Source organism: Wolffia australiana, chromosome 3, assembly GCF_029677425.1.
Source record: "Wolffia australiana isolate 7733 chromosome 3, ASM2967742v1".
NCBI classification, from domain to species: Eukaryota; Viridiplantae; Streptophyta; class Magnoliopsida; order Alismatales; family Araceae; genus Wolffia; species Wolffia australiana.
Window position 1 is genome coordinate 17,279,405 of NC_135837.1, and position 71,405 is coordinate 17,350,809.

The window sequence follows — 71,405 nt, forward strand, 5'->3', positions numbered from 1 at the left end:
ATCGGCGACGTCGACAATGAGTGCACCGTAAAGACCGGCGGCTCGCTGCATCCCAAAGTGGCCGTGGTAGAAAAACGTCCCGGCCTGAAGAACCAGCAAATGAGAGACGTACTTGGCCGCGAATCAAAGACCGAAAACTCAACGAGACCCACCCACCTTGTCGACCTTGAACCTGTAAACGAAGCTCTCTTCGGGGTTGATGGCGCACTGCGAGATGGCCGCTGTTCCGTCCGCCCACGGCGTTCCCCGCTGTTACAGGCGAGTACTCTTAGTGACCCATAACAACAGAGAAAGAAGAGAGAGAGATGAACAGACAGAAATACTTGTTGGATTCCATGCCAATGGATGACGACGCCTTCGGTGTGCAGAGAATTCTTGACCTCCACAACGATGGTATCGCCGGCCTTCGCGCGGATGGTAGGCCCCGGGAACTGGCCATTAATGCCGATCATCACCTTCTCGATGCAGTCAGGCTTCCAAAAGAGATAGCCCACTTCCCATTCATAGTGCCGAACCTTCGCTCCCCACGAGACCGCTAGCATAGAAGAAACGCAAAGAACTAGGAAGAAACACTTGTTCACCATGGACGCTGAGCAAACTGCACCGCCGTATCAGAGAATTGTCTGCGGTTGTCCCCTTAAATAACGTGAGAATTGAAAGATAGTCGTGGGCTGGATGAAGGAGAGCGCATGAGAATCGCGTGCCGGTTGATCACGGCTTTTAGCGTCTATCCCCAGACTGACTGGTGAGACGGGTCTTCCTTTTTTGGCCATTATTCTTCTATCATATGGTTTGAAACTTAAAACATGCGACGACAGTTCTACGCTGTTCGTGCCATTTCGGTCACGGCGGGGCGCGCGAAATATCTTCTTACCGGCAGGTGTTAGTCATGTTCGTATGTTATGTGCGTCGGCACGCTGGTAGACCATACCGTACGTTGGACTTAGGTCCTATTTGAACACCGAAAAAACCGGTCGAGTTGCAACTTGATCACGCTAGCTAGATCGCTGGTAATGACCAGATCTAATAGATAAATAGATCGATAAAATAGGTAGATATATAGATTGATAGAAAGATAGATAGATAGATCGATAGATAGATAGATAGATAGATAGATAGATAGATAGATAGATAGATAGATAGATAGATAGATAGATAGATAGATAGATAGATAGATAGTGGTATCTTTGACGCTGTCTCGGAAAATATTCCAAGTTGGTAGCCGACTGAGGACCATGGTCCATCCAATAATAAATGAGGAAAGGAAAGATGAATCTAGACGGCGAATTGATGAAGGAAAGTACCGTCTTCAACCCACTCTATAAATAAATTAAAACTTAGATAAGGGTTTTCCGAACGGAATTCTCATCCACAAAAATGAATAAATTAAAGATAAATATAAAAATCCGGAATTCCCACCGGTTCTACAGCCTCCATATAGAGGTTAGATCCCATTTGATAGCGATCTTGGACTATTTCGCGATATGGTTGACTCATGACGGCCATTATTCAGATAAATGGATAGAACAGTGCCAAATACTTGGGGCCCAGTCTTCCGGTCCACTTCTATATTACGTGGGAAATTTATGACAGCGTGTTTGTTGGGGATAGGGAAGTCAAAAGTGAATACCGACCACAAATAAATATCTTGCGTATCCGTAATTTTGAATCCAAATAACTATAAAATACTAACTCAGATTTTTATACACAAGACTCTGAATTACTCTAGGAATTTTCATGAATCCTAAATACCGTCAAAATATCTTGTTATCAAAAGATTATGGGTTCCTTGTTGGTATTACAGTTGTTCCAGATTGTTTTACAGGTCGATTGGTATTGATATGTTGTGTAACTGTTTGCCCATTGTTCTGGCTGGGAAAACGCGATCTCTATCAGAATTATAATCAGACTTTCAGATCCCAACATATGGTATCAGTAGCCACAGTTCCAATATCCGTCCCAAGATTGGCAGCCGCCTGCACCTTCAGGATTGGATGTATAGTTTTATTAAATTAGGATTTTGTACTTTGCTTGGTCAATGCATTCATTGACCATAGAGAAAATAGAAAGAGAGAAGGTATGTAATGTAGGATGCTTGTTGTCAAAATAATGATACGAAACTGGATTCCTGATAACAATATCGTTTAGGGTTTGATTCCAATTTTTTTTGTTCACTGAGATTCCATAATTGATATTCAATATCTGTTATCAATATCTCATAACGGATAGTGTATTATGGAATCTCAGATAACAAACAAAGTTGGAACTAAAACTGTTATTAATAATAGGTGGACACTTATGTGTTTGTTATCTGTAACGGGCCTGTTATCCCGTTGCCATTCAGTGATTTTACTGAATTTCATGTTTTGATATGCAATATTGTACCCAAAATTTAGAATGTGTTATTACATGTATATTCCTATAATAGAAATGTATATGTGTATTGAGCGTATAAAGATTTTTTGCATTGTACTGGCTCAATACTCACTTTACATGCATATTGGGTCAATAGGCATTTAAAATGCTTAAGGCTAAGTCTGGTCTTACCTGACACAGACCGGCTGATGAGATGGACGGTGAGACAGAGCTGTCACAGTGACAACGATGGAGGTCTAACTTTTGGGGAATGTGTTATTTTACTCTTCAGCTTTCAAGACCTTTCGGAAATCCTAATTTTTTTATTGGTATGCCTACATTTCTTAGTTCCAGTGAATTGTGATGTCGGTGTGGAAATTTTTATGATCTCCTGTAAATAAATTTAATGTATTTTGAATCATTCCTAAATTGATACCTTTTCTTCATTACTATTCTATATTAGAGAATTTTTGTTTCAGTCATAGATAGTAAACTTGCTGTAAATTATTTTTTGTTTCAGTTAGTTATGGAAACTTAATTTATTTACACTAATCTTAAATTTCACTTTTCATATTTTGCAAAAATGAATTTATATATATATATGCTTTTATTTTCTAGAAGAAAATCCTGGGGTTTGGCTTTCTTTTATTTTTCATGTCAAATGAAACACAACATTTGGTCTTAGGCACTGAAAAATCAACTGGTACCTGTGATACTTTCCTAAGCCAAATATATATTTTTATTCCATTATGATTGTGTCTACATCGAGTTTTCTTTCGAAACCTTTTCTTTTGTTATTTTCATTGAAAAACCAATTGGATTAAAGAAAATTAACTGGTATGAGTGTTATTGTCCTAAGCCAAATATATATTTTTATTCCATTATGATCATGTCTACATCGAAATTTATTTCGAAACCTTTGCTCATGTTCTTTTGATTGAAAAATCAATTGGCATGATGAAAGTCAACTGGTACCTGTGATATTGTCCTAAGCCAAATATATATTTTTAGTCCATGATGATCATGTCTACATCGAGGTTTCTTTCGAAACCTTTGCTCATGTTCTTTTCATTGAAAAATCAATTGGAATGATGAAAATCAACTGGTACCTGTGATATGTCCTAAGCCAAATATATATTTTTATTTCATCATGATCGTGTCTACATTGAGGTTTCTTTCGAAACCTTTGCTCATGTTCTTTTCATTGAAAAATCAATTTGCTTGTTTGTTTCTGGTATCTAACATTTGTGCATCACTATTATTAAGAGAAATTGATTACTTTTTCGTGAAAAGAATTCACGACTGTTTCATTTACATGGCACTTGTTGGACTTATATCCCAAGAATGGACTTTTATCAATTTGGTCGACGATGTTGAAACCATCTGATAAGTTTTTTGACATCATTCGTGGTAACGTTGCAGAAACAGGCTTTATTTTAGAATGAGCGCCTACTTCAAAAATAATTTGCTTTATTTTCTTAATCATAACTACTTGTTAATTTGGACTTTCTACTTGTAATAAGAAAGATAATTGGTAAATTTTTTCATGCATTTTCCACATCTTTCGTAAGTGTATGTTATTACATCTAGAATCTAATTCCCACCCTACTAGGTTATTCAAAAGCTGAGAGTGCTTTACCCCAAATTGAACAGGAATTAACACACCATGAATGACCAAATGACCATACATGTGACGTGTTGGAGCTGCATGAATGAGCCAACAGTTCCTGATGCAAAAATGATTACAATTGTTAAGGATTGACAATAAAAAAACATGTTAATTTTAATTAATTTTGTGTGTTTCACGTGTTTACATTCATTGAAATAATCATTAGTGGATGTTATGAAGTCTTCAAAGTGATTTATTTCTTTTTGAGGGTGAGGTTAGGATTTTTCTATATCTTATGTTATTTTAACAAAATTTAGTCAGATTAATTTAATAAATAAAATATTTTTTAAATAAAAAATATATAAATTCATGTAAATATTTCCACGGCTTTATTATGTTTTTAGAATAATGTTCTGTTTTTTCCTAGTTCCTGATGTTTTATGGAATTTTTGACATCAAATTCATGAATAAAATAATTCAGGACTTAGAAAATATACATTTTGATTTATTATAATATTTTTAGTGATTTATAATATTTTATAGTTAACTCTGATTTTTCAAGATTTTGTGATGTTTTATGGAATTTGTGCCATTCAAATTCATGAGTCGGAAAAATTTCATTTGAATTTATTCAAATATTTTAGGTCTTAATTATATTTTTATAATTTCATTATGATTTTTTCTGATTTATTTGTATTTTTATGGATTTTTAACATTTAACTCTTAAAGAAAAGAGTGACAAATATTAGGGATTTTTTTAGTTTTTCTAGTTTAACTAAATTTATTTTCTAGTTGACCAAAAATATTTTATCATGCTGGCAATCCACCATAAGGATCATGGAAGAGAGAGAAAGTTGGAGAAGAGAGAAAAATCAGTGGAGATAGAAAATTGGATGACTAAGATTCTTCTAACGTCAAATGAACATATGTAACAATCCACACGGAGTTTTGAGCTGAATTTTTTATCTTTACATTTATATTTACATTGACCATCTTTGGTCTAAAAATAGACCTCCTTCCTTAGAAAAAGAGACCCTTTTTTCTAAATATGATTAATGGAATCATTTTTCATTCAAAATCTCATTTGGATTTGTTCTTATATTTCAATATCAAATGATAGATGGAGTGATGTACAGATAAAGACTCGTCCAGAGAAAGTACCACTTGGCATGTTTGACACACGATCATGAGGTTAGTGTGACCTTCATATTTTTTCTTACTCACATCTTCTTCCTTTTTCCTAGATTACCATGGCCAATAGCCTAGCTTTTCACCATCACATATGCCACCTCCAACTCTATCACTCATTAGTGTGTATCCGCCTCTATCTCTATCAGCACTAGCGATGGCAAAATCTACATTACTCTCTCCCCCTCTATTGCTTAAAAATGGGTACCAATAGCCATTTTCACCAGAATTGATGACAGTCATACTCATCCAAGTGGGCTAAATTTAACCTCTTCTTTGAAGAATTTGGGACCTTTTCCAGGACGAGGAAAATTAATATGAAAGGACTAAGGGACTCTTTATAAAGCCAAAGGGGATCTCATTGGGTTAATGGGTCTACCTCTTGATAGGAGACCCAAGAAGGAACTCCACGATACCCTTTAAAACAATTCAGATCTTCTGGAAGGGGCACAAATGGGCATGTAGGCTGTTGGGTTTGGTGCCTTGGTTCATCAATGGAAAAACATGTTTCCATGCATGCGGAAGCGTGTCAATCGATTCATAATCAATCTTTAAAATAAAACATTAAATGTACCTTTTGGGGAGTTCATTCCATCCTTGACTTTGCCACTCCGAGATCATTATGAAGCCATTCACCCATGCGGCCTCTAGAAGTATCCACACGATCACTCGGCGCTTGGATCTCCACATCTTCATCTTCAACTCTTCTTGGAAATCTAGAAGATCTTCTCACTATGAAGACACTCTCCTTGGATGAGTGGAGAAGAGAATCTAGGAAGGGAGAGCTCTCAAATCAGGCTTGCATGGATGCTTCAAATGAGATCCCTTTCCCTCTTTATATTTCACTTAAGGTTTTTCTCAAAAACCCTACAAAGTAAAATATATCCACCAATGCCCTTACGACCTTGTGCGTGTGACCCTTGAGGCCCATGTATCATTCTAGTTAATGACTTTAGTGGCCCAATAACATTTATTCACCAACCTTATTAATTAACGATATCAACATACAGATTAATTAAATCAGGATTGATTTAGCCCAATCGATAGGTTAAGTATCCAGCCCATGGGGTGCCAAGCTACACCTCGTGCTCTAGAAGATACGAAGTAGTCTCAAACTCTCTCATGGAACCTTTACCGTCATCGGGTACTGTATATGTATAATCCATCATTCCCTCGCGACTCTCAAACGACTTAGGGTATGGTTTATCGTCAAACCCTAATCTGTCATTCAATTAGTGCTTATGCGTAACGGGGATCATTGGAGAACGCCTTCTCCAATATCCTCACAACCCTGGCTATGGATTTTTATGCATCATCTTCCTCGAGTTAATCTCCTCTTATACCAAGGGTGGATGATCCCGTCTTGACCACTCAATCATCTGCGTAAGCTTCTTACTACATCCGATCTATAACTTATTTGAATCCCATGATTAGAGGATAGTAGGTCATTATCAAAATGTAGTTGTCTACTCATGAGATGTCCTTAGTGTCTCAGGTCAGTGGATCACTTACACAATCATGACTTGAATCAATCTGATTGACGCTTAGGTATAATACCATTTGAGGATTCGTACGGATCAATTCAGTGAACTATTTCTCCAAAGAGCACCCACTATCTGTCCTTAGTGTCGCGACACTAATAGCCGTAGGATCAACTATAATTATTGTATTAGTAGGATTAGTTAGTGATATTCTATTCGGATAATTCAATGTCCATCTCGACTATCCATCGAATAGGAATATTTAGAATACATGTTTAAAGACTAGTGATCATTGTGTTATGATCTCATCATAATTCACTAAGTCCTTGCACTTATTCGTGGACTTCATTATAAACATCACACGGAATGATAATGAATGTAAATATTTTATTCAACAAACTTAAATAAACATGGTAGTGTGATTGGCTTGATGGGCACATAATATCCATCATAGGCTTGGGCCAAATCTTACCCATCAAATTGATCCATTATCTAAGGCATGCCTATAAATGCTTTAGACTCCATTTTAAAAGACATCCTGAATTTTTTTTGGAATTTTAATGAAATAGTGATAAGATTCTTTTCTTGCTATCTCTATCTAGAGTTCTGAGAGCTAGTGAGGGCTAAGTGGAAGGTGAGCTGACAAGGCCTAGGTGGGAGAGAGATATCCTTTTCTCTCTATTCCCTCTCCCAACGGTTACCTTTGCTCTCTCTCTCTCTCTATACATTGGAGCTGCCATGGGATCCAAGAAGAGAGAAGCGTCTAGAGCTTGTGGAGATGGAAGGAGAGGCCTACCATCCAGGTAAGCCAATTGTTTCTTTCTCTACCCTTTTTATTCTCAAATAATCTTGATTTCTTATGGTAGAAATCAAGATTAGGGGTTTCTTCTCCCTCTAGACCACCTGCCCTGTGGGAATTGGGTGTTCTTGGCCCAAGAACACATCCAGTTCCTTTCACAACAGCAGATCCCACAAGTGTGTAGTGAAATAGAATCTTGCAAATCCTGTCGAAATAAATTTTTGACCAAGATTTGTTCAATCAGAACAATTCAAAATTCATTTTCTTCTGAATTTCTTGCCAATTTGATTCTGACAAATTAAATCAGGTGAAAATTGATCATAATACCTAAAATTTACTAAAATGTATTCTGAACTTACATGAATTTTTTTACACTCATTAAAAATCATTTAAATGGAGAAAGTCATAATTCAATATCGTTTACACTCCATTTAATCAAAATAAACTTGTATATAAATTCATAAAATTATTACACAGCTATTTTTAGCTTGAATCCACTTATATTTGGTCTAGTGCACTTTGTGGTTTGACCCTCACTCCCCTTTCAGAGAGGAATATAAATTTCTTGTTTAATCAAAGGAAGTCCTCAATCGACCTAGGTTAGTGATACTTAGTATCAATAACCTAGACCCTTAACTCCCAGATTTTAACCAAGGTCATCCAACTGAAGCGACCATCAGATGGTTGTACAAGCATCTTCTGACACCACTTCAGATTTGACCATCCTAAAGAACATGATGCGTTGACAAGAAGCACAAGTAATAGCGCCATATAGAGGACCTTGTAGATGATGGAACATCAGGTGTCTTTGGTGTAAGGTGACCCTTGAAGGGTCAAACACAAAGATATTCATGAGTCAACTTTTGTGGCACTAGTTGCCATGGTGTTAGGCTGATATCAATGCGAGGAAGGAGATGTCATGATATGACATGGAAACTGAGGTGGTCTCTCTTAGTGTATGGGTCATTAAGCTGTGGACGACTAAGTTGTTTCAAAGGAAGGTGGATATCATACCTACACTAATAGATGTTGAGTGTGTATAGTTCACAAGAAAGGTATGGACAACGGAGAGTGTTAGTGACCTATTGAGTATAACCAGTCACTGGATCAATGCTCATCGGACATATCGTGGGCATATCCTTACCCTTCGCAAGCTTTATGTTTAGCTTGATGGGGATTCTATGGCATAAATACTTTTGTGTGTGCTGGAGTCAAATATGACTAATGAGAACTGTATTGCTTTGTAATGGAGCAACTACTTGGAGGGAAAAAAATGTTTTTAACTTATCATTAGCGGCAACATCATTGCTCTCTCAATAGGTGGAGCATCTCGATAAGACAAGGTTGTTTTCAAGTTCTATTACTTTGTAACCATTGGGTTTGAGAGACATGTAATAGGTGACTATCTTGTAGGATTTAGATATCACTCATATGTAGTTTGTTCTGATGAATAGAAGCGCCCACAAGAAAGAAACAACTCTTCACATGTGATATTGACTCTATCTATTATTACTGTAAAATGGTATATGAAGATGTCAATCTAAGGTTTTATTTTGCTTCAATATATCCAGATATGATAAGTTCCTTTCGTTTTCATCTCATTATGTGTATTATTTCTTTCTTCCCCACCCACCACCAACTAAAATGACACTAAAACCAAGACCCACCAAGGAGAAAGGCTGGTAGTAGGCACTATGAAAAGTTGAGCCAATTGGATGTCTTAATAAATGTCCAGGTCTAAGATGAAGCTTTTAGGAGCAAAGTGATAGGTTACGATGGAACTGAAGTAAAGTCATTCAGGCTCAACGATCACGAAACGCAACACACAATGAGGATCTGGTAAAAAAAGATGCAAAGTTAAGGATGTTATGACTGATCACCATTGATAAAGAAGAATCTTTCTAAATCACTTTGGGTTAGCAGACCCAACAAGGATCTGAAAATTTCTAGGGTTGTGAATAACATAATCTTCCTAATATAGACTCCTTCAACAAAAAATGAAGTTATTCAAGTTCTTTCTACCAAATAAATTTAATAGGTTAAGGTAATTTACTAATTGTTCAAAGCATAGAAACATTTCCCATTGGGAATTTCAGTTATCCCTAGGACACCTCAAAACATTATATCTTATTGATTGCATTATTCTAGAATATTTCTTACTCTTTTTAAAACAAAAAATGTTATGACTTATGATTTTTGACTTCCTAAAGAAATCTTACATAAAAAACAGAATGTCAAATCTAACAGGTACCATATATTACATTGTGGATAATCCAAATCCCCACCTCATAATGTTGATGTTATTATGTCACCACTCAAGGAGGCATAAGCCCAACCCCAACACATATCACGTTGGAGTGTGCAACTACTATAGTGAATAACTAAGAAACTAGAAGGCTCAAGTATCCATTTATGGGATTTTGAATCTAAAGATGAGACAAGACAAAATCAATTTACTTTGTCTCCATATCTAATGTTCTTCCATTATTAGGAGATCATATAGAAATTATTCATGATTGTACATAGAGAATCCTTGCAAGCCTTCACCTAGCTCCAATTGAACCGCCAACCCAGCCACACATTCAGGTTAGCCATGATATGTACTACAACAAATGGAGTGAGCATACCTTTAGGAGCAGCTACTCCTCCCTATAAATGATCGACCTTGTCCAATGTTAGGCCACCTACCTGCAGCCTCTTTTGAGGACTGTCCCCATCATCCTAAGTATACTGCAGTGACAATGGATGGATTTTGGAAGGAAGCACTATGCGGCCTTAAACTGCACCCGATTGTGATCGTTGTATTTACTTACCATCTTTACCTTAACATTCTGAATTCAGTTAAGTCTCTTAGATTGATGTTTATGTCAAACATTAATCTGTCACCAGAAGTTTGTTTGGTATTTCAATTATTGCAGAACTCTTTAATTTCCTGTATTGTATATTGCATATGTAGATTAACAATATCAGTTAATTTTGAAAAACGTTTTTAATTTAATCAAATACCAAAAATATTTGTGTTTCCAATGGTTTTACACAAATATATATCATGAAGGGATAGTAGGTTCCAAATCAAGAGTTTAAATTTCAAGTTAATGTCAGGAGTATAGTGCTTCTTGTATAAGTATAATAATATTTATTATAATTTTTATTGATCTACTAATTTAACTTAAATGCAAATCTTACCTAATACAAAATTAATGTCGGGGGAACCAAGGGGAATGGTTCCCTAATGGAATTGTCATTAGTACCGTCTTCTAGCTTTTATTTCTTCAATTTATCAGTTATCAAATCGTTTATCGTATTTTTAATCTTTATCATCATCTGCTAGATGAAAGAGGTCTCTGATATTATTATCAAACTAACACTATGTAATCCTTCCATTTAACAGGATAAAATGGTATATGTCATCAATATTCGGATTCAAAATTGTATGTGCTCCTGATATTTCCGCTGATGGATATGGCCAGTGTATGTTAAAGGGTGTCAAATACAATAACAATACTAGCAACCCATCATCAGTCAAGGTATGTATTCCGATTGTGTCTGAAGATTAAGCTTTAAGGGCATTTTTAGCACAATGCTCTAATGTGTGTTTTGATGAATGTTCAAGGTGATGCATGCCTCAATATGGGTTTTGATCAAAGCACAATAGGCCCTTAGTCAAGTAGTTGACAGATTGTATGTGAAGATAAAATAGGAGCCTTAGATATATTAAAAGGCTACTTAGTTTGACAACACGCTGAACAAGTCAAATTATGTATTTATGACTTGTATTTTTTATGACATGAAGATAAACATAGTTTTTAACATTGTTCAACTATTTATGTGAATTTGTCTTCATTTGATTCGTTGAATAACTTATCCAAAATCCTAATTATTACCCTTGAGTATTTAAGGCTGAATTCACTGATGATTTAATGAAAATGAATTATATGAAGAAATTATTATCCAATGGTGATATCTTTATTTAAATGTTGTGGTAAACATACCTAAAATTTTAACATTATTTTAAAACTCAAATTGTTGCCACAACAGCTAGTTTTTGCTCTTAACTCTTGAAAGGTTTTTTGAACTGATGGAAAAATTATAAATATAAAAAATTGAAATTAAAATGATTATTATTTTATACTGCTTTACCATAATCAACGCAGGAGACTGTTGGACTTTTGGCAGATTATCATTATCCCCTTTCAGATTTCTAAGGCCATATATACAGTCTGGGGCCCTAATTTCAAACCCCCTTCTCCTTGCCCTTTGAAAATCGCAATCCAAAAGCTAGAGAGATCTCTCATTTCCTTGAGGAATTTTCAAGCAGTTTTTGAGCACTATTTGAAGAGATCATTTGTTGTAACATCAATCCAAGTCCATAGAACTTGAAATTGTGGTTTTTGGTGCTGGGTATTTCAAGATTCAAAGAAAAGAAGGCTGGGATCCGAACTTCGCACATCCTTGACCTTGTGATAAGTTAATAATTTTTAGCATATTTTTATACTGATTTTGATATTTCATTCAAGATATATGTATTGTTTCTAACATCCATGCAAAATTAAAGAAATTTTAATCATATCATTTGGCTGAGTTTGTAAAGAGTTACAGGGTTATAAAGTTGGACACAGAGGAATCGAGCGGTTAACTAAGGACATTGAAAGGTTTATCTTTGAAGATTTACCTGATTTATTTTCAAACACTTTGTGTGAGATAATAGTTGTGTGAAATTGCGTTACAAAACTGTTCCACATCAAATCATTGGATTTGGTGAAGGATTGAAACAGATTTAATTTTTAAGCATCAAAGGTCAAACGCAAATCAAGATTTTCATCCAAAGAAAAATGCAGAGGAGAAGAGGGCTGAAGAAAGAACAACCACAAACAAGAAGGTATCACTAAAGGGAGGTCATAATTACATTTACAAATCTTTATCTATGAATTAATAAAAATTTGACATAAAAGTATTCGTTGAAATACTTAAAATTGGTTCTTGTCCTGAATATTATTTTAAGTAGCCATCAATATTAAGTGTTGTTGAGGGGAATACCTTATTCATAAATATATTGTTATTGCCAGATCTTTGTGATCACTCAAGTTAAGGCTTTCGGGGCCAAGTTAAAGTAGATCAAGCAATGTCATTCCGTGGAAGCCTTTGAGGGTTGAGGACGACAAAGCTTCATCAACTTTTTATTTTTTCTTAGTATCCTTGTTCAGCCCTATTTCCAAGTGATTTGCTTGGGGCACATTCACACAATTCAGTTAAGGCACATCATCACCTCCTGACGGATACTCCCAAACAACATTAAGGATTAGCCTAAGCTGTCTAAAAAATAACTGTCTCTCATTTTGGCTACCTCATTTCTTAGGTAGAAAAATCCTAGGCCAAATAAAAATAAAAATATAATATAAATAGACAACCTAATTCACCCCCCCCCCCTTAGGTTATTCCTTGGCCACCTAAGCTAATTGTATCTATCTCGCTCTAAACATACTCATATGAGACTTTTACATATAATTTTTCAATAGAATTCATTTTTTACTTAAATTGTAAATATGGGATTTGCCTCAATCATCTGCTACTTCCCATTATTTAGATATCATAATCAGAAATGTGAGATATGATATCTGATATCAGGTACTCATATCCACTACTATCACCATGCGTCACGCGATCAAATTCTGAGCTTGGACAATTGTTCAAATCTAGCACGTGTCGGCCTCAGTGCTTGGACTAGGATACTGAGCAGCCTTGATCTCATACAGCGGAAGTCTTTTGCAATAGCTTAATATCGCATAGAAGGGGTTAGAGAAAAGGGTGGGAATGCAGCCCAGTCGAGGAATAGGGTCATTACATTGATATCATCAAAGGGTTACATAGTCGTCATAAACGTTACATGGGGAAGATCAGAATTCATACCAAAGTAACGAGACGAAGCATCGCGCGCTTGTAAGGGTGCCTCCACACCTTGAGGATCGTAGCCCCGTGCATGCCCCCGCCGGCACCACCACTAAAAGTGATCCCCGGATTGGGCGCCGCGCGCCCATGGGCTGGGCGATCACACACGCCACCCCAGCCTTGGGCGATCACACATGTCACAGCACATGTGCTGACACATTTCGTTCTGTCTGCTCGGGCGCCACCGTGCTCGGTGCCTCAGGCTGGGCGTCGCACGCCTAGTGCTACCCACGGGGGCACCACATGCCCCTAGACATCTCGACGCTCACTGTGTGCCAATGCCTTCATCTCCTGGCGAGATGTCTCCCACACGCCACCCCACACAGCTCCTTGTGATGCATCATGGCACTGCCCCCAACCTCCACGTCTCGCATGCGCACCCTCCTGCCAGCCCGTGCGCTCCAGCGTATGCAGGTCACCCTGATATGCCGTGTAGTGCCCCGACGACCACGCGCACCATCTATAATGTGTTACCATTACAGGGGCGATGGCTTAAAAGATCAAGGTTGGGCATCATCATCCTTAGTGTGCTGCGACATTGCACTAAATATGACTCAGTCATTAAGTATCATGAGTCAACATGCAAACACGCCGTCCCAATAAGGACGGAGGCCTTTGGGCAGGGATACTGCCTAGTTAGGGGCCTAACACCATGATAGAGACACATTTCACAAAATCCAATACATGTTGGCAAATAAACCCAAGTTTAGGGTTAAAATTAGGTCATTGTTGATTTTGAGATTGACGAATAAATTTATAAACTGATAATCATGTAATTATTATAGATAGTGGATGAGTATGGATCATCTCAACATGGAACGGATTTTGAAGTTTTAACTATCTCTAGATAGTGATTTCAGGTAGGATGTGAAGGAAGACATATAGGGTAGGAGGTAGTGATGCGATAATGAGGGAGAGATGAGAGATGGTGGTATTAATTTCTGAATCAGAATATGATGGCCAATAAGAGGAAAAGTTAGATGGTGTGAATTGGATGAATGGATTTGAGAGAGTAAGATAAACGAGGATATAAACAGAAGATGGTGGATGTAGAAGATGAGTAAGAAGGAAAGGTGAGGAAATTAGTGATTTATGGTTTAAGATTTATATGGAAAATAGAGCAAATGGATTGAAAGGTATGAGATACAAGATGTGTGATGATGATGATAGATTGGAATGGATATGATGAAATGATAAAGCTCTAATTAGGGGGGGTGTTGAAGAATTACTAATGTAAGGCAAAGACTAAACATAGATCCTTATGTTCCACCATGATTAAGGCTATTTCCTGATGCAGATCAGTTTTCCCACTTTTCCTTTGATATTCTTCAAACCCACAAGGCACCAAGAAGCATTGATGGTTATTTAAAAACATCACTCTCTCTCAAACAGCCTCTTTAGGAGGAATCAAGTAAGCATATGTTTTTTACAAAGATATAGGGCTCAATTTATAGACCCAACCATGAAAAGTTTCACTCAAAATTTCTCAATCAACCTTCTAGAATGTTGGATATCAAGCCCTAAAGTTGGACAACTCCAAGGCATTGATTTAAACCAAATCTTCTCTCTCATTGTACTCATCACCACTGCCACATCACTTTTAGGGCTTTTGCCCTTGGCTAACATTAAATGCAATGAATAACTCAGATTCTCCCACTTCATCATCTATAAACGACTTTGTTTTTGCCAGGTGTCACTGCAGGAAAATGAAAAAAAAGGAAAGAATGATGGTATATGATAAATAATAAAGAAATGAGAAAATATACTTGTGATGTGGCGACGTATTAGCACGCACCACATCAAAGTGCTTTTCATTAAATACCAATAGATTATAGACACATTGATGGCGCACGCCATCGTGACCCGTCGAAGGAGTCATCCAAGTGGCCACTGCCATTGTCGATAGCCCGGGTGAATCGAGCTCATTTTATCGTAGGTTGGTTTCCCTCGTCTTCGTTAGTTGAATTTCGTATTTTTCATCGTCATGTGGGAGGGGGTCCTTAGTCATTTTGGACTCCCCTCCCTTGTTCCCCCTTTCTCTTTTTATGTATGTTTTCCCCTTTATTTTTGTAATGGAGGGGCTCATTATATAAGGGCCCCCTTAATGGACTTCATCCTCCCCCCCCCCCTTTACAAACCCATTAGGGGCCCATTAATTCCCCTACTTAAGGGAAGAGTGGGAGCCCTAATGAACTCAGACCAGGAAGAATACTAAGTTGAATTTTTTTCGTTCTGTTCTGGTCTCACCCTCTTTGAGAGAAAGAAATAGAGGGGAGGAGAGGGAGGGCGAAGCTATGGAATGGGAGAAGAAGTGACCAGATAACAGGATGGATCATCGATTTCAATCCTCTCCTTCCTTTCTCTGCATCCACTTGCGGACCAATTCGCCACCCAGATAAAGCGACCATCTACAAACATGACGCCATGATCGTCGCAGTTCATCTTCTGCGAGTGCAATCATGGAGGTCAAATTTACCACGGGTGAGCGGCAAAAACAGGACTAGTCAATGAGGGTTAAGAGATCCCACCACATCCCTTCCAGGTGAAGCGATCACTGCACGGAGATGATCAATCCGGATGGGTAGCGCAATTTCCCGGTGCTCCCCTTAATGGCGATGTCGTGTCAGGAAATTCTCGATATAACTGCGCCGATGGGGTCATTTCCCACCATCTTTGGGCGTTGCTTGCATTCCCTTAAGGGAGTACACATTCTCCTTGAGGGTGCGGCGCTTGGTCAGTCCGACCCGCGCCAATTCTGGGCTATCGACAGAGACCTGGAATTCTACGGTCTGCTATCTAGAAGCCGCCAATCCAGCGCACAAGGATGACCCAAATCCATGCTGCAGGAAATCCAGTGTGCGTGCGCGACTACTGGCTTTTGGCTTCTCCTTCCAACACCCTGCTCGGGTCCATGGACTGCCCTTACCGAGCCTTGTGGCTGCCTTCATGAGCGCTCGTTGTCAGTGTGACTGCCTAGCGTGCGTGTGCAAGTGCCGGTTGGCTCCATCCGCGTAGACCTTGCCTCCCAAGTTGAGCCCGCCAAGTTTGATAGGCGATTCGCGTCGCGCTGTCCCACTGCTCACCCTCGCTCCCTCCCCTCCAACTGCTCCTGCGCCATTTTGCCCGTTGAGACGCCGACGCTCTTCAGCTCCTCTCTACCGCACCTGCTCCGGTCGTTGTATCAACAAACCACCTGCACGACGAGCCACCCGCCAAGGAGGTACCTCCTCTCTTCGTCGCTTGTTATTTTACCTTTTGCAGTGTACTTTTTTCTTGACTCCACCGCGCTTGGGCTAGGTAGGTGAGGGAGGAAATAATTGAGAGAAAACTACGAATGCAAGTGAGAGTCTTACCGGTACGAATGAGTCCGTTTGTTACTTGTGAGCCCTACGGATTGATTCTGTTCAGTCGTAGACGTCTTCATCCCTCCGACCACGCTCGAGAGCCACTATCGCCATCACCTGATGACCCCTTCGGAGCACGGAGCTCGGCATCTCCCTCGAGTCAGAGCCTGCACGTATGATACGTAGGATGCACTCACATCGCATCGTAGTTACATTTACCCCATTTAGGGTTTTATCCATCTGACGACGACACCGTTGACGTCTGCCATCTCTATCTAGGTACCGAGCCATCATCCTCTGTACCGACTGGATGATCTCCGGCATCAAATTGGTATCAGAGCTTTGTCTCGATATCTGCACGGATGACATCCTTGACATCATCCTGCATCACACATCAGTGCCACATATACACATGGCACCATGTCTCATATCACATGTGGGGTCGATGCTGTCATTGCTCACACATCAAACTAATAAAGCAAGGCTAAGAACAATTAATTAAATGTGTTGTCATTGGCCCATGAGAAGCATTTATTGCACATAAAATTGTGTCTAAAATGAATGGGCCACATCACTACCTGTAATTAAAAAAAGAGATAACAATTATTAATCATTGGTTATTATGGCATCACGATTTCTGACATCATGATGGGAATATTTGACAATGATTAATTATCTATGCATGTCAGAAAACAATGATTCATCTCTAGTCCACGATTCTGATGACGCCAACTGGCATAGCTGACAATTGACCCTCAAAAATCATTAGCTAGTTCATATAAAATAAGATATAGTCCAAAGATTCAAATAAATATTTTTTGATACATAAAACTCATATCTTCATGAAGAACTCAGGAAATATTCATGAAAAATCATATTTGATTCAAAATCTAAAATGTGTTGTCACAAGCATTATGAAATCTATCCCAAAATCCAATATCACATTTTGAAATACTTGTTTTTCTTTGATATCAGATATCAGAAGGTTTGACAATGGATATCAGTAGGGATGGTCCATTTTTTGTCCATTTTTCATACTTTGGAAACTAAGGAAACATTATTTAGTGAGAGATATGGAGCAGGATGATTAGTGAAAAGGAACATTGGAGAGAGATGGATTTGAAAATTTTGGGAAACCAAACAAGCAAAAAAGTATAAGTTGTCATAAAAGAATAAGAAAGGGAAGATCACTAGTGTTGAGATAAAAATGAGTACCCATGAGCCATGGAGTTGGCATCTATTTAATTTACTTTGGTATCGGATACCTTATTTATAACCCTCACCTTATGTACAAGTAGAACTATAGAGCAATTTGAAAAGTATATTATGTTGCCTATGTTAAAAATCTAGCCAATGCTGATAAGGTCTTCTGTATCAACTCTGGCATGATTGCCACTATTAAAAATCAAGAAGGTTGAATTGGTCAAGTTCTAAAGGCAGACAGAGTTATACTTGATTTTAGATATAGTAAATAAATAACATCACTGTAATTTCCTTGTCACATGCCCAAAAAATCATCCCACTATAGCGCCAGTATTTTTCAAGATGATAATTCAATACAACAATATGATGTGGGCTAGAAGAGAAGTAGGCATGGCCCAATCAGCCTCAACATACCCTGCCTTGACATATGGTTAACTGGTCATAAGTAGGTCTTCAAACGGGTGTCGATTCGATCATTGGATGGATGACCTACTATCATCCAATCTGCCCAAGTTCATCATACATCATCACCGGAAGCAATGGAAAGATGACTGTGTGATATTATTTCAATCTTAAGTCATCAGTCATATGGTAGACATGACAAACAAGTAATGACAAAAATAATGGAATGGATGACAAAAGATCCCTGATGACATTTTGGACCACACAACATTGAAAAAAAATTTAAAAAAAATAAATAGGTGAAGACCTTTTTAGATGAAGACAAGGAGCATGATTGTGTTCTATGACGTGGACAATGACATTTGTATGTGGGGATGATTACCGTGGAAGATGGGGACAACTAAAGTGGATGATAACTATAGAAGATGGGGATGATGAGAATGGACAATGGAGACGACGGATTTTAATAGTGGTGATGACGACCATGCACGACTCTGGACAGTGGGACGAGAATCATGGAGGATGACTGTGGACATTAGGGACTATGGCCCACAACACCAACTGTAGACAATGGAGACAACAGCTTTGGACGACTTTGGATAATTGCCGAGATGTGCATGATGGTTGTGGATGACTTTGGATGATTGTTGAGATGTGTACAATAAATGCTGATGGTGGGAATGATATTTTTTATGATAGGTATAATTATTGTTGACCACTGGAACAACCACCATTGATGACAGGGTTGAGGACTGTCAAAGAAAAAAATGAGGATAGTCGTCAAAGGAGATGACAACCATCGACAAGGGGGATGATGACCGTCGGCAAGGGAACAACGGCCATGGACCGAATGTTCTTAACAGGGCAGATCATTATAGTTGACGATGAGGATGGTGGTCATGGGGATGGATGGTATCATCGTGGATGTAGATGATGCTGAATATGATCAAAACGAGGACACTGGTGCACAGGGACAGTGGCCTCGGCAGTGTTTGGTTTGGAGACGGGTCGAAGGTGAATGTTCAAGGTAGATGAAGCATATTTGAGTATCAGTGTAGAGGATAAATGACACTAAGTAACGTTCTCTTTATTCCTAAATTGTGCTCTAACATTTTGAATATTTGGCAGCTTAACGAACAAGGCTGCAAGACTATGATGGAGCATGAACATTTGATCATATACGATCAGTAGGGGAGACTGTTGGCTCGTGTAACAAAGATGAATGGTCATTTATATATGTTCAAGTTAAACACTATCAAAGGGTGTTTGGTTTCGGTTGATGATTCTGCTCGAGTATGGCGTGAGCGCTGTGGGCATCTCAACCACCAAGCATCGAAGTTGTTGGCTGATCAAGAGATGGTCAAAGGATTACCCTCTCTCCCGTCTCCAGACCAGTTATATCAAAGTTGCATAGCAGGCAAGCATTCGAAAGCTCCATTTCCATCTTCATCAACAAATAGAGCGAAGACACCACTTGAGTTGCTGCACGTTGACTTCTGTGGTCCAATCACTGAGTCGACATGGGTGGTAATTCTTATTTTATGTTAATTGTTAATATTTTAGTCATCTCACTTGTGTTGCCTTGCTGAAGACGAAGTTTGAAGCTCTTTGCGCTTTCACAAAGTTTAAGGAGATCGTAGAAGGCGATAAGAATGTGAAGGTCAAAGTTCTCAGGACTAATCGAGGAGGAGAGTTTGCTTTAACAGAGTTTTCAGCTTATTGTGATAAGCATGGTATAAAGAGACAGTTTATGCTAACATATTCTTTGCAGCATAATGGTGTCGTTGAGAGAAGGGATCAGACAATTATGTCCATGCTGTGATCTATGTTGAAGGGGGGAAGCGTACCCAAGGAGCTATGAGGAGAGACAGTGAGCACTACCATGTACCTCATGAACAGTGCTCCCTCTAGAAGCCTAGAAGGAGCTCCACCATGTGAAACTTGGACAGTGTCAAAGCCTAAGGTTGTACAACTTAGAGTTTTTTGATGTCTAGCTCATGTGAAAGTGCTAGGAGGGCACTTGAGTGATTTGGATGACCGAAGCAAGCCTATGGTCTTTGTCGGTTATGAAATTGGGTCTAAAGCATATTGTTGTTATGACCCTGTCAGTAGAAAGCTGCATGTGAGCATATACATCATCTTTTAAGAAGATGCCAAGTGGGACTGGGATGTCCCTGAAGTGAAGAAGAACCAAGGTACCCCGCTCTCTCATGATTTTCCAATGTTAACTAACGATTGTGATAGTCAGGTGGAAGAGATACAGGTGGAGGAAGCTGATGTTGCATCACATCCGCATGAAGTGAGCCCTGAACCATGGGAAGGAAATCCTCTTCTCACTATTGAAGAGAGCTCGCCCAAGGGTTCAGAGGTTTACGATGAGTATATGAAGACATCGAGCAAGTATATCTTGACCAAGAAGAGTGTTTGGTGATAGAGGGGGAGCCAAGAAATCTCCTATAAGCTTCCAAAGAGGACGTTTGGAGACGTGCCATGAAGGAGGAGATGGACTCCATTGAGAAGAACCGGACATGGGAGCTGGTGAATCCACCAAAAGGCTGCAAGACAATTGGCCTTAAGTGGGTTTTCAAGCTCAGGAAGAACTCACAAGGAGAACTGGTGAGACACAAGGCCAGACTGGTTGTGAAGGGCTACATCTAGAAGCTTGGAGTTGACTTCGAGGAGGCATTTGCACCAGTGGCGAGAATTGACACAAGGAGGACAAGACTTGCATCATCTTGATGTCAAGTAAGCTTTTCTCAATGGAGAGATAAATGAAGAAGTGTACGTGAAGTAACCCGAGGGGTTCATTGATAAATATAATTTTGTCATCATTTAAGCATATATAATGATGAGTTTTTTTAATGTATTTCTATTCAATATATGTTTCTTTTGACTAACTCCACTTGATTCTATGAATCAAGTGGATTAGATCTCATCTTTGTTTAAATAAGTACAGATACTTAGTTGGAGATAATGCACATGGATCAAGGAAGGCGCCTGGACCAAGTCAAATATCAGTTATGGATCAAGGAGGGTGCCTGGAACAAGTCAAATATCAGTTATAGATCAAAATGGACAAAGTCAAATGGCGGTTATGCATCAACATGAACCAAGTCAAATGGCGATCATGAATCAAGCTGGATCATTCAAATGATCCAAGCAGTTTAGAGAGAAGAAATCCTATAAATACTTTCTCAAAAACAATGTTTAAGTTGTCTAGAATTTTCGTTTTGAGAAGTGGAAGTGTTGTTTGGTTCGAAATTCTGTAGACCCTCTATTGTTGATGAGAAATTGAGTTGAGTGAAGAAGCAAGCTGAGAAGATTCTAAGGAAGAGGAACACTCCCTAGCCGTGAAGGAGCGTGACACAAAGGTACGTGTGATTTCTTAGAATACAGTGGTTAAATCACCCTTGAGACAGATTAAGTTGGGTTAGAAAAATCAGATTTCTAACTTATCCAACTAGATCTGTTTACAATCTTTCTTAAACTTGTTTCTCTTTTATTCATCTCTGTGTGTGAGTGCACGGCTACGCTGTGCGTAGTTGTGCGATGTCGCACACAACCTGCGCACAAGCTGCGCGCGACCGCAGCCGCTGTCGCACACCCTGTGTGCAGTTGTGCGCTATCGCACACAACCAGCGCACAAATCGTGCACAGCCGCGTGCTGCTGCACAACCGCAGCGCCCAGCCGCGCGCCGCTGCACAGTCGTGCGCCGCTGCACAGCCACGCGCTGCACATAGCCGTGTCTCAGAGAGATCTGGACTTGGACTAAGTCCAGATCTATATGAGATTTGAATTTAAACATTGAATTATTAAATCTTAAATAAAAAAAATCAAATTTAAGATAGTTAAATCTTTACTCTTATTTCAAAACTTGAAATCTTAAATCTATCTTAAAATAATTATTGATTGAATTGAAATAGAAATTAAACTGAAATACCTACTCCTTGTGGTTCGACCCTTACTTACCCTAGGTTAGTGAGGTAATTTATTTGTTGAATAATCTCAAATAAAAATCATTATTTAAAACACCAAAATTTGGGATTATCATTCATAAAGAGGGGCAAAGAACATATGGTTCTCAAGCTGAAGAAGGCCTGGTATGGCCTAAGACAAGCACCGCGAGCATGGTATACCAAGTTGGATAACTTTCTTATTTCCATTGGTTTTACCAGGAATGTCTAGGAGCACGTAGTCTAGATGAAGATTCCAGTTGATGTGCACTTGCTCATGGGAGTATACGTTGATGATTTGATCGTGCCCGGGCCAGAGAGCTGTCACGTTCAGGTGTTCAAGGGGGAGATAATGGACATGTCCGAGATGAGCGACTTGGGATTGCTCAACTCTTACTTGGGCATAAAAGTTAGTCAGTTAGATGAGCAGATCAAACTCTGATAATTCAGATTTTGGGGTAATTAGTGATGAGTTAACTTCAAAACCCTAGTTAATATGTGTAGTTATAAGTAAAGGGTATTGTCCAAGGGAAGCTAGTAAGGACTCCAATTGATGATCTGATTGAATAATTTGAGCCTAATTAGAGTTATCTTGATCTTCAATGAAGATCAAACTACCCTAATTAGATGATGAATTTAGAAAGGGGTGCAGAAGAGATGAGAGGAATAAAAGAAATATGGGCTCAAAATTGAATTATTTGATCCAATTGCAAGGATCAAAGTAGTCAATTAGAGAGGTTGAGAGGGAAATTTTGATTTGGTTTGGTTTGTTTTGTAGGTTTGATAATTCAGAATAACTACACTATTAGATAATAAGAAGGGAAATTTAATCTCCTAGAAATTGAAGTTTTTTATAGTTTTTTTAATGTGCACTTGGAATAGCTAGGTAAATCTCTCAATCTCTCCTCTCAATCTCAGTACGGACTTATACATTTCGCTCAAGCCTAGTGATTTAGAAGTTCAGACCAAGATAAATAAGAACGACGAAGAAATTTAACTAAAAAATCATCCAAAATACACTAAAAGTTCAAATACAGAGAAGAAAAAAGGTACCAAATAGGTTGATCCAAGCTGGAGCTCCTCTCTATCTTGAAGCTGTGATAGAGCACCATCCAGAATGACCCCCTCTTCTCAAAATTTGGCTTTTATACTTAGGTTAAATGGTAAAAATTACCATTTTACCCCTAATCAGTAATTAATTTTTATCTATCAATGTAAGCTTGATCTAAATGATCCAAGCATACAGATAGAAAGAGGAGGTCAAGACAAGAAAATCCATAAAAAAAGATCATCTAATCAGACTTCAGGATCAAAAGTTATTAATAAATAAAAATTGACCACTCATAGCCGTTGGATCAATTTTCATTTATTTAATTTAAATTTTCTTTTACACGCAAGGTCATGGCGTTTTCTCATTGGCTGATGAATTTGAACTTCAAGTGGCGGGTTCATTCTTGTTGCGCCACCTGCCCCTTTCCTGAAATCAAAATAAAGAGAAAAATATTAAAAAATAAACATTGTACAAAGCGCTTTGCACGTATGTGTGCGCTTGGACTGGCGTTTCGCAATCAGAAATAACCACGCCATCAATTGTGCATGCGCTGTGTATGCACTGCGCGGGAGAGAGAATTCCCTAGAAGTTTGCAGAAAAGTCCCTCATTAAATGTGCGCATGCAAAAGGACGTCGTCCTAAAAATATTTATGTATATATCCTTTTTGTTTTCTCTCTCCTCCTTTTTCTGATAAAAACCATTAAAAACTGCTGCTTAATTGTAATAAAACTCTGTAACTATTCAAATAATATTTTTACGCCTGCACACACGACTGAGAGCTATTTTTAAGGGCATAATTGAAAAAAAAAATTAAGAAAAGCCCCCCCCCACTTTAGAAATTGATCTAAAACGCATATTTTATTATAAATATATCCTTTTCCTAATTAAAAAATCATTTCTTCCTCGAATAAATCCCCAAAAAAATCCAATAAAATCCTAGAAAATTCCAGAAATTTTAGTAATTCATCTCCACATTAATTAACATCAAATTTAAGTTTTAAACCTGCCATTTTCATTTAAACAGAATTATTCCAAGCTTAAATAAATTTCATAAAGTCATATAATTAACAGAAAATTAGGGAAAAATTAGAACTCACTTGGAAACATTAATTACATGTAAATATATGATAACAACCCCAATTTAATCTCGTTAAATGCATAAAATTGTGCTAAATTGCTTGAAATAAAGACCAAATTTAGGGTGTTATCAGTGTTATAGATAATTTCATGGGTCGTTGAGAATTTAACTGTGATATTCTCTCCCCTCGAAAATTTAGTGAATCGTGTTTTCTGGATCATTAGTTGCCTTACCCACTTGTCAAGAGTATTTTCTATAACGCAACCCTACCGTCTTGTGCATGGTTTTTCCTAGGTCCTGTGTTGTAACATGTGCCAACCGATCCTGCCAACGACGTGTTACATCAAATTTGGTTTGCAAGGTTGATTGCAAAATTGAAAGGAGAAAGTCTGAAACCTGTGAGACTGACGGTTGACAACAAATATTCCACTTCCCTTGGCAAGAATCCCGTCTACCATAGTCGGTCAAAGCACATCAACACAAGGTTTCATTTTATCTGGGAGTACATTGAAGAGGGTAAAGTTAATGTGCATCATGTCATGTCAGCTCAGAAGATCAGCTGACTTACATATTCACAAAAGCTCTCAGACGGCTGAAGTTCAGGGAGCTGCGTGTGAAGCTGGGAGTTCAAAGCGTTCGCGGGGTACATTGAAGAGGGTAAAGTTAATGTGCATCATGTCAGCTCAAAATAGCTTTTCATCTCCCTCTCTATGTTCCATGTTAAAAGGAACACTTTTGGCATCTATTTTTCTACAACTGAGGGTTTCTTCTTTTATGGTTTTATCCTTCTTCTCTCTTGTTCTCTCCCACCAGGACCTGTGCTGCCAAGGATTGGCAGCAGGGATTCTATCCCAGCAATACTCTCCTCTCTCTCACTCTTTCTTCTTCCCTCTCTCTCTATTTCTCTCGATGTCTCTACTGCTCTCTCTCTGTCTCTCCTATCTTGCTTTCTCTCTCTTCTCTCCTGCTCTCTCTCTCTTGATTTCTCTCTCTCTTCTCTCCTGCTCTCTCTCTCTCTGCCTCTCTTTGCCTCTATTTGCCTAATTAGTCAATACTATCATCCATCCATCCATCTGTTTAGTTTTCCATCAACACCATTTTCTCTCACTATCTAATGTGTGCTCTCTCTCTCTCCCCCCCCTCTTGCTTTCTTTCTCTCTCTCCCTGATCTAACTCGCTCGATGTCTCTCTATTTTTTACTCTTTCTCTCTCTCTCTCTCCTTGTCACACTTTATTACTCCTCTCTCTCTCTCTCTCTCTCTCTCTCTCTCTCTCTCTCTCTCTCTCTCTCTCTTCTCCTCTGCATTCATGAGTAACTAGCCCGATAACTCATGAAATTGACTTGCTTCTCTTCATGTCTCTTAACAAACCTCATTAAACACAGCGACTAATACAAATTATAATGGGCTTTCTATCCACTGGGCCCTACGGGGCACTGCCTCCAGTCAGAGACTGAGAGTGGAGACTGGCGACGCAGGCAGCAAGTACATACACTGTCATCCACAACGCATCTCTACCGTCAATCTCGTGGTCCCGCATTTCAGATTCATCCACAGCCGTCCGATTTCCAAGGTCTTCTTCTTCTTCCTCGCTCTGGCGCAAATCTAATCTGTTCATATCTCTTTCTTTCTCTGTCACTCTCTCTCAGAGTGAAGTAATGGCGGAAGCGAGCTACCCGCCGGCGAAGCACGGCGGAGGGAACGGCGCGGCGGCGGCGTTTCCGGCGAGAAAGCCGCCGCCGGGCTACGGATCTGCGCGGCCGACCTACCGAGCGCCGCCGAGGAAGCGGCGGCGCCGCTGCGGGCTCGGCCGCTGCTGCTGCTGGCTTACGCTCTTCCTCCTCGCTTTGATCCTCCTCGCGGCGATCGCCGGCGGCGCGTTCTACCTCATATTCCGCCCTCGCCAGCCCGCGTTCTCCGTCTCGTCCCTCTCCTTCGCCAATCTCAACTCAAGCTTGAGCCTCGCCATGGCCGCGAAGAACACGAACAAGAAGCTCGCCTTCGATTTCGACTCGATCTCCGTCTCCGCCTTCGACCGGGAAGAGAAGATCGGGGACGGCGAGTTTCCTCCGTTTTTTCAGCAATCCGGCAACACGACCGTCTTGAAGACGACGGTGGCGAGCTTGAGATCGGATCTGAGGAAGAAGAGCGGCGTCGAGGTCGAGATCCGGCTGGAGACCAAGGCCGGGATCGCGATCGGCGGAGCGAAGACGAAGCGAGTTCGGATCCGAGTGAACTGCCCCGCCGTCGCCGTCGCCAAGAGCCGCCAATCCTCCCCCCCTCACTCGTCCTGCAAGGTCGAGCTCAGGATCAAGATCTGGAAATGGTACTTCTAGCATTCCTCGTCAAGATCTGTAAAAAAAAAGGAACAAGAAAAAATCCTCCGCCCCCCTGTTCTTGATTCATTCAACGAATTCAAAACTCCCGTATCAACATCTCTCGCATTCCCTGCAAAAGATCTGGTTCCCCGGATCTCGATCCGACTGAGCAGTCAAAGCAATCAGTAGAAAATCAGTAATCGGAAAAGGATTGATTCTCGGAGATTTTTTTTTTAACTCGGGAGAGGAATAAAGAAATGGGGAATCGAGAGGGACAGCGAATGAGCGAGATTGACGGGGACAAAAGCCAGCGGGGAGGGCACGTTTTGCGCCACTCATCTCGCGCGCGAGCATCGGCCACTCGAGAGCGCCGCGCTCGCCCCCGATCTCCGCCTCCGCCGTCGCGCCATGACGGAGCTCGAGAAGTACTTCCCCAGCCTCGCCGGCGGCGGCGGCGGCGCCCCCGCCGCCGAGACCTTCCTCCCCGGCGGCCTATTCCGGCCTGCCTTCTTCGCCTCCTCCCGCCTGAGCTCCGCCATCCTCCCTCCCGAGACCAAGGACAAGGAGAAAGACAAACCCCCGCGACGGAGCACCTGGACGGATATGCCCAAATTCCTCCTCGCCGGCGCCGTCTCCACCATGATCTCCAGGTACGGCACTCCTCTGCGCTGAAACTAGGGTTAGGGTTAGGGTTGGGGTTGGGGTTGAATTGGGGGTTGAATTGGGGGGAATTGGCAGGACCTGCGTGGCGCCATTGGAGAGGGTGAAGCTGGAGTGCATTATACGGGGGCCGGGGCAGACATTGACGGGGACGGTGCGGTGGATCTGGGAGGCGGAGGGGGCGCGAGGGTTCTGGAAGGGTAACGTGCTGAACCTGGTGAGGATGATCCCCTTCAAGTCCATCAGCTTCGTGTGCTACGACATGTACTGCGACTGCCTGCTGCACTCGCCGGGGAAGAAGGAGATCACCAACCACGATAGACTGGTCGCGGGGGGGATCTCCGGCGTGGCCGCGACGATCGTCTGCCTGCCGCTGGACACGATCCGGACTCGGCTGATGGCGCCGGGCGGGGAGGCGCTGGGCGGGGTGGAGGGCTGCTTCTTCCACATGGTGCGCAAGGAGGGGTTCGGGTCGCTGTACAAGGGGCTGGCGCCGGCGCTGATCAGCATGGGGCCGTCGAGCGCGATATTCTACGCGGTGTACGATATGCTCAAGGCTATGGAGATGGCGAGGCGGCGGCGGAGAGGGCGGGAGGGGGGCGGCGCCGCCGTGGAGCTCGGCGTCGCGAAGACGCTGATCTACGGCGCCGTGGCCGGCGCCTGCGCGGAGACGGTCACGTACCCGCTGGAGGTGCTCCGCCGGCAGCTGCAGCTGCAGCAGAACGCGGGACTCGGCATGGCCTCCGCCTTTGTCCGCCTCGTTGAGCGCGACGGCGTCGCCTCCCTCTTCGCTGGGATTATCCCCAGCGCCCTCCAGGTCCCATCTCCATCACCATCATCATCATCATCACCTTCGTCATCACCTTCGTCTTCATTACCATCACCTTCGTCATCATCAGCGAAATCATCATCCCGTCCTGCTTAATCATCTACTTCAACATCATCACCATCATCATCTCCTTCTTCATCATCACCATCATCATCCGCTCCAACATCATCACCATGATCATCATTATCATCATCACCGCCACCATGATCATCATCATCACCATCATCATGATCATCATCATCATCATCAGTATGATCATCATCATCATCACCATCACCATGATCATCATCTTCATAACCATGATCATCATCATCTTCATCACCATCGCCATGATCATCATCATCTTCATAACCATGATCATCATCATCATCATCTTCATCAACATCACCTTCAACACCATGATCATCATCATCTTCATCACCATCACCATGATCATCATTATCTTCATCACCATCACTATGATCACCATCACCATGATCATCATCATCTTCATCATCATGATCATCATCACTATCATCGGCCCCTTCAACATCATTTTCACCTTCAACATCGTCACCATGATCATCATCACCATCATCTTCATCATCATCACCATCATCTTCATCATCATCATAATCATCCTCATATTTATAGTCGTCATCATCATCATCATCATGATCATTATCCTAATGGTTGGCATTCATGTTGTGCAGGTGCTGCCGTCGGCGGCGCTGAGCTATCTCTTCTACGAGATGGTGAAGTCCATTTTGAAGATCAACTGAACTGATCGGAACTCGGCGGCGTCTATCTGTCTGGCACTCGTGCTACTTACTTTTGACTTGGCATTTTTTTGCCCGATGAATGTATACGGGTAAGAAGCACAGAGGGATTCATTTGCAGCCATCTCTTACGGGATGTCAATGGTCAGCAGCGCAAAGGCCAAAGGCAAAATGGTTTTGTAAGAACTAACACAAGGAAAAAACTTCTCCTTCCTTCGGCTTCTGACAAAAATCATCGCCCGTAAGGGTGGTATCGGCCGTATCGACCACCCCCGCCGCCACCAGCTCCGTAACCACCGCCGCCACCCCCGCCTCCGAAGCCAGGGGAAACACCATAACCATAGCCACCATACCCACCAGCGCCAGCACCATACATGGGCCCGCTATATCCAGGCCCATAGCCCAGCCCAAACCCGTACCCACCACCACCATAACCACCACCGCCACTACCATAACCACCTCCGCCGCCACCATAGCCGCCACGGTAGCCTCCTCTCCCATAGCCACCTCCCATGGATGCAGACATCCGCCCCCCGTAGCCGCCGCCCGCCCGGTGACCATACCCGCCACCATATCCACCGCCGTAGCCACTACTGAAGCCGTATCCAAACCCGACCCGACCATCCTCGCCGCCTTTCCTCGGCTCAGCCTTCTTAATCTCCACCTTTCCATAGAAAATCAGACTCAAATGAAGAGCAAAACAACAAAACGAGATAGGCGGCATGTATTGGTCACAGATAAACGAACCTGTTTGCCTCCGATGGAGTGCATCTTGCCCTGGGACATGACATCATCCACAGAATCCTCATTGTCAAAGGTGACGAAGCCGAAGCCGCGAGAACGGCCGGTCTTGTGATCCAGCATTATCTGTTGCTCAACCACGGTGCCGTATGCACTGAAGTACTCTTTAAACTCATCTGCAAGAGGTATTTGATATTTATCGTGAGAAAGTTTGAACGGAGTCTACGAAAGTGGAGAGGGAAGAACCTCGGGTGCTGACCTTCGGTCAACGAGGTGGGCAGCCCACCGACAAAAATCTTCCTCGTCCTTGAGCCACCTTTTGTCGCCATGGTCTCCCTGGGCACGGTTCGTTTCACTTCCACCTGGAACATGAAGAAGAAGAAGAAGAAGAAAATTAAGTCCCTCTGAATATAAGATCATGTATATGAACTTATAAGAAAAAGTAAAGTGGACGGGGGCGCGCACCACTCTCCCATCAATGACGTGGTCATCTTCCAGAACCTTCTCGACAACCGACGGGTTGGCGAAGGTGACAAATCCGAAACCTCGAGGTCTTCCTGTTGCCTTCTCCTTCATGATTACGGAATCTGTGATCTCGCCATAATTCTTGAAATGCTCCGAAAATGTCTCTGTTTCAGGGAAAAACTCAGATTGATTTCAATCAGGGAAAGATAAAAAAATTCCATAGACAAAATAGAGAGGAGAAACAGACAGAGGTCCACGAAAGTTGAGTTCACGACTGAAAGGAACACACGAGCAACAACCTTCTAAATGCCGAAATTGCTTGAGGGCCATAATTTAGAAATTCATTTCAAGAAGAGTCTTTGTCCATGAACTCAAATAGCAGGACTAGAACTGATGTCAAAAAATGCTAAGGTAAACAGTGATTAATGTTTTGAAGAGAAAATCCAATGATTGCGTACACAGAGACTCCACCATTTTCGACGTTGGAGGAAGAAAGAAGAACATTTTTCAACGTCTCAATCTCATCGACTGGAGAAAGAAGGACCGGCCGTTTTAAGATACATAACCAAATGTTCCAAAGATATGACCTTACCTTATCAAAAAAATGATGCCATTTAATAATTATATTGAATTGAGGGGCAAAAACATTGCTGTGTAATATGGATTTTATCGATTAGGTCAATTTCTGGCAAACCGTTTTAGAAAAGGTGAACGATTTCTACATCTGGGCATGGCCTGGTAATACTTAAACCTCCAAGAGTACCTACAATCCAAGAGATGGCACAGGTAGAAGTAATATTTTCAAAGGCCGGATATTTACATCATACCAATGATCTGAATCGGGATTCAGGGCCGATCTGAAGAAATTAAAATTTTGATAGAATAAAAATGGTATAGTTAGTAATTCAACTCCAGGGAAAGTAACCAACGAGGTGAAAAATGACTTAGGAAAACTGGACCAAAAATATGGCCCAGGTATTTGATTAATCCTGGGTTTCCTGCTAGGTGCGTTTAAACAGGTGAGACACCACTTCATAATCGCAACCAATTTCACGAAAAATCCAACGTTGGACAATTCTGAATCCTCAAACTTATGTTCTGATCCGATGTGATTAGGATCGTGAACTACAGAAGGAAGTAGTTCCGATTAACTACTACGGTCATAGAAATTGCTTAATAAGCAATATGAGGCACTCTGCAGTAAGATCACAGAAAATTATCAAGTACACAAAAAGGACATATGAAATAACGATTAAACCGCTTTCTGTTTACTACTGCCGTACCCGTAACGATCAATCCTAGGATTTCGTAATTAAACCGATCTAAGATGTCCTGTCATGATCAAGGTATTGAGAAAATCGATTCAAGATAACATTAGTCTCGATAAGCGCCAGCCACCAGTTGCTCGATACAAAGGGGCACAATTAGTTCTATACAAAGGCGCATAACTTTTTCGATTGAAAGGCGCAAATTTTTCCAAACAATAGATGACGCTTCTGTTTGACAGTGGGCAATTTTTTTTGAAAGATGCTTGCTATTGGGAAATTATAGAACGGTGGAATAACAGTATTCAATTAAGTTTCCCACGAGGAAAGCACAAGAGAAAAATCAATCTAGAAATGTTTCAGAAACGAAACAATGAGCTTACCTTCCGAGGTCTCCCATGCAAGGCCGCCGACGAAGATTTTTCTAACAAACAAGAAACAGTCAGATTACTATTTGCCCTGCCCGCGGATGTCTATGGACATTCTAGGAGGGTACCCAAAAATCGAAACAGAACTAACACAAACGCGCACTAACACATCAAAAAAACTACAATTTCTAAGTGAGAACCTATGACCCGAACTACTAACCCTTCGGAAGATGAACCGCTAACCGACTGTTTAATCTCCTGGCCTCCACTATCTACTTTATCTACACCCAGGTCCTGAGACCCTCCATCTCGAACGCCCACCTCCTCTTCTACTTCATCTTCTACCTCCTCTTCTACCTCCTCTTCTACCTCCTCCTCCTCCTCTACCTCCTCTTCGACCTCTTCCACTACCTCCTCGTACTCGTAATCTTCCGCGATGGCGACATCATTTCGCTCCCCTGCCGCAGGCTCCATTGGAAAGTTGGGAACTACCAATCTATCTACCAAGACCTGCAAACGAGCAAAGATTACATCACTAAATCCTACGCGTCTCCCAACCCCAGGATGAACAAAGGCCCATGGCGGATCGGAATACCTTTCTTATCTAGGGTTTCTCCGACGAAGGGGAAGAACTGTCTGTTCTTCAGCTCTCCAGCTTGGTTTTAATACTCGTCGATAACAGGCGGCTGGACCGACATTATATTTCTAAGGCTCCTGATTCGTTGCTTCAAAAGGGGGGTCCCACATATGTGTACCTCCAGCTATCCTATTTCTGCCATCAAATTGTTTGATATGCAGTTATGAACCATTTTATACAGAAATTTTGACATGTCCCTCAAATTGTGAACCTCTTCCTTGCCATAGCTATACAGGCCTCTTCTTCCATGAGGATTCGTGCATGGTATGCTGCAACTGATCCCATAATGATGATGAAAATGGTTAAATGTTTTGTACAAACTATGTACGATGTTGGGATTTCCATGGTTGTTATCCGGTATCCACAATCGGATAATGATGACGAATGATGGAAAATCAGTACAATTGTAGCCGTTGGGTATCCAAAATCTGATCACTGCCTGATCAGATTATAATATCACACTGCTAGTAGGTCGATCACCTATTGATCAACGTGCTTTTGATCGCACACCAAATTTTGATTTTTATCGTAATTAGATGCTTAATTTTGATCATGTTGAAAAGGAAAAAAGAAACCCTGGAATTTATGTAAAAAAATGAAGATTATCTGTGGTTATATAGAAAGGAGAAGAACAGAGGGAGGGAGATAAACGAGTAGAGATCTTGGCGGTAGTGGAGGAATAATAGGGACATGGGTTCAATAAATCCATGATGGGCCGGATCAGCCTTTTGGTTCCATTCTAACTCTACCTCTCAAGCTGGAGCATATAAGGCAAACATGTTCAGCTTGGTGCACGTCGCATCGTACGAAATCCTTGTGAGGCTCTTTGTGAGGACGTCCACATGCTGATGAGATGAGACAATGTGGAGAGTAGAGATAACACCTAACAATACTTTATCCTGGATGTAATGGCAGTCAATCTCAAAGTGCTTTTTCTGCTCATGCAATTTTGGATTCCCAAAAATGAGATGGCGACAATATCATCACATTAAATGGCCACGGGAGTAGGATATTGCATGCCTCTCCATCTCTCGCTCTATCTCATCAATGGTATGATACCCAAACTCACCATTAGAAGAAGCTCCCACCTTTTGGTTCCAAGAGTGCCACACCACAAGGTTGCCACACACCTTTGTGCAATAATTAGTGGTGGATTTGTGATCGCCCTCATCTACATCATATCATACATTTGAGTAGGTTTTAATTTAAATATGACCCTATCATATATAGATAATCCCTCCCTGCAGCTTGTTTGATGCATATCAGAACCCATAAAGATTCCACCAAGTGAACTTGTAAAGGTTCCCAAATGAACTGGTTAAGGACACTAGTCATGTACACGATGTTGGGGCAAGTGACAGAGAGGTAGATCAGCTTCCCTTGTGTCTATATTGACTAGTATCCGACTGTAGTAGAGATGGTGTATCACAGAAGCACATACGTGCCTCCATAAGTGATAACTCCAGCTTGCACCTAAGTAACCCAATCTCTAAAAGCATATCAAGAAAATACTTCCACTAAAAGAGAGAGAAAGCTTGACATCTTGATAAATGAACTCAATGCCAATGGAGTATGGGGAAGCTCCCAGATCTTGTATACTAAAATAATGTTGCATATATGCTTTGGTAGCTTGAATTATATCATCATCATTTTCAATTACAAGAATGTCATCCACATAAACAGCTAGGATTACAACTCCATCTTTAGTAGAGCACTATGGGATCTGCAAGACATGGTGATCATCTGAATTATGCCAAAAGACCACTTAGCTTAGCAAACTTGATACATGAACTTTAAGTCCATAAATGACACATTGCAAAAGACACACCTTCGATGACTTCCCATAAGCAACATGAATTGGAGGTTGATCCATGGAACCTGCTCCTTAATATCACAAAAGATAAAGGCACTTGATACATATAGTTAATGTATAGGCCATACCTGATTCATCGCTAGAGAAAGGATCATGTGAATGAATTTAGTCAGACCACTCGAGAGCATGTCTAGGTGAAGTCAATGCCATAGGCCTCAATGAACCCATGAGGAACCAAGTGAGTGTTGTGTCATACAATGGACCATCTAGGTTATACTTTAGTATGAAGACTCACTTACACGTGATGATGGTAGCATCATATGGATTAGATGCAAGTGTCCAGGTTCCTCGAGACACCAAGCCATCCCCCTCCAAGTCCATAGTTTCCTTTTGCAAATGTACATGTTTAGCCTCAACAAATGGCCATGGAATCATATCAAATGCCATACAAAGAGATAATGTACAAAAGGAATGAGAAAGGTTGTCGCATGAAAGAAAGTAAGAGTTGAGATGTTTAGTTCATCCACACAAATCTTTATGAAAGATAGTAGGAAGGTGTAGATCATCCACTTGAGGATCAGATAGGGAGGGTTGAGCCAGCATGTGAGGTGCTTGTAGTCAGTTGAAGAACAACCAAAAATTGTTAGATAAATCAGGTACCCTATCGCTAGATAGATGCATGTCTCAAATATGAGAGGTCATCAATGGATGAAGTCCACTCAAATAGACACTTGCAAAGAACTCCTAGCGATAGTGCTCAGAGGTGTAAAGACCAGGGGTCGGTTGTTGATATATGTCCAGATCTTAAATTAGGGCCTGAAAATGTCCAAGATTGACCTGAAGTGATGAATCCCCTAGCTTGCATGCAAGAGTAATTAAAAGACCTCCACCATGTTCGTTTAGTGTAGATGTTTTCTTGTGTTGTCCAAAGTTTTAGACCAGGAAAAATACAAAGCGAGAGGCTCAATTATGGCCTGGTCATTGCTCTAAAGCATCCAAGTACATATATTCAAGTCAAGCTGAGACGAAGAGGCAAACATCGGCATTTTTATTAGTAAAGAAGCATCTAACAAATGGTGGATTAGATTGAGGGACGTTGGGAAGTCCTGAAATTTCGAGGCCTACAACACAGAACTGTGTCCATTGAAGACATATGATGGTTGAGTGAGTTTCGTCGTGACGGGGTGTCATGGAGTTGATGACCCAATTGGATGAAGATTAATAGCAGGTTGAAGAACTGGTAGAGGAAGTGCTTGAGACATTGAGGAGTTGCCCACTAGATCTATATATCAGAATTAGCAGGAGGCGAGATGATGTAAGGAGTGGGCATGTCCCCAGTCATAGTGAGTTGTGCCAAAGGTGGGACACACAACATCGGGGGATATGATGCGTAGCGACACAAAAGGCAGCATGTGTGATGCAATGGGATGACACACAAGTGCATTGGGAGGTGACCTAGGGAGGGGGACTGGGAGACGACACTACACGGCATAGGAAGGGCTCTGGGAGAGTGATTGTCATATAGGGGATCATTTATGGAGGAGGATTAAGTAAGAAACTACCGAGGAAGAGGGCGGACAATGAGGAATGAGGTGGCACACTAGAGGTATCACATGCAAGAGGAGAAACCATAGGGTTTGATAACATGTTAACAAAGGGACTAAGAAAGCCGATAATTGATGAAAGAAGGGAAGATCACATTTGTTTATACATAAAGGAGGAGAAGAGAGAGAGAGAGAGGGAGATAAAAGAGTAGAGGTTGTGGAGAAAGAATTGGTATGTGGGTTGAACAATTCCATGATGGGCCGAATGGGCCTAGTGGGCAAACTATAATAGATCATAACTTGATGACTATATGATCACGTTCTTCCATTGAAACTAATCAGAATGGCTTCAAGTGATAATAATTTTTTGTACCATAATATTTTCCTCTTGGGATTGTGATTATAAGTTATATGCTTCCAAGTTGCATGCATCAATGTTTGGAAAAATGATGGGAATCATGAAGATTCGTACTATTCTTTGACAATTTTTTAAGATTATTTTCGTTTTTAAAGTTATTGTAACACTGGGGATAAAGTGCACTCTTGAAATTTTCTATGCTGATTGAAACTATATCTAGTGGCGATGTCTACCATTGAATTTTAGTGTTAAATATTTAAAACATTTTGGTATTTTCATTTTAACATTTTTGTGATTTTAACATTAATTTTTTTATTTTTGGCAAAATACATGGTGTCGGGTATGTCCAACCCTGTGGTTGTGCCCGCAAACCATTCCAGTCGTGCCCTAGACGCCACCTAGGGGGATTTTATATATGAAGTGGATTGTTTATCAGTTTTTTTAGGCATGGAGCGAGCATAAATATCCCAATTACACTCGTATCCTACTCGTTCACGCCATGTGCAGGAAAAGAAAAAGGTACATGAGTGATACCTGGCAGGTGCTATAAGAAGGGGGCTCGTGTCGACGTCTCACCGGGTCCACTGGCAACAGTGATGATGCATGGAGTGTGTGGAGCTCTCCCTGCCATCAATATGTGGCATCGTTAAGGCGCGTGGCGGGACATCTGTCAGGCGAGAGGGCGATCGCTCCTACCTCTAGTGCTCCATGCAATGTGCCAATCGCAAGGTCCATCCTTTGACAGAGTGCGATGCGTGCAAAGAGCCGGAGAGCCAAGGAGCTCAACGAGATGGCAACCACGAGCTGCCCGAGGGAGTTCCTCCCAAGATGAGTAAAGAATAGAAGGGGCTGGAGTGCATAGCGCATGGTTGGCAAGGGCATCCGTAGTTGGTTGCCCTCGTGCAATTGGTGTCGAATGCTAATCAAGCGAGGGCGGTACCGTTTGATGTCCTGCTATACTTGCTGCAGCCGCCACTGGGAGCAGGTACCTGCACAGAGCATGTTTACTAACACCTATGAGTCTGATTCTATGATGACATGGTGAAGGTTTTGCGCATCGCAGAGGAGCAAACCATAATGAATGGCCATAGCCTCGGCTGCTAAATTAGTTTGGATACCATAAAGGACAAAAAGGTGAAGAGAATACTCCATGTGTGGTCATGAAGGATACTGCCCCCTCCTGCGAGTCCCCGGTTCCCTTTGGGCGCACCATCACATTCAACTTAATGATGCAAATTGGCGGTGGGTGCCAATGGACAAGCTGTAGCCGAATGGTAATGGGGGTGAGGGTCACCGATATGCCCCAAGTGTGAAGAAAATTGCATGTGAGAGCTGAGCTGTGGGCGAGGGGCGGTATAAGATTGTGAGTGTGTCATATCCACTACTGGACTCGTCGCATGATATCCAGTGGTCGCATAGGGGTCCTTGCAAAATGAGAAGAATTTTGCCCTTTCCAAATCTCCCATAGTAAGTAAGCTATGGTGACGTGAAGGAATTGGCTCCACTTAGAGCGTGTTGGCGAGATAAAAATCTTGCCAAAACACTCTAACGGTGTTAGAGTAGAAGGGATACGCAGTAGTGGACGCAAATGATGTGTAATTTGGCGCCAACAGTCTAGGGTTGTCTCACTATGGAAGAAGAGGTGCTCCATAGTCTCAGCCTGGGGAAATGCGGGATAACACTGGCAACACAAACTGAGGGGGCAACCGATACGAGTCACCCGATCATCAGTCGGGAGGCCACGATGCATGAGTTTCCAAAGGAAGAAGGAGACTCAAGTGATGATCGCCAAATGCCAGATGCGGCGACCCCAGTGTGGCATGGTGGATTTCTCGCGGAAATGCTTCCAAGAGGATTGGCAGGAGAAGAACCCATCGACGGTAAGTGTCCAAAATAGGACAGTCGTAAGTGATCCCGATGAGATTACTCCAGGTCTGGGATAACATGTCTAAGGGGAGGCCATGCTGTTCCCAAAGGTGGCGTGTGTTGCCCGTGAGCTGTTGTGCCACGATCAATCGCAGTTGATGGGGTGCAAAGTGGGGCTGGCGGGCTAAAAGCTCGTTGGCTAATTGCACTCTGACCAACATGCCAACGAGTGACATTGGCTATCTCTAGCCAGTGGTGCTGCCAAGCCTGCCACCTACGAGGGCCTCGAATGTCCAACTCTCTATGAGCCCACTCGCTGTACTTGGCCGAGATAAAACTCCCCAACGGGGAGTTTGTGGTACTCATACGCCACACGAGCTTCTTTTGAAGTATGTCTTGGACATCCTGAAGGCATCTGATCCCTAGACCCTCGTCGTCCATCAACCGACAAGCTTTCTCCCAAGAAACCTCAACATCACTTAGTCTTTATATTATAGAATGGTTATCCTATTAGTTGTGATGTTGATAGTGGAAAGCACATTGATACTAAAGGTGAAGGATATTATGGACAAAGTTACAAAATTGGCGGCAACATATGATGCATTGGGGTCATAGAAATGAAAACAACGATCCGTCATGATTAAGTGTTGGATGCATATTGGGGATAAGATATATGTGTGAGCTTTGTTGCTCCAAAAATATGATCAAAATCATGTATTTGAAACAACCAACATATGATATTATTAATGTCTTTTGGCATCACTTCACATATGTTCACAAAGCTTAACATGATAAGCTGAGAGATACTACTAGCATACAAGTCCACATCGAAAGGCCACTGGGATCTTTAGTATCTATGGTAAAATCCAAAACTTGAAAGGCAACACTCTAAAGGAGACAAATGACACTAACACTTTTGTGGAAACCTTGTCACACTTATCTATTTTCTTAGTGTTAACCCAATCCTCCAAGCTTGATCATACTAATACTTTTACGAAATCCTGTAGGTATACCATATAGCTTAAAAGCAATCCGTTTAGTTCACAGGTCAACCAACCATGTTCAAATAAATTTCTTAATTATATGCAGGTGGCGATGAGGCATTTGTGAACACCTACTAGATGCTGAAATAACATGGAGGGGTGAATTAGTTATTTTTCCATCTCTTTATGTCATCTAGTTTGTTTTATGTATTCATTGTTTATTCACTCAATTCCTCTCGCCACTCGTGCACCAGATTGTTTTATATTGGACATGGTATCCAAAACCCTTGTGCCAGTCCCAAGAGGAGACAGTCCCCCAAAAGTCAGTCCTATTTGGATTGGTTGATCAAGCCACAATTCAACATAAACTTGTTATCTAATCCACTCATGCTCTTGGTTAGCAACCTCCTTTGGTATGTATCCACTTGCCGCATCTCCCAAAGACTGATTCCCAAAGCTCCACTCGCCGCTCCCTACTTCCTTCAAACCGACTTGCCTTTCTGAAGTCCTCAAGCTATGTCCCCAATCCAAGCATGCTTCAAGCAGGTCTGCTTGCTCTGATCCTGCATGATCCTGCACAGTTTAGAATAAATGCACCATGGATTGACTATTTGGTCAACCCACCTAAACTCACCACTGGTCTAGGACTGACTCACTAAAATTCCACCCCTTACCCTCACTAGTAAGGAAGACTTTAACAGAGCCAACTTACAGTGAAATATCCCTAAGTTCAAAGACACTCACTATCAAAAAACAACAAAAACTTTAAATGAAATTCAAAGAAAATAGAAGTTAATTAATATTAAGTAAATCCTCCTTGTATAATTGACTTAAACTGTATGAAGTTGACTTTGATTGTCCGCAGTTGACTTTTTCTGTGGATGAAATTGATTCTCTAAACTATGTTTTTTTCTTCTAGTGTATCTGCCATTGATTTTACAGAATATAAAAGATGGTCCTAAATATTTATGTATGCCCTGCCGATTCTTCTTCTGAACAATGATCTCAGTAAAACCTGGAAAATTAGTTCTCAAGAGTAATGAAGATAATGAATGAGATTGATTTATAGTATTATTTACTCAAAAAAGAATCATATTTATATCCGATTAAAATTAAAATTGAGCCACTTGGTTTATAAATTCACAATCAGAATTTTGGGAATCAGAAACTAAAGATCTAATAATCGATAGATATTCATGAATCTAGACCTCTGATTCAAAATTTAAAACTAGTCAATAATTGAGTGAAATTTAAAAAGAGTAAATATGAGATTTTTGAGATAGTGGAAACTAAATTAGAATATGAAATTAGGAATAAAATTTAAGAATTCTTCGAGATTAAAATCTGAGGTTTGATATGAGAAATAAAATCTAATGAAAAAAAATTGGAATTCAAAATAGGAAATAGAAGAAAATTTGAAAACTGATAGAATATTGAGAATGAGCAATTTTGAATTCAGAGGTATATATTTAAGGACCAAAAAATATGAAAACTGCAATAATATTTGGAAATAATAATTTTGAAATCAGAGATGAAGATTTAAAGATGAAAAAAATATGAAAAATGAAATATCACTTTGATAGAACCTTTTTGTAATCAGAAAAAAACATGAAGATGAAAGAATTGAAAATAATATATGATTTAGATAAAATGTTGGTGAAATCAGAAACATGAATTTTGAAGACAAAAGAATTAAAAAATGAAATAGGATTTAGATATAACATTTTGAAATCAGAGATACAAATTTTCAAAATGAAAGAATTAAAAAACTAAATAGGATTTTAGGCAACATTTCTGAAATCAGATAAACAAATTTTAAGATGAAAGAATTGAAATATGAAATAGGATTTAGATAGAAAGTTTTTGAAATCAGATAACAAATTTTGAAGATGAAAAAATTGAAAACCCGGATTCTTTTCGTTGATACGTGGGCTGCAGCAATCGTACAATACTTGAAGAATCAGAATCTCAAGAACAGACGATAGTCACAAAAGTTTTTTTGCATGGGAGAAACTTTGGCAATGCTTTCTTTTTTCTCAATCGCCACATACCCATGAGTTAGATTGCAAGAGGAACCCCTTTGTTTTTCTTATTGTCTTCTCTTCCTTGTTTAGTTTTAGGCTCCTGAACGCAAAATTTGTAAAATTAGAAATCTTCATTTTTTAAAAACCTAGAAAGTAGAAGAGTATATAGATATTATTTGAAATAATCTGGCACCAATGTTGATGTATGCCTGCTCAATCCATCAGTATCTACAATCACAAGAAAATAACTTTCACACGTGATTTTGGTTACAATTGATCAATCACAAAATATATATACTTATATAATATTTCCTTTTAATATTATACGCATATGGTATTTCATAAGCATTATTGACAAAGTTGTAAAATTATCAAATTCATTTAAACTCACAGTGTATGATGGATGATATTGAGTGGATAGTATTAACAACAAACATGTGAATGGTGAACAATAGTTGTGGTTTATTAGTCATAATACACACTAGATCGATGCGTATTGGACCACCACAAGCATGTCCTTGCTATGTGAGAGCTTTGTGAGAAGCAAAATTGGGAGACTATGGCAGAGATCCTATTGAAGTAGTGGGGGACTTTGGCAGCAAATAAAAGGAAGTGTCATCATTCTCTAACTACATGTTGTATCAGTTTATATATTAACTTGCCTTCATAATAAATGGCTGCGGTGACAATAGACAACGCTCCAAGAAATAGGAAGATAACGGCCATAATCTGTATGAAATTACTGCAGAGAAAAATAAGCTTCAGCCCTGGAAGGCATGTGTCATGCTCGGTAGGCTTGTTGAATGGATGGTAAAATAATGTCTTTTAACATAAATATTTGAACAATGGTATAGGAAGGGGTTATCAAATCTGGAGTTCTGACTCAATGATTTGGCCCTCTGATCAGATGGTCAAACATCACATGTATTTATATATTTGAAGCTATTCATTGAATGCATGCAATTTACATAGTTTTAACCACATGAACTTTATCTACATATGTATAATTTTTTATATGAATAAGTATATCTGATATGATGTTAACTCATCGACCAACCATCAGCTTATCATAACTCACATGGCCATTCATCACAAAACAAACTTAGGCATTTTACTAAAATGAGCTTTGTGTTAATCTTCACATCCACTCTTGGTCTTTAGTGTATCCACACCACTGGCCATGGGATTGGCCATACTCATCATATGAGTGGCAATGGCTAGTGGTAATTATATCCAGACACTTCAATGTCTTTCTCGAGTATACTTTGAATAGGAATATTTAAAACCCATGCATTAAAATTCACCAAGACTAGTGATTACATATGCTTGGTCACGAGTGATCATTTGTGATGCTTATATAGTTTCATCTCTGTATTCACTATGTTGGATCATTTATTCATGGACTTCATCAAAAGCATCACACATGCATTATTTTATATGTTATATTATTGAATACTAAGCGAGATATAGAATGTGTGATTTACTTGCCGTCAAACTATATTTCCATCATGAAGATTATAAATCGAATCTGTAATTTAGGAACTATATTGGTTTTTGGTTAAACATGATATAGTGTCTTAGCAACCGACTAGGGTTTGAACCAGGGTAAAACCTAGTCTTAAAGTGTTGATTGAAGAATTTAAATCTTAAACTTAGAAAAATAAGAGATAATAATTTAAAACACTAATTCACTCCCTTATTAGTGTTTTTAACTATCACTTGGCCTAATAAAAACAAGTTTTAAAACTATTATATTGGCCTTATTCAAAGGTGCTGAAATGTGCATTTGGGTCATCATGTGAGAGATAATCATGTACGGCCGATGGTGGTGCAAAAGAGGATCATGCAGGGATAGGGTTTCTGGGTAGTGCACATGGCATTTCTGGGTGACAGGTGGAGGGATGTAGTTCTCAAGTGAGCTGTGTTGAAATACTCAAATGTCCAGCCTCTAGATGTATCCATGTAATACACTTCATCGAATCTCCTCCTCTTCATCTCGATGAGCCCCATTATTGCTCTACCGTCATCGTATCGTTGTTCTAGTTTCACTGGGAGAGGAGGGAAACCAAGAAAAGAAAGGGAGAAGATGGATGGGCACATGAAGAATTCTTTATTGGGGAAAATTTTTAAAGGCTTTCTCCTATTTAAATATTTTTTAAAAAAAAACTCCTAAACTTAAACTATATCTTCAAACATGCACAATACTATTTGTGTGTGACACTCTAATCTCATTTTTCAGTCTAGTTGACGACTGCAATGGCCTAATAACCTTTATTAGTCATATTAATCATAGATATCAACATATAGATTAAATAGTTAAGGATTGATTTAAACCAATTGATAGGTTGAGTTTTTAGCTTGTAGGTTGCTAAACTTTACCTCATCTTCTAGAATTAAGGAGAATATTAAATCTCCCATGAATTCTTCATATGCTTGATGCTCCTAAGACTATTAAGGGTATGGTCAACTATGAAACCCTAATTGCTCATCCTAGTTAATTTTGATGCACTGGAAACTCTTCTCTAATGTGTTGAAAAATCATCAAATAATTCTTCTATAATACTCAACTACCTTAACATGACTTCATTGCAGCGTCTTCCTTGAGTTGTCTCCTCTTATATCGAAGGAGGTTAATTCTACCTTGACCACACAATCATATTCATGAGTTTATTATTCCATTCAAGGTAAGACAGTCTGAAATTCCATAAATAAGAACTTCCAGATCATAGCCAAAACACATATGTCCATCCACATGGTGCCTTTTGTGTTTCATGTCTAAGGAGAACTTACACGACTCTGACATGAATTAACCAGATTGGCACTTTGGTATAATACCATTCAGGGTCCTATAAAAATCAAATCAGTAAACTATTTTCCCTACGTAACACCCACTATCTATCGTTAGTGTCTCCACACCTGTCATATAAGTGGGACTAGATAACATTATTTTATTTAAGATATTTTCAATGTGCTTCTTGAGTATCTTTAAATAATTATATTTAGTACACATGTTTTAAGACTAGTGATGTGAATTATGATATCATCATAATTCATTTATTCCCATCTTAGAATTGAAGGACTTAATTATATGTATTACATGTGCATTATATGAATTTATTGTCTCAAGGAACAGTGAAAATGATATAGAATGAGTGACTAGCTTGCGGACCACAAATATTTCCATCATTTATGGCATTCCCAGATTTTTCAGACATCATGTATACTAGATCAATGTGTGTTTTACATGTAGTTAATTTAGAGTACCATATTGAGAGCCACAAAAAGCAATTTTCCCAAGTGAATGAATGAATTTTGATATATTTTTTTAGAAATGCTAGCTACAAGTATAATGTGGTATCTAAAAGATAGATTGGGCTCTAGAGAGATACAATGACACTACTTGAGATATAAAGCAGTAGATCTGGTGGAATAGAGAGATAAAATGAGAAAAGATAGTGGAAATGGAGGAGAATGATGGGGAAAACTTGGATATTAGTTTGCTAAAGTGCTGTTGTTTGTGTGGCCTTAATGTTTATCCCTCAACTCTTATATTCATATTCTTCCTGGACCAGACATTTTTCAGTAGAAGAAGATGACAAATAAAGATTAAACCTTCAAACTTATAGAAATTAGGTTGAAGAACTTGGATCTTGAGAGACTTGTCCCTCTGGCTTGATTGAACGAGCACATATAGAATGAGGAGAGAGAGAAGAAGAAGTTAGTATTTATGCATAGAGCATGATTATTAAAATGTCCTTCTATCATTTTCTAATATATCTACTCGCCATTAGTTCCTCTTTTGTGACTGGTTGAGGGCACCGTAGTTTGAACTTTGTGATCCTCTTTAGGAGAGAAATTGGAAGGGTTAGGATGGAGACAGGTTGTGGCTCACACCCTTCAAACTACTTTTAAGCCCAAAAGCCAAAAGTGAAATTGCTCCATCTTTTCTAATAACCCAACGTTTTGACTTCAAGCTCATAAAGTGATCCAGCCCATTTATAATCATCCCATTTAATTCTTATAATGTACATATTGAATATGAAATATTCATCAGTAGTAAAACCACTTGACTTGATAGAAGTTAAGCATGGCTAGCTACAAACATCCATGATATGTAGAGAATGTTATTCATATATTTTATATATTTATTCAAATAATTGAATGTTATTCATAAAAGATTCACTTTTTTAACATGATTTAGAAGATTCTTGTGGTGTGAAGAACATGTTACTTATAAAATTCATTTCTTACACGAACTACATGTCTAAATCATATCAAACGGATATACTTCTAAGAAAAATCAGCATATTCTCAACTTGGCCATGCACGTGGGCTCACGACTTATGGATTGGGTCAAACGTGATCCTCCCTATAGTGCATCTGCACAAGATGGTTTACCCTTGGACATGTCTGATAAGTGGGAGGCAAAGGACACTGTTGCTTGGCCACCAATAGGCATGCCTGTTGTGGGGAAGGGTATCCACACATTACGTATCTCCCCTGATTAACATACCCATCTCTAATGCACCTTTTTCCAGCACGTGTGACACCAACTAGGTGGGCATGTCGTCCTCAAGCACAATTTATCTGTTTGCATGCCTCTGTGAGTGTCGTCCCTGCCTGCCTATGCAAATACATGTCAAGTAACGCCAGCATCCAAGGTACCCCTTGAAGTGACACCATTATCAGTCGCCATACGCGGTTGAACTAGGACACCTGAGTTCATAACGATTGTGTTATAAACTTATCTCTGATATCACTTTGTCACATTCTACAAATATGTTGCTTCCATTTTTTAATGGTTTTTTTGCCAAAGCACTGGCTATGCAGCAAGTTTTCTTACATGTTTCAAAAATTATAATATATTCACAAATGCATATTTGTAAACTGTATTTAGTTATGTATCACACTAATTTCTTATCCAAAAAAAAAATCATTATTTGGCTCATATTTTGTATGCATTAATTCCTAATGTCCATTATTCCTCCCCCATGTAATATCTTAAAATTTCTTTTTTCTATTTCTAAATTTATACTTGCCTCATAATTTTTAGATGTAATATTCTAGTCATTTAGATATATTTTATCCTATTTCGGAGTATCCTAATTTTTCTGATAAATCTGATAACTGTTATATGACCAATAAGGATAACCTCGGTGGAACATTAATCTGATGGATATTGATATCTGTATCCATCATCGAAATCCGGACCCAGCAACATATCGGTAGTGTTATTCGTTATCAATACTGATATCAGCGTCACACATGATACTTTGTATAACAGGTATCACATTATCAAAAAAAGGATACTGGATACAAATATTGTTAGTTACAAGCAAGTGAAGGGACGATGGAGCAGGGCAGAACATAAATTCAGTCACAATGTCTGTAGTTTTATTCTATTTCCGTATGAGGGGCTATATGCAGGGGGAGGGAGCAAAATGGGATGAAAAGGAAGAAGCAAGACATTTCAATCCGTTTTCCATTCTGAAGTCAGGACAAATGACTTATAAGGGCAAGGGACAGAGTAGATGATTGTTCGTCCTATGTTCCCAAACCACACATGGTAGAAGACCTGGTCAAAAAATACGTGAGTCCCGCAGACCAAATCCGACAGTCCAAAATGTTTTCATAGAGCAACAAAAAGAGCGTCAAAGTCGATGCAATTTGGTTATATTACTTATGCAGAAAACCCTCAGGTTCAACACCTTTACAAAATTCACCAAATTGTTTGCCTCCCAGAAGGCAAAAGAATCAATGGGGAGAAATAATGAATCAAGAAATTGTTAGGGGATCGGTGGAGGATTGGATGATCAAAGACTGATCGGGACACGGAGGCCGTCATGGCTAAGCTGAACGTCGAGGCCCTCCGCCATCAAACTCTCAAGATACTTGTTGATCTCATCGTGGTCCATCAAGTGCATCATCCCTGGTCCACCCATAACATTTTAAACTTTCCATTAAGAGAAATATACAAAGATGATTTCCCAGATAACCACCCTACCAGTAAAGAGCGTTTTCTTGGGCTGGATTTTACGGACCTCTTCTAACGCCTGAAGAAAATATAAAGATACATTAAGGAAGAATATTTGCAATCAACGGTTTCAACGGAAGTGCTTTTGTTACTCTAGGTAATCCAAAATGGGTTGCTGAAGATCGATCGGGCCTGAGCGCATCCTGGACAACCGAAAACGGCACCAGAGAGTTAGATGATACAAGTAGATGTAACGTAATTAGACACAAATATCAGTGATAGTTCACCAGAATCAGGAGATCACAGCCAGCGAGGAGTTCATATGTCTCTTCTGGTATGTCACTGACATCACTGCTTATTACATGTGTCAGAAACAAAAAAAAAGGGAACTATCAAAAGAACAGAAAAATGGATGAATGGAGGAATCATGGCTGGCCCACCAACTGGATGGATAGACATATTTTTTTGAATAAAATGGATAAGCATCTGGATGGATGGACAGATGGACACATCAGCGGATGGGCGGATGGACGAATGAATGGATAAAAGACTGGAGGGAGGGATGGACAGACAGACAGACTGATGGGAGGATGGATGGATAGAGGGATGAAGGGTGGATAGATAGGTGGGAGGAGGGACAGATAAGGAGACAGACGAAGGGAAGGAGGAATGGATAGCCAGACAGATAGAGGGAGTGGGGGAGAAAGGGAAGAAGGAACCAATGGAGGAATGGATGAATTAACAGATGGACGAAGGAACTGACAGATGAATGTAAGAATGGATAAATGAATAAAGTATTACCTGATGTAGCAGACATTACCAAAGCGGAAACCCAGGGAACGATAACCCGGGCCATGCCAAACAGGTAACGGAGTAATCTATGATGAACATCGCATCCAGGAGATTTTAGATTTAGTCTCTTTTTGTAGCCACGATGATGATGAATCAAAGATGTGGAATTAAGAATTTTTGAACCTTGAGGTTGTGGACAGTGAACGGTTCTTCGTTAATGGTCTTGAACTCCAAAGCAGACACTGCAGCACCAGGTATGATCACACTGGTATCCACAAGATAATAATGAGTCTTTTTCATCACCTGAAACAGACCATCGTTTGCCATCATTCACTGTCTAACTTCACATAAAATTGATTTGAAGAGCTACTATTTATTCCGTTTAACTGCTTATAGTTAAAATATTTTCCTTATTGAGACAGGGGAGCTTGAGAAAAGCTTTGGTGACCTTACTCACTGGTGAGCCTACATTGGGTACTTTATTGGATAGCATATTAAGACATAATAATGCCGTATAAGTTTCAAACACTTTCTGATAAAACATTGATTCTACAAATGGCCATTGCCATGTGAACATTGATTCTACTATTTATTCCGTTTAACTGCTTATAGTTAAAATATTTTCCACATTTCTACCTCAAAATCTCGCATTGCAGTGTAAATTGGAATATGAGGCTGAACATTGTTTGTCCAATCACGAAGATCATCAAGGCCTGTACAAGACACATAAATATAGGGTGATTGCCGAGAGATGTCCCATATCAATCTGCCGGGTTTTTCAAGCAATTAAATATTAAGTAATCTATCTAAGTAATGGAAGTAAAAGGTGAAAAGTCTAATGGTATTAATACAAAAGGAGGTATAGATAAGGCTGATGGAAATAATAAAATGGCCATACGACATTTCAAACAAGATTGACTAGAACTAAATAGAGTCATCATTATGGGACCAAATGTAAAACGGCGTTCATTTGATCCCCTTGACAACTAGAGACAGTCATAAGAGAAATGATAAAATGATGGTCCTTTGTGGTGAATTGGGAAACAGACATCTGCCAATGAATCAAAAGCTTCTTGGTCGTCCTAAAATGCATAATCAAGCGTTACGAAGTGCATCCGAATCTGAATGAATTTTGGGAACATGATAAGAACCTGAGAGTTATTATTAGGGAAGTTAGGGATAAAGGAGGAGAAGCGGAGGTAAGATTGTCATCACGAACTGAGAGGGAGAGGGGGAGTGCCAGAAGGAGAAACGGCAGAGAGGGTTGACAAGTCAGCAGAATGGGCATTGCATGGCGGAGAGAGATACGGGAACCAAACAAACACTTCTATTAGTTCTTGACTGATTTCCTCGGGAGAAGACTGCCCTATTTAAATGAAAATACACGTCGAATGAAAAATGACCAAAATACACCAAGCGAGTAAAGAAACGAAAATGCCATAGATACGACGTAGATTGCATTAGATTACTACATCCAAATATTAGTACGGACAACTTACAATCTTCCTAGAGCAACCAGATATAGAACCCAAAGATCTGTTTAAATTATAATTATATTTCAAATAGATGTCATGGCATCTTTAGTCATCAAGAAATTCATCGATCAAAACTTTGGTAGTCAATTCACACGAAAATGACTTTCCATCATTAAAGTTCCCTAACCTTACGGTGACCCTCAATAAAATCTGAGACTGAGTCTTAACTTCTCACTGATAACATAATAACGGTACACAAATTGTCATCTTAGCTCTAAGAAAATGCATCTCATAGACCAAAACTTATGCATGCGGTTGCACAATCATTGAAAATTACTGCGTGAAAAGCAGAAATGGGGAGAGTTTTATCAGGGACCAGGTCCAGAATGTTAAAATAAATAAGCTTCTAAAAAAATTCTTCTCCCCCCAATAGTTGCCCAATAGTCGGTGTCAGATAAAAAAACTTTGACAATTATATGACTGTTCAATAAGATAGCTGAGTAAATGTGCATGACCTCCAATGGCGTCTGCATGAGAATGGGTGATAATGACAGCATCGATCGCTCTTATTCTGACAGAAACGAAAAACAAATTACAACTACGATGAGGATATTAACAACTTACAAAAAAAGAGCAAGGCCTTGCAGTATTTCACAGCAAGTCATAACATTTTAAGGCAAATGGTGCGGAAGATGAAATAGAGAGAAAAGGAAACAAGGGTTGTATTTACGCACTAATGAAGAAGTAGCTTTACCCATACAACGGAAACCATCGAAGAGCACTATGGTAGAAAAACCTGCAAATTAAAAAAAATCACAAATGCCAAGTCAATGATGCAGCATTGAAGAGAGATGGAAAACATGGCAAGTTCTAATACAGCTGAAAATTTATATAAGGTGAGATCACGTCACATGTTTTCACCCAGAAATGCAACAGGAAATACTCAATTGCTACTATTTTGCATTCAACGTGTAATGTTAGTTGCTACTATTATAATCACATGTATGATAATCAATCTAGTTGAAATGATCATATTTATAGTCGCGTTGATAGTTGCCTGAGTTATGAAATCCATGTAGAGATTCAAATTAAGAGTGAAACCTATTAAATATTACCATAATTAGTAATGAAAATTCAAGGTATTAGTAGCAGCGAAAGCCATAATTCTGGGACCAGAGCTAGAATTAACGGCAGTGATTTATAGATGCAAGAAGAATACCAGATATTCTAGATATAAATAGTAAAACGAGTTTTTTTTTTGAATAATAAAAATAAGAGCCAGGCAATCTTGGAGTATTTGCTACGACAAAGCCCTAAAAGAGGGTAGGCTTTCCTTAAGGACCCTGCTCTTATTTCTGCACTGATCGCAATTCCAAGCTTTATACTGTAAAAATGCTCTCAGCAAGAACACCAGATCTAGGCAAAACCATTACACGTTGTGGGAAGAGAAAAGAAAAATAAAACGGTCAAGAAAAAATGTTCTGGGAAGAGATTAATTGCAGGACTTTTCATACTTTCCAGCATCTATAAGAATGTTGAAGCTTTCTTCAGAGTTGTGATGTCGTATGAGAATGCTCGTGTTCATCCGCCTATTTTTATTCCCCTCTTCTGCTGCTTTTGAACAGACCTACAAGAAGAAGGTAAGCCAAAATACAGATATCATTGCTTTGTCCAAATTACTGGAGACTAACGAATTGATTCTAAAAGCGGTCATCAAATAAATGTCACTGAGAGGGGAAGACTTTTAAAAGGACATTTTGAGGTAAAAATAAAAGTAATTCCCTTCCTACCTCGCACTTCTTCAAAGGGTCAGTCAAGCAGCTAACTCGAGGGATTCCTTCGCTAGTGCCTGTTCCTAGGAATATGATTTCTGATGTATCTGCAGGTCTGTCCCGATCAAGGCCGCCATTGGAGAGACCTGCAAGTATCATACAAACACCCGTTGGTAATTACAAACTGCGACCATAAAATGGATCGGGTTTAAGCGGTTAGATCTGCATATCATAAAGATGATTCAAACATCCCTATCGCACACATTAGACATATAAACGTAATTGACGTTAACTTTGATCCACAAACAAAATAATTTGATTGTGATAGGTCCAATACATCTCAACAACCCAGACAGCTACGCCGACTAAGACGTAGAATAGTTTAATGTGACCAAATTAAGGCTCCCATCGACGAGGAAAAAGGAAAAAAAAACTATCGAAAAATTCCATTCAGGCGGTATCCTGTCGCGAATTTTTTCAGAAGATTGAATATTTCTTCCATGTACATCAAAATGTTCGACACTAAAATTTCTACGTTATTCGTCTACTCCCCAATCCCAACACATGAAAACAACTATCCATCATTAAAAAAAGAAAAGAAAGAGGAAATTCGATTCTTACAATACGTAGAAAGAGTCCGAGTTCTCCAAATCCGAGAGGAAAATCCTGCTTGCTTTGAAGAACGAAGGCCGATAGTTCGTCGCAGAGAAGGCTCCACGCGACGACTCGTTCCAAAAACAACACATCTCGTCGGAGACGAAAACCTCGACAGTAGAATCATCGAACTATCCGCGGGAGCGCGCGCGCCGGAGAAGGTCGAAATCGCTTCTCCACCGCGCGGACAGACGTATGCTGCCGATCAAACAACGCCACAAACTAAATTTAATTGCAACCACCAATGGACGGCCAAGATATAACCACGAAGCGAGATCCATTAATCGGACGGCTCTTAACGGCCCTCAATCTATCAGAGCTGTTACACACAAGGAAGAATAACATATATTACCATTTTAATAAAAAAATCATTAAAATTTTGAATCATTATGGACCTTGTAATTTTCAATTTTCTACTTTTCCAATTTCTAGTGACCTCTTTCCCCTTCTCCATCGTTGTCATCGTCATCGTCATCGTCCCTGTCATTGCAGATGGCAAACAGTACCTCTTGTTGGGAATCATTCATGTGTCGCCACACGAAGAGCAGTGTCAAGGTCGTCAGACTAAGGACGAATGGCGACAAAGACACAGGTATGGAGGGACGCCAAAGGAGAGGGAGAAGTGGAACAGTTTTGAGGACTCTACTGTTGAGGATTCTGTCTCCCACAATGTGTGTTGCTGATAGATCTCGTCCTCTCATGGAACAAAGACACGAGTATGTGTTACATTCCCAATTAGGTAGCATGATCCATTCGTCCTCGTAACAAGAGTTTCAACAACAATGATATTCCAATAATCAAGATGTGTCCTATTATGTTCACAAAGAGACGAGGGAGAAGTTCGTGGGGTGGAGAGGAGTGAACAGAAACGGTGAGTGGATGGCAAAAGATCAGCGACGAATGGTCGCTGCTCGACAGGATGTCGACATCGGGCATACAAGCCCAGAGAGGGAGAGTCACGACCAGAACGATGCAGAGGGGAGGGTAATATAGACTCACAAGATGATTTGTTTCATGTCCTACCTCCAGAGAGGTGAGGCTTAAGTAGCTGCCGAAGTGGGCTGGGCTTGCATTTCTAGGTTGGGTCGTTGTTGGGTCTTCTTCCGAACATAGACACGCTGATGGATCATATTAGTATGGAGAGACAGCAAAATAGAAAGAGAACTGGAACAGTTTTGAGGATTCTATGTTAGATCTTCTGGTGGCTTGCGCCGATTCTTAAGGATGATGAAGATCATACATGAATGAAAATGAATGTAAAACATACCTCGATCCATCGTGTCTTCCCTTAGTCGAATCGAACAGTCTTGAGGGAAGACCTTTTGGATTAATACCGGATGACTTCCTGAAGTCTCTGTGTAATGGGATGCTCAAGAGAAAAGTTAATACACTTATGGCCCTAGGACCTGGCCCCTATTTATAGGAAGAGGTGATACTTAATCCTCTTTAGTCTATCTTAATTAATCCCATCATTATAATGAAGACAAGCTTAGCCTCTACACATTTAATAACCATACTTATTGTTATAAATGTCTTAATCCCCTCATTAAATGAATCACATACAAATTGGGATTTGTAATTGATAACTTATATACATACACATTTATATGCAATTATATACACTCATATAATTGCCCATAGATTAAGAAATTAATATAACATTCTACTGTTGAGACTTATGTCTACTATCGAGTATCATCAATGTCGTCATGCAAATGATGAAGAATGACAACGACACAGGTATGGAGAGACGACATAGGAGAAGGAGAAATAGAACAGTTTCGAGGATTCTACTGTCCAGGCTTTCGTCTCAACCTTCGGCTTATTCATTGAGGATCATACTGTAGGGTTGGGAAATTCTTTGTTCAGCATCGAACGAACACTGTTCGACGATGAACCAATAGGCCAAAATCAGGATTCATATTTGTTCGAGAACAGTTCGTGAACGTCACACCTTCTGAGAAATGGTCATAAAACCTATATTATCAAAGAGATAGAGACAGAGATAGAGATAGAGATAGAGATAGAGAGGGGGGCCAGGGGGGAGAGAGAGAGGCATGGTAAAGGGGGCGGGAAGTGAGAGAGAGGGATTCCTTGGGAACGCCAACCGTTCACGAACGATTTGGATGGGATTTTTTCTGTTCATGTTTGTGTTCGTCCGTGTTCATACGCACGTTCGCGCGAAAGAGCACAATTTTTTTTCCCATCCCTAATCATACAAGGGTTTATATAGAGGGTCAAGGGAGACAAGCAGCCTAAAGAAACAGCATAAAAACACAAATGGTGAAACTGAAAATAAAACCTCAAGACTCATCAAGGCTCCTCAATTTTCCGGCCCAAATAACCTCTTAAAATTTCTTGAGGAGGTTGAATTAACTGCAAACAGTTCTTACTCTTTCCTTTGAAACAGGGCGGGAAGTCGGTCGATGGAGCTCGAAGACGATGGCGGCTCCGCCAGGATCTTCGTCGGACCAGGCTCGAGGACGACGGAGCTCGGACGAGGGCGCGGCTTCGCCTCCGCCGACCGCAGCGTCTCCCGCCGCCACGTCTCCTTCCACCTCGCCGAAGTCGACGGAGGAGAAGCTAGGGTTTCCTTCGACGTCCTCGGCAAGAACCCCGTCGTCGTCGTCTTCAATGGAGGAACGAAGAAGCTCTTCCGGAAGGGCCAGGTCGGGGAACTCGCCCCCGGCGATCGCTTGTCGCTCTCCCTGAAGCGCCCCGTCTTCTTCTCCCTCAAGTGCCTGAACGACTTCGGCGAATTCGAGTCGCGGTTTCTGTCTTCTAATCAATCGCCGATCGAAGGTTTGGCTTTGGATTCTGCGAGATTAGCTTTCGGGGAATTCCTCAACCCGATCTCCATCGCAGAGTTTGGATTCCTGGAGAGAGGGCACGAGTTCGACAGGTTTTTGGGTAGGATTCGGGAACCCGGGGCTTGGAACTGGTTTCTCGAAGAAGAAGAAGAGATGAAGATGAACAGCGACAGTGAAGAGGAGGCGACGAAGAGGAAGAAGAAGAGGGGAAGGAAGGAGAAGGGAAGAGGTGAAGAGGATGAAGATTGGACGGGGGAAAGCGAGGAAGAGAAGACGGAGGCAGCCATGGCGGGTGGGTCAGGACGGCGATCTCGATATCTTACTCGATCGGGGAAGACATGGCAGTCCTCCCCTGATGAAGATAGTGCTCGAACAAGGGGATTCGGAGAAGACGACGACCCGGATGATGAGACCTTGGGCGGCTTCATCGTTGGAGAAATGGCTGGCCAAGAAGAAGAAGAAGAAGAAGAAGCTGAAGAAGAAGAGGAAGAAGAAGAGTTTGAGGAAGAAGATGACGATGATGACTGAACTGTATACTGACTCAGGCAGGGAATCATGTTTCTCTGACTCTAGGAAGAAGTGAAAGAATTTTTTTCTTAGGTAGAAGCTGACAACTGTGAGGTTAATTTATTATATTTAAAAAGATAATTAGGGAAACTGGTTATGAAAAGGGTGGTGCTTTGTGGACAAGATTTTAGTTAAGATCAGACTTGCACCTACACTTGTTTCTGTGGTGAATTTTTTTATGAGAGAAAATACTGTGGCTGGTATGGGGGACTCGCGGTAGTGTTTTTAGACTAATCCAGCCATATAAATGTGAATGTTTGATGTCCGCAAGAGTTTGTAGGTGTGGAGAGAGCACAAATATCCCAGTTATACATAGACCCCCCTTGTCCATGTCCATGTCCATGACAGAAAGGGAGGACATACAATTGTGATACCTCAGCAGGTCAGTAGGTTGGCAGGTCTGATGGCAGTAGCTGGTTCAAACCCCCTGATCAATGAGTGTGGAGTATGAGGCGCTGTCGTTACCCTTGTGGAATATCATTGTAGTAGCTCTATGATGTAGACATCACCTTGGTCGAACGCCATTAAGTATTGATATAGAGAGTGGAGAAGGTGTGTTTCCCAAGAGTGTAAATATGAGCATTTTTCCATCATTTCAATTTGAATACATTAATTTTGGGTCAAATGAGATTATAATTGCTGTGTCTTAACATTTGATCTGTACATTATGTTACCCAAATTCAGTACAAAAACATTATTTATGATAATGTCATGACTGGATTGTTTCGTTAAGGTTATTTCTTTGAATTATTGTTTTTAATATGATTATTTTTGATTGAATGGATCATTAATTATTTGGAAAGATGATAACACCACAAAATACGATCAAAACTAGTAACTGGTGGTCTTTCATCACCGAAAATCTGAAAAATATTGGAACATGGAAAATGGTGGAACTCCATCTTCTAATATAATCAGTTTGTAAGCAAGTATACAGTTAGGGTTAAGATCACATGAACACTATATCATCATAAACTAAAATGAGGGGGCTGCAAGACTTTTTCTAAAAACCATCAGATCTTGATTCCGTATGTTTGCAACTCATCGGGCAATTCATTTCAAGCTCATAATTCTCCCTAAATTGTTGATCGCTTCATGCAAATATGAGAGTTTGGATATCAGATTTCCCAATGGATAAAAATACAAAAACCTGTGAGGGATATATATTTTTATAATTATGCATGGGTTAGAGTCTATCATTGTACCACAAGGAAAGAGATATATTTGATTTGTAAGGAAATGGGCCTGCCTGGAAACTTTGTTAGGATCTCCGTGATTGGCTATGTTCCTAGAAATATCCGCATCAATATAATTTTTTTTGCTTAGTTTCCACACACACGTCTATTATGACTTTAATTCTCTCTTTTTTCTGTTGGTCCACAACAATTTGTGGATTAAAAAATAAAAAGTCGTTGCCAAATCATTGGCCATATGGCATCACAATTTTAATATGCCATAATGGCACCTTTTTGCGTGATTATCAGTGTTTATACATGCCAGAAACCATGATTGGTTACCATTAGATAAAAGCGAATGGCAACTCATGGCTGACCCAGAATTTAAGATTGTAAAAAATATTATATAAACTCAAAAGAAATAAAATATAATTCATAAATATATATATATAATATAGGTTCTGACTGAGAAAATCAATATCTTTCTTATTATAATGTCAAAAAGTGATGAATACATATTCAGCCCATAAAAACAAATTATTTAAGAATGTGATATGGAAAAATCCTTAATAATACCAATACATATACAAATCAGAATATTCCTGAAAAATAGATTAAAAAATTGGGCTTGATAACACATATATAATTATTTTAATTCATAAAAATATATATTTCATGGTATTAAATTAGTAATTCACATGTAATCAGAGACAATAACCAATGACTTACATTTCTCCCACTTTTGAACACCATTCCTGATGACCTTAGAATTTTGGACTAGAAATTTAAAGATAGCTCAGTCTTTTTCTCCTGTATCCATGGCTTCGATTCTATAAATAGATCCACATTGATGTTGACTCACACTTAGATATTTTTCTCAGTTAATTGTTCATTCAAAATCTCATTCAGGTCCATTATTGATTTGCAAGAGTGTCAGACTAAATATCAGTGAATCAGATCAAGTTTTGAAGAAAAAACATCCCCACTAAGCCCATTGGGTATGTGTCAATTAGGTTATTGAAATATTCTCTCTTTACCAGTCAGTCTTTTTCGTCCTTTATGCTAGGTTGTCTTCATAGGAGGATAACCTAGTACGACACATTTCTATTGCAATCAAGGTCAACATCCTTAAATACCACTCATTTCTTCTCCACTTTGCACACAATGTCGATACCCCACTTCCACCAACCATCAATATCACTACCAGAGCATTGGCTAAGGTATAATATTCAATTATCGCCTGTACTTGTTTTCATCGGTAATCTTGGATTAAATTATTCTTAAATCCTAAAAATATAATGCTCAAAATATATTTTAATATCAATTCACTTTGCACACAAGTCCGAACTATAAACAAAAAAATTGAACTAAATATGGTTTATCAGCTTATGTATCTAATTGAGACTAGAGAGAAGAATAATAGGTAAGTAGAAGAGAATAATATATGCATTTATTTATTTATTTATGAATTAAGATGTTTGTCGTAGGCATCACATATTTTTTCAGTACTTCTAGCTCAGCACTACTTCAATCATAATGGAATTGTGTGGTTCATATGACAGCTATGTGGCTGCAACCAGCCACTTTGAAGCTGCGTGGTTGTGTGCTTCTATTGCATGAGTACACATCTGCATGGGGTTTCATTTGTAGTGATGAGGTACAGTGGCATGGCTATCCACACTATAGTGGTTGTGTAGAGATGCTCTGCAACTGCAGCTTTATAGTTATGTGTCTTGTAGAGGCTGCATGGCTGTGCCCTAGGGTTGATGGCTACACATTGCAGCTACTGCTGCAATGCTGGACACCTTGTAGTGGCTATGGTCCATATTGATAGAGAAATAAATAGGTAGATATTGAGATAAATTTAGATGTAAAGCTGTGTAGAGAGATAAATGGTAAGGATGGTAGATAAATATAATGTAAGAGTGATAAAAAGAGAGAAACAAGGACAACAAACACACGATGCTTGAGAAAATGATAAATTGAGTACAGCAAAAATGAATGAAAAATGTTTAATGAAATTTAGTATATTTATCTGTTAAAATTTCATAATTTTCATATTTATATAAGTCTAAATTACATGAAACTTACTCATTGACCTATCTGATTTTTTCCTCTATGTGGGGATTGTTGTCAGCCTCAGACCTTTAACATCCGTTCATGTCTTCCTTTAAGTAAATCAATGATTCTTCTCTCTCCTCTCACACACTTGACAACTTCCTCACAGTTCAAGGTAGTATCATCTCCCTCAGACCAAAAAGATCATAAAAGAAATGACAAGAGGAGTAGTAACTCCGCATCTTTAAGATTCAACAAAAAAATGCATCTGGGATCAATTAGATCAGAAGGAATGATGAAATGGGTCTTTACATGTTAAGAGGGCACTACTTTTTCCGTTGACCCATGTGGGCATTCTTGGAGCTTCTTTGGTGATGTAGGACTGTATTTCTGCTTTCTTGTAATTGACATGAAGATATATGACAAAGGAGATAATGTCCAGGGCAGAAACAGATGGCTTTACCCCTGGATAATTTATTTATGTTCTGAATAGTTTAATGGCTGACAATAAATCACAGAAGCCACATCACCATATAATGGCAGACCCCTCTTTATTTACTTAAATGGTCTTCCTCTTTGCTTATGTGGTGGTCGATTCCAATTGTATCAGACCTTGTGAAGTATGTGGTCATCACTGAAGTATATTAGTAGATTTATTGTAAATCTGACACCATCCTTTCCTATTTACAGGTTTATAAGAAAATTTTATTTATAATATTTAAAATTGAAGCCCAATTCAAAAAATATGAATGTTTAATCCTAACGTTAGCTTGGAAATATTAAATTTTCTTTCAAACAAAAGTTGAGTTAATACATTGGAGGATTGGAAAATTCTTAACTGTTTATATCATAATGCATAAGCTTTTATTAATTTTTCTAATTTTATAAAATTAATTTTTTAATATTTAATGAGTGCTTTAAGGTCTTGCAATAATTTACAAAATAAAACATTTTAAAGCACAAAATCTCGATACTTTATGGACCATATTCTCTTATTATATGATTTTTAACTATGTGATTATATTATCCACTTGGATTGCCAAAGTGGATAGTGCATGAAGGAACTCCATAGTTAAGCATTATGTGAGGGGAGATTTTCAGGATGGGCGATGCCATGTTAAGTATATTGATTGGAATCCATCAATGAAAAATTTTGGGTAAAAGATTAAATTCCAAAAATTCTGAATACCATCTAACATGTAAAAATTATAAAAAAAATATTAATCTTCAAGAAATAAAGAAAATTTTATTTTTACAATGCATGAGAATAATCACTTGCCAAGCTGGTTTCTACTAGAGATAAGAATACACCAGATTGAAATGTTTGGGGAGAAAAGTAGATCACTTGATGTCAAATGTAAAATATTTAAGGAATCCAAATAATATTTTAGAAAAACCTTGAAAAAATTATTAACTAGCCAAGTTGGTTTTCCACTAGAGCCATATGTCTACCAGGGCTGAAAAGGCTTTAAAAGGGATATATATCATGATGTATTAATACAATTTTGGCTGTAAAGTTATGGAAAATGTTTTATTTTCAAAGAAACCAGAATTATTTGTAAAAAATGATATTAATCACTAGCTTAGCTGCTTTTCCACTAAAGTGATCCATTATGTACTATTCATTTGACTTTATGTAGTTCTCCATTTCCAAAAAGTCTTAGTTCCATCATTAAATTAATTCAATTTATACCTGTTTGGGAGAATTCTATGCAGCCAATTAACAGTCGTATTGGTTCCTAAACAACCATTTTCATTGTGGCATAATTTTGAGGTTTTAAATGGTCTAAATATTTTGCTTAATAACAAAATGTGGGGGATGTTTTAGAGTGTTACAGTCCTGTCCCATTAGAATTAGAAATCCAGGATCATACTTCTTCTTTATGAGAGTGAGGCATTGTGGTCCTCTCTGCACACATTATGTACCTGCACGACTTAAGTGTAAGATACTGGAATTGGACTAGTGTCATAGAAACTACCCACCACCTCGCTTTAGCAACCCTTTGTGGCCTACGCCTACAACTCACATCCTGCTAAACTGGTCCACCTGCCAGTTCCATTAATGTGATAACCCAATAATTTTTGAAGAACCGTAACACATGTTAATAATATAATTTTCCACTTGATAAATCCATTTTTATTGCCAACATTGATTAATGTTTTATCCAAATAATTAGAAATGTTAAAGAATCATAATTTCTCAATAAGTTATAGCAATATTTTAGTAAACTTTAATGTAGATTTCATATTAAATAATCTTAAATATAATATAAAATATCATAATTTAAATATTTATTTAAAATAAATGAGGAAGTGGTCATCCAAACTAAATCACAATCCTAGATGAAACGCTCAACAAAATAAAAATGGTGCCCCCTTTCCCCTCCTTTATCCCCTTTGCTTTGTCCCGCTGAGTTCGTCACGGGGCTCGGCATCCCCCCTCACCCGGAGAGAGAGAGAGAGAGAGAGAGAGAGAGAGAGAGAGAGAGCACATCCTCTCCCTCTCTTATGGAATGCAATTGCAAGGGGGTGGAGACGTTGGAGTGCACGACCGGAGGCGTCGTCCAGACTTAGCAGAAGGGCAGAGGATGGGAGATAAATAGGCATGCACATAGACTGACGGGCGACGGTGCATGGGGAGTTTGACCGGGTTGTGGGAGGGTTTACATTTTGGCGTCGGCTGATGAGAGGGAGTACACGTCTAGACGTGCCGAGGGTTGCATTATTAATATAGATTTATCACAAAAAATCAACGATTTTAATATTCATGCAAATAGTGACTTATTACGGGATAAATATAGGGTTTAATTATTGTTCCGTTAGGAACCAGCGCATTAGCCAAGAAATGGTATAGTGTGATGATTTTCCATTATCTTTGAGGTCTTTGTGATAAAGTTAAGTACAATAATGGCAACACAATGATGATAGAAGATCATGATATTCTAAAAAATAATGACTTTTCATTTTATTCAATTTATTCATTCTGAAAAATATATTATATACTTGAATAATATTTTTTCATTTTAGGATTAACATCCAAAGGAATATATATATCTATGTTTAGACATATATAAAACCATATTTTTAATAATGACTAATTATCATACTTATCAATAAAAATGTGATAAACGTAGACATACATATTTATAATTTATACATTCATGCAGTACACCTCATAAAAATTAACTTAATTTTAAATCATATGTATATACATGTCATTGTCACTTTAAAATTTCTATATTTTTTATCAAACATCCCTATTAAATTCTATCCTAGAATGCTATTTATGCATTACATAAATAATCACAATAAAAGAATAATGCAGTTTTCTCTTATTACATTCATTATTATCCGTAAGTACTACTTAATATGCATATCTCTCTTAATATATTATTATTTTAATTTAGTGTCATCAATATATTTTCCACCAATAATATCTATTATTAATTATATCTTAATCTGAATCTTTATTTATAGTGTTTTAATCCCCACATTTTTCATTCTTTCATGTGGCCCTGGAAAATTAAAAAATGTGTTAGTCAAATGATTGGCTTATTATGGCATCAAAAGTTGTGATGTCCAATGATGCCTTTTCCAATGATTGGTACAGGCATACATTGGCTGAAAATTGCAAAAAATTGAATGCCAAACTGAATGAAACTGTTAAATCCTGATAGTAGGCATTAAATCCTTAAATGACTACAAAAACTGAGAACATATAGTTTGAATTGTAAATTTAGTTTATCTATGAGTATGATATCGATTTTTTTGGAAAAATACAAGAAAATCTATGAAAATCATCATTACATTTAAAATGTGAATTTAACCACTCTAAGCCATGATACCAAGTACGTATGAACATTTGAATGAAAATAAGCATGTGACAAGCATGTGATACATTAATTAGCATGCAAGCAACTAAGCAGAGTCCAATTTTTGGGATACGATACCACATTTTAGTACTGCTCTTCAATGAGGGATTAGGATATGTAGATCTGTACCGACAGGACCTATGCAAAATCAGGAGATTCAACGATTTTATATGATGGATTAAGCTTTGGCAATCCTCTTAGGGTGGATGATAAGACACAATTCCATTAGAGTTGAGAATGATCTGACCATGACCCTGGTAATAAATAGGATAGAAAAAGAAATATCTCAAAATGAGTTTGCTATGTGATCATTTATAATTTAGTTTTATGTGATGTTTAATTATGTTCATAAAAAAGAGAATGTCCCAACTATAAAGATTCAAAATAGTATATACTATATATCTCATCTCTTTATTAGGACTGAATTGTTAATTGGGGAAGAACCATTTATTATCGTTATTTCTAAATATTCCTCATTCTAAACGGAGTTTAAAAAAAGTAACATAAAATATTTTTAACATCCTCAACATCATGATTATATTATGGGTTGTCTCCATTATATCAGAATCTATAGATGAATATTGCTCCAAAATATTAGACATTTTCATCTGTCAGCTGGTTCATCTCATCATCCAACTCCTTTTGACATCATATGTGCCACCTCAAAGTATGGAGCATATCATGAATATGGTGCAAGAAGTTAATGAGATGCGATAACATCATAAAATAATAAAAATTATCATGCAAACAGTTAAAAATAAAAAAATATATTAGGAAAAAGATGGGAAATGAGGTTGAGTATGATGATAAGCATCCATCCTAACTGTCATTGTTGAAACTCTTTGAAGAAGACAAAGACCCAAGATGCTAAGGTAGAAATGTGTTGGCGTATAGAGACAGATAAATATGTTGGCGTATAGAGCCAGATAATAAGAACCTCTTACGTCACCATTGTGACATCAACATCCAAGGCTCTCGGTGCAGGGCACTGGCTTCTCGTGTTGTGCAGTAGAGCAACTCCTTCAACTCCCAAGCCAAGAGAGTAGTCACCAAGGAGTGATGAAGACAGAACAAGGGAGAGAGAGAGGAGAAGAGAGGAAGAGACAAGAAGAATAAACACAAAACAACTTGACGGCTGGAAATTCTGATTAGGGTTCAAGGGGGATGAGAACCCCTTTAAATAACAGAGAAATGGGCCCCAAATGGGCCATTTCTCACAAAGGACAAGAGGGGGGGGGGCGCACCGTGATTCCCCTGCGCCTCTCTGTTAGTGGGGCATTAACAAGTCAAGCCCCCTCTCTCCCGCATTCCCGCTATGAATCCCCAACAGTCATTAATCTGAAAATTTGAAAATAATTGTTACACAGATCTAGAAACAGTGAATCGTGATAACGTTGACGAGGACATGGTGGAAGACTTATATGCCTCAAAGACTCATGTATGTTTATTACATTCCTAAGTCTCATTTATGTTTATTAAAATAAACGCTCATTAATTATTATTTTTGTGTTAATAATGAAGTCCTAGAATTCATGAACTGACTAAGAGAGTTTGATGAGAACATTATGGGTTGATCAGTAGTATTTGAACAAGTTTAGTCAAATGATACTGGAGAAGAAAATCGAGTAATCATAATAGAGGATCACTACCTAGTCTCTGTACAGTGAATCTTCTAGCCTATAGTGTGGATAAATAAATGGCAGATGGTGGGCATTCTTTACAGAAAAAAATTCTCTAAATTGATCTATATGAATCCCTGATAATTCTAAGTTATCACATCTAATTAAGAGCATTTGAATCATTAATTATCCTAATATTGCTAGATAAATGAGTAAAATTCCATAATTACTAAATAATCATGATTTACCAATATTCAGTCCTGAATCCTCATTTTTTATTAATTATTGAATATTAGAACTAACCCCACTTGGCTTTCCAAGCCAAGTGGTGAAACATCCAATCATCTCTCAAGTGTTTGTGTATAGTAGGATTTAGCAACTGGAAAGCATGAGGAGTTGGAGTGGAGTTGGAGAATGGTTATGGGCTGTAAAATAGGCCCATCCTAAGCCCAAAACCATGGTCCCAGACTCAGCACAGGAGCCCATTCAAGAGCTATAAGAAGCCCACTTCAATGGCGGCTCTAAGAGAAGCCCAAAATAATTAAATGGATGGACGTCCCTTCCATTGTTATTTTGGGAGCTGAAAGCTGATTGGAGGAGGCCTGGATTACCTGGATTCAAGGCCCCAAATGTAAATCTGGCCATTCATTCCATTTGAGGATCCAATGGCCAAGATCAACCTAACTTCCTCTACTTACATCTTTTTTCTTCTCTTGTAAGATTGTCTTGATTTTTATGAAAGTTTTGTTGCAGGTTTTTGTGAAGATCCTGACCTAGATCTGAGTGAGAAAAAACCCCCTAGAGGGAAGGAGATAGCCAGAAGTGAGAAAGCCACCATTAGAGATCAATAATCCCTGGTTAGGTGTGATCCCAAGAGAGTGAAAAATACCCCTTTTTCCAGATGCCTTTTCTCCCCTTAAATCTTCTTTTATTGAGACCATTTACCTATCATTGGAAAGGTCTGTCTCTCATCTTTCCAATGCCAGCACCCCAATCAGAGCTCTACAACTTGAGTTATGGTGGCTTGAGTGAAGCATCCTCTTTCGCTCAACAACCACTACTGCCTGAGCGCCCAATGGAAGCGGCCTTCACCTTCAGCTCCGGATTTAGCCAAATTTTGGCTAAGTCCTGAAGCAACCCTGTGCCCAACACAGACCACCGCTCACCTGTGCTTGACAATCGCGCGCCTGCACCCATCTGCCACCGCTGCACCGCTAGACATCGCCGGTGCTCAAGTGGAGATACATGTTTTTACTATTTCTCTAATTTAGAACTTCTATCATTTAATCCCTAGAAACCACTGAAGATTATTTTCCACATTCTATATATATTATAACTATTTAGGTTAGTTCTTCTCAGCTATAGTTATTTTCTGCTTAGGACATTTAAGAGTAAATAGCAGAACCTATCTAAAAATCCTAAAAAAAATCAACTGAAATTTCTACTTTGTTAATTCCTGCTTCCCATGGATCAACTCCTCACTCCTGCTATATTTTTCATATAGAGTAGTTAAGGGAATATAAGTTTTATTGTTTAAATCCAAATAGTAACAACGACATCTAAACCTATTTGGATTTATCAATCCCTCCATGGTATATATGGTTTCAATCAGGTTGGTTTATTCACAGTTGTGTATGTCTTCCTTAGATCTGGGAACCAAATAAATTGGGGTTAATATCACGGTACAGCCCAAACCAGGTCGAAAGTCTGCGAGCTAACCTTAGCTTTATTTTTGGTACGGTATATCCCAAACTCACTTAGTCGTCTGCGATATATCCTGGTGATGATGTAGAGTCCATCGTGGCTGCCAGGTGGATCTCCGGCCAGATTTTGACCTGGCGGAACCCACCTGGCAGCCACGCTGGATTCCACGTCATCACAAGGATATGTCGACCTGCCAAGGGTTTTTCGATAAGAGAGAGAGGGGCATTCTAGAGAGAGAGAGAGGCGGCCTAGAGAGAGAGAGAGGAGAGAGAGGTTCTAGAGAGAGAAAGAGAGGTGTTCTAGAGAGCGAGGCATTTTTTAGAGAGAGAAAGGGAGAGAGACCCGACTGAAGTCTAGCAGAATGCCTCTCTCTCTAGAACACCTCTCTTTCTAGAGAGAGAGAGAGGTCGGGTCTCTCTAGAGCGCCTCTCTCTAGAGAGACTCGACTGAAGTCCAGCAGAATGCCTCTCTCTCTAGAACACCTCTCTTTCTAGAGAGAGAGAGAGAGAGAGAGAGAGAGGTCAGGTCTCTCTAGAGCGCCTCTCTCTCTCCCTTTCTCTCTCTAAAAAATGCCTCTCTCTAGAATACCTCTCTTTCTAGAGAGAGAGAGGTCGGGTCTCTCTAGAGCCCCTCTCTCTCCCTTTCTCTCTCAACAAAATGCCTCTCTCTAGAACACCTCTCTTTCTAGAGAGAGAGAGGTCGGGTCTCTCTTTAGCTCCTCTCTCTCCCTTTCTCTCTCTACAAAATGCCTCTCTCTCTAGAACACCTCTCTTTCTAGAGAGAGAGAGAGGTCGGGTCTCTCTAGAGCGCCTCTCTCTCCCTTTCTCTCTCTACAAAATGCCTCTCTCTAGAACCTCTCTCTCCTTCTCTCTCTCTAGGTCACCTCTCTCTCTCTCTCTAGAATGCCCTTCTCTCTCTTATCGAAAAACCCTTGGCAGGTCGACATATCCCGGTGATGACATGGAATCCAGCGTGGCTGCCAGGTGGGTTCCGCCAGGTCAAAATCTGGTCGGAGATCCACCTGGCAGCCACGATGGACTCCACGTCATCACCAGGATATATCGCAGACGACTTAGTGAGTTTGGGATATACCGTACCAAAAATAAAGCTAAGGTTAGCTCGCAGACTTTTGACCTGGTTTGGGCTGTACCGTGATATTAACCCAAATAAATTGTGAAGGATGGTCATTTTTTATATGAACTACATTATTGTGAAGTATGGTTCTTCAGAATCAAGGGACTCCAAAAATTATTGTTCGGATGCAGCAGCAAGTCCACAAAGATTATTGTGTGATAAAAATGTGATTTTATCCCCTGGATATAATAAGATATTGAATCAAGGAAAGATAAATAGTTGAATCCATAGCCAAGGCAGTCAATGATTTTGCATGCATCAATATAAAATATAATGCCACAGTATGGTTTGATAGCTGACCATGCGTGATGTATTTTTGGGATTTGCATGCACATGAGGGATTATACATAGATGATAACCAATGATAGTAAAGGTTCCATGATACAGTTGACATACACCTTTGAATATTCTAGGTCATGACAGACAAGACAGACAACTCAACTTTTTGATTGGATCACATTGATCCTTGGTTACTTATTCTAGATGTTAAAATGGATTTATAATAAGGTTGTCTAATAAAATTTATTAAAACAGACTATATCATCATTAGATATAAACTAGACTGGTACATATGGTTCATATGAATGATTATTAGACTTATTAATATCTGAATAACTGAGCTTTAGGGTGTCAAAGCTAAGTGAAGTATACTCCAGGGAGAAGGTCTTATCACCCTGAATTCCAAGTACACTAGTGTGTAATTATAATAGACTGTGTCATCATTAGACGATGTATTCTCATGTTATCTATTAAATTCAGAATTCCAGAATATCCTTGAAATGTACAAATTGGAATTTATATATTATTTTTCATTTTCATGAATAAGATGATATGCAAGTAAGTTAAGTTAACTTTATGTCATGCATCTATTTTTTAACCAACACTTTTCTATCTTTTTGTTCAACTTAATAATAACACTTTTGCGTGATTTTGAATTAAATATAATTGATTTAAAACCCAAAATTCAATCCTAATTTCATTAACTTTTGTTTAAAGTTACCGTAAAAATTCAACCCACTAATTTATTTTCCTCCCCTTCTCCAACTTTGGTTTAAATTTTACCGTAATTTTGGTGAGTCAAAGTTTAATGCGTTGGGTTCAGTGCCATGATTGAATACGTGGGAGACCATTTTTCATGCAGAAGAGTACTAAATCAATTCAAAACGGATCTCTATAACATTGGAAACATAGACTACCTTATCAAGAATTTGTACCATCGTTGACTTACTCCCTGGGAGTGCTTTCAAGCTGTTCACATGCCAACCTGTCAAATTATCCCCACGATGAAGGAAATTTTGGATATTCTTTTCTTCATCTCCAAACCTTCTAGAAGATTTAGTTGATCTTCTCAAAATCAGGACTTTCTAGTGGAATGAGTGGAGCATGAAAATAATGAAGAGAAGGGGGGGGTGTCCAGATCTGGGTGGGATGGGCACCTAAAATTGGTGCCCCTTATTTTTACTTCATAATAACATTTCAAAAAATTATTATTAATAAAATATATCCACTAGTGTCCTTTAATATTATGAGTGTGCCCTCTAGGCCCATGTATGAATCTATTCACTGGCCAACCTTACTAATTTATTATATCAACACAAATATTGATTAGTCAAGGATCCATTTAACAAAATCCATAGGTTAAATTTCAAGCCAGTGGCTTGCCAAACTACACCTTGTAATTCACAATATATAGAATAGTGTTAACTCTATCGTGGAACTTTTATCCTAATCAGAGACTCCCAAATGGTTTAGAGTATGGTTAGTCAGCAAGGCCCAATCAGTCATTCAGTTAGCACTGATGCATAATGGGAATCATTGGAGACCACCTTCTGCAGTATCCTTACTACCCTGACAAAGGATTTAATGCATCTTCTTCCTCGAGTCAATTTCCTCTTATACTAAGGCAGACAATCCCATATTGACTGCTTGGTTACCTTTGTGTATTTCTTGCTATGTCCGAGATGGGACATGTTTGAATGTTTAGTCAAACTTGGTTAGGGACTTGAACATTTTAGTTAAACATGGTTGTCCATATACAAGATGTCCTTGGTGTCTCAAGTGAATGGACCACTTACACAATCATGACATGAATCCTTAATCTCAAGTTAGTTTCCTTGGTCTCCATGTACAAGATATATCCTTAATGCTTGTACACTGATGAAGGATTAGCCTTAATTCTCATATAAGTAGGCCCAAATAGTGCTATTCTATCTAGATAATTTGATGTCCATCTCAAGTATCCAATTTATAGTAATATTTAGAATACTAGCTTCAAGACTAGTGATCATTGTATTATGATCTCATCATTATTCATTAACTTAGTTTGTGCATTCAATGACTTCATTATAAAAATCACATGAGAATAATAATTAAAAACTATTTATTCTAATGATATTATAAAAAATCAGGAAAGGGCAATTGGCTTTTGTTTATTATTAGTCTTACGAGAACTGCATGTTTTTTATCAGAAGCCATTGATTTAGTTTTTATTCAGCAAATGAAGGAAATTTATTTCTTGATTGTTGGCATAAAAATAAAGTACCTGATTTATTAGCATCCGTAGCATTAAAGGCTTACTGTCATTTTGAAAATAAAAAATGGCTTAGTAGCATGGTAACGAATTGGTCCACTACCAAAACAAAACTTCAAATGTTCAGGGCTTTAAGAGCAGAACATAGGGTTGGAAAACCAAACAGTCTCCCCAAACGAGATGCAGCAATGTTGAAGAGACAATTTATCCATGCTGCAAAGATATCTGAGTGGGATCAAATATATGACAGGGTTTCCTGATATTGTAATTATTGTTGATTAGCAAGAAGAATATACAGATTTCTCACATCCAAAGAACATTTGAGTCCTATTTTCATTAATTTTTATGCTACACTCTAATTTTTCTTCCTCTCCTTCTGTAACTTTGATTTGAAGGTTCATATAAATTTAATCACTCAAGGAGTTTAATGATTTTTCTATATTCCAAAGGTTGATCAAGGGAACCAAAGGCACTTTTGTACAGATGAGCACTTATGAAGATAGTTTTCTGTTTATTATAGATAAAGAAAAAATCCAAAATCATCAAAAGATATACCTATGATTTTGGATTTTTCTTGCAACATATAGATAAATAGTTCAACAGAAATTTTGACATTTTAGATGCCAGGACACAATCGATTACTTCTGGAATGATTATCTTTGACCACATGATGAAAAAATCTGTTTTAATGAAATACTTGGGGAATGAGAAATTTTTAACGATGCATATGATTATACTACAGTTCTACATTTATGCGAGGTCCCATTACATGATCATATGAGAAGAAAAAATATTTTTATTGAGTGATGAGTAGACGATTGAGGTGAATAGTTGCAGAAAATTCCAGATCAAAGATGAAGTGGAACAGACGATCACTAAAAGTATTGTCATATTTCTTAGTAAGAAAATCATAACTTATATGAATGCTGTGTAGTTGAAGAAGCATTTATGGGCAAGAAATGGCGTTTATAATTCATGAGATGGAAGAGATGAAGTGGCTGAAAATTCCTTAGAAGACTACGTCAAAATATGGTATCATCAAAATTGATCTAGAGAGAGAGATACATAGATAAAGAAACATAAATAAATATAAATAGAGAGATGGATTTATATATGTATAGACAGATAGATTGAGAGATGGATATATATGTTAGAGAGATAGATTGATCGAGAAATATGTATTCACATAGAGAGAAGAGGGAGATAGATATATTAGGGGTCAACTTTAAGGCTTGAAATTAAAACTCTTGACAAATTAGATTTATATCATTGGTCATCATCCAGAAACACGAAATCGATGATGATGTTCTTGCGTTGGACCGACGAAGCAATCAATACCGTCTTCTAACTAAAGATATGGCTAGGGAAACAACCAATAGTGGGTATCAATGTCTTCGGTGAGGCCCACATATTGAAAACTGGGGCCAGACCATTCGATCCATCGAGCAGCCAGCTCTCTCTCTCCGCAGTCGGCACAGTAGGCCCTCTTCTTCATCCAACCCTCGTCCCCCAATCACGCTGCGAACGTGGGCAGCCCACTGCCATCGATCTCTGACGCTGACCTCTACGTCACAATTTATTTCGCGTCTTAATCGGAGAACCCGCCATTTGTTCTTATTTCCAGAGAGGCCGTTGACGTCGTTTAAAGAAATAATACGCGATCCCAGAAGCTACGACCGGTTCTTCTGTACGCGGTGGTCTCGCTCAAAGAAATAGACTCGAAGATCTTCCAAGAAGGCTCCAAATACTTGACCATATTCTCACAAGTATCAAGCGGAGGCGGCAGAGAGCTCGCAGCCCATGGCAAATCTCCGATCAAAATCGTGCGTAGACTGGCGGGCGCAGGATGAAGAAAGCCGATACAAAGAAGGGACGGGGCCCTACGATCAAAGAAGCTACAGTATGCGTTATGCCCCTCCTTACTCCCAGCCGGCTCCTGGGAAGATGAGCTTCAAGAACGGGAAGAACTCAGGCGACGCCGCTAAGTCCTCAACTTCCAAGGGCTGGACGCTTAGCGACCCGGAGATGCAGAGAAAGAAGAGGGTTGCAGGTTACAAGATGTACTCCGCGGAGGGAAAGATCAAGATGTCCTTCAGGAGAAGCTTCAAGTGGATCAAGGATAGATGTACGATGGTCGTCTACGGCTGGTGATGTTAATCTGATTCGTTGATGATAGTCTTTTTTCGATTCGATCCTATCCGAGCTTCCTCTATAGACGTCCCAAACCAGG

General features: G+C 39.3%; 7 protein-coding genes across 11 annotated transcripts in view; 4 read left to right on the forward strand and 3 right to left on the reverse strand.

Moving 5' to 3' along the window:
- LOC144701120 (Plant L-ascorbate oxidase) overlaps positions 1 to 768 on the reverse strand; it is a 2,490-nt gene extending 1,722 nt beyond the window's left edge. The window contains exons 1-3 of one of the 2 annotated variants that reach the window (XM_078572832.1): positions 324 to 768; positions 157 to 249; positions 1 to 84 (exon numbers count right to left, since the gene is read on the reverse strand). The exon at positions 1 to 84 is cut by the window's left edge and continues 129 nt beyond it. In XM_078572832.1, coding sequence (XP_078428958.1) covers positions 1 to 84; positions 157 to 249; positions 324 to 584 — 438 coding nt within the window. In that variant the 5' untranslated portion in view covers positions 585 to 768. Of the gene's footprint in view, positions 85 to 156; positions 250 to 315 lie in introns of both variants that reach the window. The other variant, XM_078572833.1, reaches the window with a different exon arrangement.
- Positions 769 to 25,975: 25,207 nt separating this feature from the next.
- Positions 25,976 to 26,843, forward strand: LOC144701124 (NDR1/HIN1-like protein 6). The gene has a single exon (XM_078572838.1). It carries the CDS (start codon positions 26,069 to 26,071, stop codon positions 26,744 to 26,746), a length of 678 nt encoding a protein of 225 aa, XP_078428964.1. The 5' UTR covers positions 25,976 to 26,068; the 3' UTR covers positions 26,747 to 26,843.
- Positions 26,844 to 27,005: 162 nt separating this feature from the next.
- On the forward strand, positions 27,006 to 29,095 carry LOC144701123 (putative mitochondrial adenine nucleotide transporter BTL3). The gene is made up of 3 exons (XM_078572837.1): positions 27,006 to 27,378; positions 27,467 to 28,205; positions 28,910 to 29,095. The coding sequence occupies exons 1-3, from the start codon at positions 27,137 to 27,139 to the stop codon at positions 28,976 to 28,978; spliced, it is 1,050 nt and encodes a 349-aa protein (XP_078428963.1). The 5' UTR covers positions 27,006 to 27,136; the 3' UTR covers positions 28,979 to 29,095.
- Positions 29,086 to 32,481, reverse strand: LOC144701121 (heterogeneous nuclear ribonucleoprotein 1-like). 3 transcript variants are annotated; one of them, XM_078572836.1, is made up of 7 exons: positions 32,410 to 32,481; positions 32,226 to 32,324; positions 31,830 to 31,870; positions 30,182 to 30,345; positions 29,976 to 30,078; positions 29,723 to 29,892; positions 29,086 to 29,639 (listed from the first exon to the last, which is right to left on the reverse strand). In XM_078572836.1, the coding sequence occupies exons 2-7, from the start codon at positions 32,261 to 32,263 to the stop codon at positions 29,208 to 29,210; spliced, it is 948 nt and encodes a 315-aa protein (XP_078428962.1). In that variant the 5' UTR covers positions 32,264 to 32,324; positions 32,410 to 32,481; the 3' UTR covers positions 29,086 to 29,207. The 3 variants fall into 3 exon arrangements, with proteins under 3 accessions (XP_078428962.1, XP_078428960.1, XP_078428961.1); XM_078572834.1 differs by having other exon boundaries at positions 32,035 to 32,324; XM_078572835.1 differs by lacking the exon at positions 32,410 to 32,481 and having other exon boundaries at positions 32,035 to 32,403.
- A 14,215-nt stretch (positions 32,482 to 46,696) lies between these two features.
- Positions 46,697 to 51,914, reverse strand: LOC144701125 (Metallo-hydrolase/oxidoreductase superfamily protein). 2 transcript variants are annotated; one of them, XM_078572840.1, is made up of 12 exons: positions 51,674 to 51,914; positions 51,071 to 51,198; positions 50,795 to 50,907; positions 50,035 to 50,076; positions 49,796 to 49,851; positions 48,442 to 48,518; positions 47,989 to 48,108; positions 47,815 to 47,891; positions 47,301 to 47,364; positions 47,166 to 47,216; positions 47,044 to 47,092; positions 46,697 to 46,968 (listed from the first exon to the last, which is right to left on the reverse strand). In XM_078572840.1, exons 1-12 carry the CDS (start codon positions 51,831 to 51,833, stop codon positions 46,853 to 46,855), a joined length of 1,053 nt encoding a protein of 350 aa, XP_078428966.1. In that variant the 5' UTR covers positions 51,834 to 51,914; the 3' UTR covers positions 46,697 to 46,852. The 2 variants fall into 2 exon arrangements, with proteins under 2 accessions (XP_078428966.1, XP_078428967.1); XM_078572841.1 differs by lacking the exon at positions 48,442 to 48,518 and having other exon boundaries at positions 47,989 to 48,047.
- A 2,046-nt stretch (positions 51,915 to 53,960) lies between these two features.
- LOC144701126 (SMAD/FHA domain-containing protein) lies at positions 53,961 to 55,206 on the forward strand. Its single transcript, XM_078572842.1, has 2 exons — positions 53,961 to 54,508; positions 54,572 to 55,206. Exons 1-2 carry the CDS (start codon positions 54,133 to 54,135, stop codon positions 55,042 to 55,044), a joined length of 849 nt encoding a protein of 282 aa, XP_078428968.1. The 5' UTR covers positions 53,961 to 54,132; the 3' UTR covers positions 55,045 to 55,206.
- A 15,769-nt stretch (positions 55,207 to 70,975) lies between these two features.
- Positions 70,976 to 71,326, forward strand: LOC144701422 (uncharacterized). The gene has a single exon (XM_078573238.1). The coding sequence runs from the start codon at positions 70,976 to 70,978 to the stop codon at positions 71,324 to 71,326; it is 351 nt and encodes a 116-aa protein (XP_078429364.1).
- Positions 71,327 to 71,405: the final 79 nt, after the last annotated feature.

What these genes read in the sequence shown, in the direction of transcription:
- LOC144701121 (XM_078572834.1), bottom strand. Translation starts at nt 32,288, where the DNA reads ATGGAGCCTGCGGCAGGGGAGCGAAATGATGTCGCCATCGCGGAAGAT. An exon ending in AGCGGTTCATCTTCCGAAGG is followed by an intron (nt 31,871 to 32,034) that starts GTTAGTAGTTCG and finishes CTTGTTTGTTAG; the next exon opens with AAAAATCTTCGTCGGCGGCC. An exon ending in ACGTCATTGATGGGAGAGTG is followed by an intron (nt 30,079 to 30,181) that starts GTGCGCGCCCCC and finishes TTCATGTTCCAG; the next exon opens with GTGGAAGTGAAACGAACCGT.
- LOC144701125 (XM_078572840.1), bottom strand. Translation starts at nt 51,833, where the DNA reads ATGATTCTACTGTCGAGGTTTTCGTCTCCGACGAGATGTGTTGTTTTT. An exon ending in TCACTGTCCACAACCTCAAG is followed by an intron (nt 47,892 to 47,988) that starts GTTCAAAAATTC and finishes TGTTCATCATAG; the next exon opens with ATTACTCCGTTACCTGTTTG. An exon ending in GCTGTGATCTCCTGATTCTG is followed by an intron (nt 47,217 to 47,300) that starts GTGAACTATCAC and finishes TCGGTTGTCCAG; the next exon opens with GATGCGCTCAGGCCCGATCG.
- LOC144701126 (XM_078572842.1), top strand. Translation starts at nt 54,133, where the DNA reads ATGGAGCTCGAAGACGATGGCGGCTCCGCCAGGATCTTCGTCGGACCA. An exon ending in TAATCAATCGCCGATCGAAG is followed by an intron (nt 54,509 to 54,571) that starts GTTTGGCTTTGG and finishes TCTCCATCGCAG; the next exon opens with AGTTTGGATTCCTGGAGAGA.
- LOC144701123 (XM_078572837.1), top strand. Translation starts at nt 27,137, where the DNA reads ATGACGGAGCTCGAGAAGTACTTCCCCAGCCTCGCCGGCGGCGGCGGC. An exon ending in GTCTCCACCATGATCTCCAG is followed by an intron (nt 27,379 to 27,466) that starts GTACGGCACTCC and finishes GGGAATTGGCAG; the next exon opens with GACCTGCGTGGCGCCATTGG. An exon ending in TTATCCCCAGCGCCCTCCAG is followed by an intron (nt 28,206 to 28,909) that starts GTCCCATCTCCA and finishes CATGTTGTGCAG; the next exon opens with GTGCTGCCGTCGGCGGCGCT.
- LOC144701124 (XM_078572838.1), top strand. Translation starts at nt 26,069, where the DNA reads ATGGCGGAAGCGAGCTACCCGCCGGCGAAGCACGGCGGAGGGAACGGC.
- LOC144701422 (XM_078573238.1), top strand. Translation starts at nt 70,976, where the DNA reads ATGGCAAATCTCCGATCAAAATCGTGCGTAGACTGGCGGGCGCAGGAT.